This window comes from Melanostigma gelatinosum, assembly GCF_949748355.1.
Source record: "Melanostigma gelatinosum genome assembly, chromosome: 15".
NCBI lineage: Eukaryota > Metazoa > Chordata > Actinopteri > Perciformes > Zoarcidae > Melanostigma > Melanostigma gelatinosum.
Window position 1 is genome coordinate 18,054,402 of NC_136648.1, and position 70,410 is coordinate 18,124,811.

At 43.8% G+C, this 70,410-nt stretch overlaps 4 protein-coding genes across 6 annotated transcripts in view; all 4 read left to right on the forward strand.

The window, feature by feature from the left end:
* The first annotated feature begins 19,635 nt into the window (after positions 1 to 19,635).
* LOC306789057 (kidney mitochondrial carrier protein 1-like) lies at positions 19,636 to 25,820 on the forward strand. The gene is made up of 9 exons (XM_079284824.1): positions 19,636 to 19,846; positions 19,960 to 20,104; positions 20,489 to 20,583; positions 20,789 to 20,874; positions 22,875 to 22,970; positions 23,084 to 23,208; positions 23,529 to 23,652; positions 24,181 to 24,261; positions 24,821 to 25,820. Exons 1-9 carry the CDS (start codon positions 19,783 to 19,785, stop codon positions 24,860 to 24,862), a joined length of 858 nt encoding a protein of 285 aa, XP_079140950.1. The 5' UTR covers positions 19,636 to 19,782; the 3' UTR covers positions 24,863 to 25,820.
* Positions 25,821 to 40,656: 14,836 nt separating this feature from the next.
* On the forward strand, positions 40,657 to 47,201 carry ednrba (endothelin receptor Ba). Its single transcript, XM_079284810.1, has 8 exons — positions 40,657 to 40,894; positions 41,484 to 41,964; positions 42,866 to 42,978; positions 43,710 to 43,914; positions 44,426 to 44,575; positions 45,143 to 45,276; positions 45,410 to 45,518; positions 45,904 to 47,201. Exons 2-8 carry the CDS (start codon positions 41,551 to 41,553, stop codon positions 46,036 to 46,038), a joined length of 1,260 nt encoding a protein of 419 aa, XP_079140936.1. The 5' UTR covers positions 40,657 to 40,894; positions 41,484 to 41,550; the 3' UTR covers positions 46,039 to 47,201.
* A 9,195-nt stretch (positions 47,202 to 56,396) lies between these two features.
* Positions 56,397 to 64,680, forward strand: LOC306789046 (ETS-related transcription factor Elf-1-like). Of its 2 annotated transcripts, XM_079284808.1 has the most exons (8): positions 56,397 to 56,579; positions 59,034 to 59,450; positions 59,558 to 59,681; positions 61,452 to 61,556; positions 61,757 to 61,912; positions 62,026 to 62,100; positions 62,240 to 62,435; positions 62,571 to 64,680. In XM_079284808.1, exons 2-8 carry the CDS (start codon positions 59,391 to 59,393, stop codon positions 63,187 to 63,189), a joined length of 1,335 nt encoding a protein of 444 aa, XP_079140934.1. In that variant the 5' UTR covers positions 56,397 to 56,579; positions 59,034 to 59,390; the 3' UTR covers positions 63,190 to 64,680. The 2 variants fall into 2 exon arrangements, with proteins under 2 accessions (XP_079140934.1, XP_079140935.1); XM_079284809.1 differs by lacking the exons at positions 56,397 to 56,579; positions 59,034 to 59,450; positions 59,558 to 59,681 and adding an exon at positions 59,941 to 60,064.
* Positions 64,681 to 65,415: 735 nt separating this feature from the next.
* Positions 65,416 to 70,410, forward strand: part of sugt1 (SGT1 homolog, MIS12 kinetochore complex assembly cochaperone) — a 19,790-nt gene continuing 14,795 nt past the window's right edge. The window contains exons 1-6 of one of the 2 annotated variants that reach the window (XM_079284818.1): positions 65,416 to 65,528; positions 65,627 to 65,675; positions 66,398 to 66,488; positions 66,736 to 66,805; positions 67,211 to 67,281; positions 69,398 to 69,451. In XM_079284818.1, the coding sequence (XP_079140944.1) occupies positions 65,515 to 65,528; positions 65,627 to 65,675; positions 66,398 to 66,488; positions 66,736 to 66,805; positions 67,211 to 67,281; positions 69,398 to 69,451 (349 nt within the window). In that variant the 5' untranslated portion in view covers positions 65,416 to 65,514. The remainder of the gene's footprint in view (positions 65,529 to 65,626; positions 65,676 to 66,397; positions 66,489 to 66,735; positions 66,806 to 67,210; positions 67,282 to 69,397; positions 69,452 to 70,410) is intronic. The other variant, XM_079284819.1, reaches the window with a different exon arrangement.

Sequence of the window (70,410 nt, forward strand, 5' to 3'; positions counted from 1 at the left end):
AGAAGTCCAAGAGTCATCACCTTTTTTCTTCTCTGTCCTTCAGTTATTTTACATTGTCATGGTGCACAACAGCAGAAGCACATGCTAAGTGACTTATCAGTTTATTGTATTTGCTCTATTAAATCACTCACTCTTTTGTGTCTTCGTAGCATGAGCCAAGGGGTTTTACTGCTAATATTTAACTTATTACCCATGCTTTGCTTTTAATGTGAAATCTATTTAAGAGGATGACTCCAGCCTCTGGGCCCTTTGTTATATATTTGTGTGCGTGTGTCATCATCACAACCATCATCATCTTTGACTTCGTATGGGCACTTACTCTTTCCATTCCTCGGCCGCACAGCTCACTGATGGAGCTGGCCCATCTGTCTCTCTTTCAGCCCATTCATCATTTCCTCACTCATCAACTCTGTATTTCTTCATTTTCCTGTCCTCACTCCATCTCTGTCTCTTCTTCACTAGTCGCCCATTTCAGGGGGTTTTGCGTTCCACCCCTTCCTTCCGCTCGACCCATCTGCCTCCCACTTCTCACAGTATCCATTTCCAGCCTTTTCCCTCGCCTTATTTTCTGTCTCTGTCATTTCTGCTGGCCGTCCATCCACAGCGGAAGATATTCCCACAAAAAAAGCCCACAGTGGCTAATTTCATGAGGGGACCTGCAGACTTTTTAAAAATGTAAAAAAAAGTTTTGTCTTGTGATCGGATGATGAAACTGATCTATTAATCTAATTTACATTGAAGGCTGTGCAAAAAAACTGATTGTAGTAAAAAGCTATTAACCGTTAAAAGACACATATGTATTCACATCATCTTTAAATTTGAGAGAGACCTTTAAAAATGGAAACATTTGGTTTAAGGATGGGGCGGTGAAAGGGTAGAATTGGTACAAGAGGGTGTATGCTTCATAAACCACAACTAATAGAGATTCACAAGGCTGGTTTATACCTCAGAGGACATTTCTGAGATAGAAATGTAAGGAACGTGTTCTCGTCCACTTGTGTCTCTCTCACATCCACCCTTAAAGGCCCTGAAAGCCATTCTTTCCAACTAATAAAGTGAAACGTGAAAGTAGGTCCTTCATGAACACTGGCAAAATAATACTTGTTCTTTCACATCAGAGATGTGTGTGTGTGTGCTCTGTTGCACCTGTAACCACACCCACCAGTGATGTCACAGTGTACCGACGTGCCCTGGAGTACACTTCTACAGCGCTGAAACAAGGGGAGAAGTTAAGTCACTGCAGGTCAGCAAAAGCGAAAGACATTTTCAGAGTGTGTTAAGTGAACAGGGTATAATAATTTTAATCAGAATCATAGACTGTACATAAGACATACTAACCATGACGTCACGTTTTGAAGCCTCGAGTTTGTCATTTTGGCAGGAGCCATCTTGGTTTTTGGCCATCATTATTTTGGCTTTTTAAAAAACAGAAATGACACGAGAGGGTGAAGCTAAGTAGAACCGAAAGGTGAATAACGACGTGGTATTGTTTATGTAAGATTATTGATAAGCGCAGCTTTAAAGAGCAATACTTCAAAACCATCGCGCACCAGTCCCGTTGGCTACAGGTGAGATGTCGCCTGAGAAGGAACACATTCACTATCATCTCTCTCTCCCTCCTCCTCCATGTCTTTCACTCCTACTCTCTCTGTCCATGACGCAGTTGAATGATGAGGTCATTTGAGTGACAGCCAAGGCAGCCATTTGAAACAGTGTGAAGGTGACGAAGAGGCCCGAGCAGCGGCAACAGCTTAGCTGCACCTCATGCGGTGGGGGTGGTGGGGGTTTAGAAAGATTTATTCCTCGGGCGCTCCAGCAGCACTGGCATGATTGTGATACCATAACACAAGGTGCCATAAAGAAAACACTGTCAGCTAAATGAAGAGCAGAGCGACGACAAATGTGCTCGCCATTATGTGATCAATCACACCTGTCAAGCTCGTAGCCCTTGATCAAGAAAGCTGTCACTGTCATCTGTTGCCTGTTTCTCCCTTGTCCCCGACTTTCTCTCATATTTGTTGGTTTTCCGGGCATCTGTATGTGTGCGACTGTGTTTCTGGGTCATTTTGCCTCTTTTCCCATGCGGCCACAAGTCTCCCATCTACAATACCTCATGTGAGCGCTGATAAGAGGTGAAGAAGTACCAAACATGTTAGCCGCACGCTGGCTGAGATCACACACACAGAGCCCCCCTGTAACATTTCACAGGTAGGAAGAAAGGGATGCATACATCATTCTGCCAGAGCCAGAATGGAGAGCGTCATCCCTCTGTTATCTCCACACACCCACACACACACACACACACACTGTCAGAGATTTATAGTACAAGGCTTTAATGGTGCCCTCACACACCTCTTCCTCTCTGTATACCTCTCTCCTCGCTCACGAGGACACACGAACACACATCCATCCATCATTCACTTTCTTCTTCCTCTGTTTTCCTCCGTGTTCATCTGCTGTCCATCTCGCATCTCCCTTTACTTCTCGTTTCTTGCCCCATTTCCCCTTTTCTTCCCCATCCTCCTCCTCCTCCTCCCTTCCAAGGCTGCGCCCAATTTCTCTTTTTTTTTCTGGCACAGTTAATTGAAATACAGTATAAAATAAAGATGTCAACGTCTGGTTCAGTTCAAAGAAAGACACAAGATTCCCATCATCCTTGGGGGTGAAGAGGGTAGACACTCTCATACTGTAATACAGATGTGTATTTTTTTCATAAATTGCTTAATGTTCCCAATAAACACAATGGTGACAGCCATACATGACTCTCTAATGGGGAGTGGTTAAACCCTACAGACCATTTACCCCTGTGATTTATGCAGCAATGCTTGCAGCCACTAGGCAGGGCTCAGCTTCTGTTTATCACCTGCTTGTATCACCCAAACATGCTGTTGAAGGTTTGCAGCTATACCACCAACGTCGGGCATCAATTTAACCTTCGCAAATCCCGCCCACCTGCTGCCACTCTGTCAGAGCAACCATGGTGCCCACACTGTCACTAACTGCAGCCTCAACCTTTCATCAGTCATATTGTGGATGTTGATGTTTATTTGCATTCAATTGTGTTTCTGTAACTGGTCGGAAATGATGGCTCTTAAAGCTGCATTCGTCAATATTTCCATACGACCAGTTGAATGTGTCCGTCGTGACAAATTCCCAGCGATTTATCATCCAATTTTGCAGTTACCTTCAGCTCTGCAAATCATTTTCTTTCCCCTTTCAGAGGCTGAAATCAGAATCAATATTGGTAATACATTCATCTCCGAAACCGCTGGAAGTTCACCTTAAAAACCTTGTAAAGTGACAATGCCTCAGTGTTGCCCCCAGCGGCCAACAGTCAGTTCATTTAAGTTGGAGTACAATTTCAAGGTAACGAGTATGTCAGTATTTTCATTCCTGTTCTTTTAACTTCACGACATGCAACATTTTACACAGAGAAATCAGACTGATGTTGTAAATTGAATGAATGAATTGTCATAGATTAAACTAGCCCACAACAATAAAGAATTTCAATAAGAGACCATTACCTGCTGAAACATTGATAAAATCAAATATATAATTGAATACTAAGGTGCCACTCTGCATACTGAGTTCAGAATGGGTACTAACTTCTGGTTTAAATGCCCCACACACTCACACAGCTGCTTTCAGTTCATTATTGATTAGATCTCATGTTCATAGAGTCATGCAGAGAATTGTGTCACGTGTATTTATTTAAATAGCACCGTTCAAAACAAAGCTACAACGTGCTCTTTGTGGGAAAATCCAGTTTCAAACATTTCAATGCGATTGAATAAAAGCAGGCCAATGAAAGTAGAAATGGATGAATAGTAGAAATGTAACACCACCATAAAATAAGAGAACAACTGGTGAAATACAGAAACAGATAAGACATTTGTGCCAAATAAAGGTGGAAGTTATCTCACCTTAACAGGTGGGACAGGAGAGCGAGGGAGGTCACACACACAGTCCTGAGATGAGGCCTAATTAGGCAATAAGTGATAACACCTGTGAGGGTGGTTCATGGTTGTGTAGCGCCTTTAAATGACATTTTGGATTCAAGTCTTTTACTTGCAATGGAGTGTTTTAAAAAATATATTGTTAAATATCCATGAATGATTCTAACACGGTACAATTTTAAGCTGGTTCAGTTTATTGGACAGAAAACGACAGTATGGTGAATGTCAAACGCAGCTATTCATCTTCACTGCGTCTACGATGGCGTTTTATAATTACGATCGAGTCCATCGCCCAATGCTGCGTGCTGCTTAAATGACTGGAAGGGAACAATCGTTTCCCCCTGACCTGCTTTTACAGGGTTTATGTAAGAGCGAGGTGGAGAATCACTGTGACCCCCAACAGTGACACACGGGGATTGCATCATCCGAACCCCACTGCTCTCTCTCTCTCTCTCTCTCTCTCTCTCTCCTCATACCTGCACACCCTTCATCAGTGATGGAGGCGTTATTGCAAGGTCACTGGAGACAACATCTCCCTCTTTCTCTCTTCTGTCAAAGTCATACCCCATCAGTGCAGAGAGCTGCCCTCTGGGAGGACAGCATCTCAACACACTCTGAGTTTTACAGTCTAATAACTGGTGTTACTGTAATGATCCAGGTGGTGTGTTTCTCTTTGTCTGGTGTGTGTGTGTGTCTGCTGTCTTATCTAACATTGATTGGCTGCCGAAATCGCCATCGATCATCCATTTCTGCTTTTAATTTTCACCTGAACGTCAGCTTTTGTATGCAGGAGAAGTTCGCACTCTCTTACAATTGCACACACACGCAGCGACGCACACTTTACACTCTCACGTACGCACACACCCTCTCGCCCTTCGATGCAACCCTATAATTTGCCAGATGCGGCAAATCCTTGGTTACTATGGCAACTACAGGAGAGGTTTTTTTTTCATTTTCCCAATTTTGGCAATAGGGCTGCACACACACACACACACGGGCGTCATGTGATCATGGCTGAGGCGCTGAATGGAGGAATGAATCAAAAAGCAATCCTGCACCTGCAGCCAATGGGTGTTGGCGACGGCAGTGATTGGTGATGGGAAATCATCCCATAATGAAGTGAAGAGTGTTCATTTTCACGTGCAGGCAGACTGGTGGGATTTTGCTGAATAGAAACACACACACACACACACACACACACACACACACACACATACCACACAGGGCATCACAAATATGGATGAGGAAAGCAGATTCTCAGGAGCAGGCTGGTAAAAACAGAATAAGCTGAACTGACACTCTTTGACAAGCCACTGTATACTACAACATACACACAGTCTGATGCTCTAACACAGTCAGCGGATGCAATTACAAACTGGTGAACCAAGAGTTACGCAACAGTTTATAATGAATTTTTATGACATGCCACTCTTAGATGTTTCACGTTGTAATTACTGGTGGGCCATTTAAGGGACTCAACCTTTGAAATGCTAAATGAAATCCAGCTCTTTCTAAAATAAACCCCAAGTCATCTGCGACTCAAAAAAAAAGCGGTTAGTGCTGAGCCAATGAGGCAGGGGATTATCTTCACACACACACACACACACACACACACACACACACACACACACACACACACACACACACACACACACACACACACACACACACACACACAGTGCTGCATCTGGTTGCGACTGATAAGAGGAGTTTTTCTCCCCTCGGGGAATCAAGCAGAAGGAAAACACGAAGGATGTGGAGTGAAAGGTCGACGCTCGGTGGTGAAGGAGGGGACCGGTGGGTGTGTGACGGTAGGAAAGTTGAAGCGTCCCTGTCATCGCTTACAGTAACGCCATAGGTCAAACATGTTGTTTTGTTTAATAGAGTGGTCTCGCCGACGTCACGATCTCCTTAGTTACGAGGTCTGTCCGCCATGTTGGAGTACATACAGATCCTACATGGCGGCGAGTAAACAAGGAAGTGCGGCGAAAATACCATACTTTGAATCATTGGATAGTGCATCAAAGGTTCGCTACCTGGCCAAATTGAAGGTTATTGGTAATTTGGATCCCTATACGATGAGTGCAGATGGTTTCAGTGCCGATCCTACTTATCTTCCATCGGTAAACTACGCCAACATCTACACGTATCTCGTGAACACCCCCAGTCCTCACACAAAAGACGAGTTGGAGTGCTACAAAGGGCTCGACGCTAATAATCAGTTTGTCAGTGGATGGGTCCGAGACGTCAAAGCAACGGTCGTCGAGAATTCTCATCTCGTCATTGGAAGGGTAAATATATACAGATCTGGTCCGATATTTAGCAATATTCAATGTTTACTCAGTGCAAACAGACACGTGTGTTTGTGTACATTGTACATGCACGTCATTGTGTGCGTGTGTGTAGGAATTCACTTTCAACTAACCCCTAACTTCACCCCCCCCCCCACACACACACACACATATCTATATATATATATATATATATATATATATATATATATATATATATATATATATATATATATATATATGATCTGACGTTAAACTCATATCAAGCAATGCTGAGGCTGCATCTCTGTGTTTCGCCTGTTGTACACGCTCGACACGTCTCTGGCACCGACTGCTGTCACGGGCCGATGAAGCTTCGGTAACCTTCTCATGTCGAAGTTTAATTTATATTTCCTTTATTAAATACTGTTCACAAACGAATTAGTAAATAAAATCAATGACCACTTATAAAGTGATCCGCACATACTCGAGTGTACGCCAAATTCCATTCCTTTATATCTCGAGAGATGCGTGACAGCCATTTCTCGCGACGTCGCTTGGATAGCTCCTTCGTGTCATTTCCTTGATGTGTAATGACCGCTGGCAAACAAAAGAATGATTTCTTGTCTCTATCAGCTCTGCTGCCACAACCAAAGACAGCACAAAAGTTCACCATGATCGATAGGTTATGGGACTCAGCCGTGCATGCCAGTGGCTTTGTGTGTACTCCAACATGGCCGACAGCTAAACTGTGACGTCACGCGAGACCACTCTATACCCACCAGTGTATCAGTGTGTGTGTGTATGTGTGTGTGAGTTATGTGTGATCGCAGCTGCTCTTTACTTTAGAGGCTGGTTTAGGGAAATGGCAGCTAATCAATAAACAGCATGTAGACACACACGCGCACACACACACACTGCTGCATCCCACAGCTGATCAGTTTATCAAGGAGCTATGTTATCTACAGTGACCTGAGTTGAGACAAAACACTTGTTCAGAAATCAAAGAGAAAGGTGCACCTTTAAAAGGCTTTGGGCAAATTGAACTTTTCCGGAATAAAACCCCCCAGGAATCTACGGGGTTGTCCTTGGTTTGCCCTTCAGAGGCCATGACAGGGACTCAAAGCTCGTGCATGCCCCATAGACGTTCTCGTCGGAATCATACGTGGGATGTCTGACGACTGCCAGCTGACAAAAGGCTGCTCCTCTCTATACCCCCCCCCCCCCCCCCCCCCCGCGAAGCTCCAAGTGTGTGTGCTGCGGGGGCGTAAAGCATCGGCCAATCAGAAGCCAAACTCTGTGGCAGGAATTTGCATACATCTGCATGGCTAATGTGCTGTGCAAATTGAAGGAGTGACACTGTGACTTCACCTCTTCTCAGCGCTAATACAACACAACAACTGACCTCAAACGAAAAATGCAATTGCCCACTAAATCCGTTCATTTGCCATGCAGGCGGACCGAGAGGAAAACAAAGTGCATTTGTTTGTGTAATTGCCCATGAGCAGAGAGAGAGAGAGAGAGAGAGAGAGAGAGAGAGAGAGAGAGAGAGAGAGAGAGAGAGAGAGAGAGAGAGAGAGATATGGAGGGAGGAACGGAATGAGAGGGGAACTGCTGAATAAACAGAGGAGATGGATGAGTCCATTAAAGCAGCGGTTAATCCAGGCTATTAGGGAGCAGAGTGAAGGAGTGTTGGAGAAGAGGATACATACGTTGGCTTAATGGCCCTAAATACAGACCTAAACGGAGCAGAGGAGTGTTAGAGATTATTATAAATGTACCCAGAGTGTCGCTAGGAATTATGGGCCTTCTGCACTCGAGATGACTCTGAAGTGAATCATCCTCTTTGGCCTCTTGCATTTCATAGATGGCAAAGTTCTATATCTGACGACCCATACACACCGTCACACATTCATTATGATCAATATCACAAACATTGCATCAATTTAGGCAGTTTTCCTTCCACAGGGGGGAATCATGTCGGTATAGAAAAACAAAGCCAAATGGATTTGACTTTTCAGTGAGAACACACTCACAAAGGCTCTGTGTTTAACTGTAGCTAAGCCATCGATTCTCTCTCCTTCGCCTTGCCGTCGTAACATTTTACTGCCGATGCAACAATGTACACATTTCAATGTATACCATTTTATTGTTAAATCAGCCTGTGTTCTTCTTGTGAGGCTTACTGAGAGTTTCTTATGTGCAGTTTGTTTGCACACCTGAGTCAATCCATAGATATTTAGAAATGTCTTTTGTGCCTCTGGGCTTCGGTGTGCACGGGGCTCCGAGAAAATGAATAGTTTTCTTTGAGGTCGATTAAAATCCGTAGCTGTTTTCAAAGCCATCTTGCTCTAGGACAGAAAAATAATCGATACAAATTTAAAAAGTATTTGTTACAGAGGCCTGTTAAAGTGAAGTTCAACAAATTTCTGCGTGTTTATCTGGGGATCATCACCTAGAGGTTGATGTTTTTTTTAATTATTTGTGGAGGGGAACTAGCTGTCTTTTTTTCAATTAGTTTTTGTGTGGCTGCATCTTAAATCACTCAGCAATTATTTTCCCCAGACATGTTATTTGACATACTCTGCTAGGAATAATCAATTGTGTTTGGATATTATTGTGTTGTAAAAAGCTATGTTCATTCATCTCAAAGGTTGAACTGCCGGACACAAGATGTCTCCTTCTCCTCTGAAAGGTTTTTATTGGACCGTGATTGGCTCCAAACTGAGATGTCACAAAATCATGCTTTTTCTAACACCTCACAAACTCAGATTTAAGGTGAGAACAGACTCAGCAGGTGAATGTGAATAAAACCTTTTGGTGACAACCAGACATCATGGGAGTGGAGGGGGACTTTAAATTCATCAAATGCTGCTTTGTCCAGAACGTTAGGGATGGTCCTTCTCAAGTTACAGCTTGTTCTGCTTGTACCACTGTCATCAGCTGTTCTGCACACTTTCAGTCAACCTCCATCAGTAAAATTCAACTGAATGAAATGGCGAGATACTTTAGGTTCCTTCACAGTGAGTTTTTTAGATGTAATGACTTGTATTTTATTTGTGGGAATTACTGCCACCTGGTGTTAACTTAAAGTGTTACAGTTATTCGCCAGTCTATTATATGTGTGGCACATGTGACAGGAAGTAACGTATTCCTTTTCCTGGTTTGGTCACAACACGTTTTAGTCACATCAGTGTGAAGGAGAAACTCGGCTTCAAGAACATTCCAGGAGCTATTCCCTCACAGCTGAATGTCTCAGCTCTTGCTACAGAGTCAATTTTGGAAAAACTAGGAGAAACTGTCTTTTGCCAGACTGACAAGGACAACCAGTTAGCACCATCAGTTGAAGATGTGATGTTCTTGCAGAAGATGGAGGAAGGCTTCATCAAAGACCACGCAAATAGCTGGGTTGCCCCATTGGCGTTTCGTGTACCCAGGCATCTTCTTCCAAACAACAGAGACTACGCCCACAAACGGCTTCTGACTCTTTGGCGCATGCCGGATAAGAAAGGAGACATGAGAGCTCAATTTCTTGAGTTCATGCAGAAGATGTTGCATAATAACCAGGCAGAGCTGGCACCACCGATCGAAGAAGGAAAATAAAGATGGTACCTTGTTGTTCGGAGTCTACCACCCACAGAAACCTGAACAGATACGTGTGGTATTTGACTCAAGTGCGCAGTTCGAAGGAGTGTCGCTGAACGATGTGTTACTTGCAGGACCGGACCTTAATAACAGCCTCTTAGGGGTCCTCCTCCATTTCAGAAAGGAACCAGTGGCCATCACAGCAGACATACAACAAATGTTTTACTGTTTTGTCGTCAAAGAGGAAGACAGAGACGTGTTGCGATTTCTCTGGTACAAAGACAACGACCTCAGCAAGGATGTGGTGGACTACCGCATGAGACTCCATGTCTTTGGTAACCGACCTTCTCCAGCTGTAACAACCTTCGGACTGAGAAAGGCAGCAAGGAAAACAGAAGGGAAGTATGGTAGTGATGCAGTGCAGTTTGTTGAAAGGGACTTCTATGTCGACGATGCTCTGAAGTCTTTTCCAACTGAAGATGAGATTCCAGTTCAGCGTAGCTTGGGAGTCACCTGGAATGTCAGTTCTGACACCTTCACATTCCAAGTTCCACAGAATCAGAAGCCTTTTACACGTCGTGGAGTGCTTTCAGCAATCAATAGCCTGTTTGACCCGTTAGGTTTCCTGGCCCCTCTGACAATAAAGGGAAGACTTCTTCTCAGGGAACTCAGCAGCAGTGCCATTGAGTGGGACAGCCCCTTGCCTCAGACCATGTACAATGAATGGAGAAGTTGGCAAGATTCTCTGCAAGATCTTAAAGAGCAGTTTGTGCCTCGCACATATGTATCATTCTCCATTTCACAAGCCAAGTACAGCGAGCTCTGTGTGCTCTCAGATGCTTCTGTAAAAGCTATAGCTGCTGTAGCTTACCTGAAGGTCACCCACGAGACTGGTCGTAGTGATGTTGGTTTTGTTTTAGGTAAGGCCAAGCTAGCTCCTGCACTAGAGCCTACTGTTCCCCGACTCGAACTCTGTGCTGCAGTACTTGCTGTGGAGATGTCTGAGATCATTGTGCGAGAACTTGACATGCATATCGACAGAGTTACCTTCTACACTGACAGCAAGGTTGTGCTCGGATACAGTCATAATAAAAACAGACAATTCTATGTATACGTCAACAATCGCGTGCAAAGAATAAAACAGTCTTCTCAGCCAGAGCAGTGGAACCATGTTCCCACCGAGCACAATCCAGCTGACCATGGCTCACGATCAGTGGCTGCATGTAACCTACTTAAAACGAATTGGCTGTCTGGTCCAGCATTCCTGCTGAAAAATGAGAACATTACAGATGAAGAAGGGGCCCAATTCAAGCTCATCAACCCAGAGTCGGACGTTGAAATACGCCCTAAAGTGACCACACTCACTACCACAGTGTCAAAAGGAACTTTAGGAACACAACGCTTTCAGCACTTTTCCGAATGGGATTCTCCAGTGAAAGTGGTCGCTCACCTTCGTCACATTGCTCACGGCTATGCAAAGTCTAAGGATGACAGCAGTTGCACTGGATGGCACTTATGTAAGAAGGCGCTCACAGAGGAGGGTCTAATCAAAGCGGAGGATGTTGTCATCAGTTGTGTGCAACATGAGGAGTATGCAAAGGAATGAATGGCTGATGGGCGTTATTGTGAAGGCTCTACCAAGTGAAGACGGACTTGTCCGAAAGTAGAGATCAAAGTAGTCAGAAACAAAGTAATCAAAACCTTCTTCAGACCTATCACAGGGTGTATACTCCTTCTGTCCCCAGAAGACTAGATGATTGGTTGGCATCACCATTGACGCCAGGCGGGGAGTGTAATGACTTGTATTTTATTTGTGGGAATTACTGCCACCTGGTGTTAACTTAAAGTGTTAGTTATTCGCCAGTGGATTATATGTGTGGCACATGTGACAGGAAGTAACTATTCCTTTTCCTGGTTTGGTCACAACATGGCTCCGTTGTACTAGGGTGATTGTGCAATAGAATCTTTATCCATCCTGCATTTTCTGGCCCTCTGAGTGGCAATGCCAGTGAGTATAATTTACTTTTATAGCTTTAGGTATTTCTGAGGGTTTATTTTGTTAGTTTATCATGAGAAATAGTTTGATGACATGTGCAACATGTAACTGCTGAATATACGTAGCTGGCACAGCAATTTATGTTTCCATTGTTATTATACACATGTGTATTATATTGTATTATATTTCATCAAAACTAATATGTGATTGTATGTTTTTTACCTGTTTTGTAGTTTCACACTTCATATTAAAACCTGTCCATATACAACACGCTGGTCTGTTCCTTGGAGGAAAAGTATGACGAAGAGTTTAGCTGACTGCAAAGCCCAATACAAGACACAGAGTCGACATTGAGTCGGAGCAGAACATTAGAGTTCTAGAACTTTGTAGCGATTGTTCCCCAAAGTGTATAATAAATCTTTGTCCGTATGTTTTCTCCCAGAAAATGTAAACTCAGCATGTTGTTACTCACATTTCCTAACTTTCCAAGGTTTTCCACGTGCCTTTCTCGTGTGCATCTCAGCAGAGCTTTCAGTCTTTTTCACACATTTCATAAACCTGTCCACAGGCTAACACTGCTGACCTCACCATGATGCGCCTCCTCTTTCCTCTTGGGCACATCAAGATGCAGCAAGTCAGCTGTTGCTTAAGGTCAACATCAAGGGCCTTGACCCTCACAAATTCTCCAATTTGACCATTTTTAGAGAGCTCTCCTGTCAGTGAGAAAGAGGCCTTGATAGGGGGATCCTGCTGACGGGGCAGCGACCCTGAGGGGGCAGGATGCTTAGTGGATAACCAGGAAGCACAAACCAAGGTAATCACACCCTCAAACTCAGTTCTGTGTGTGCACACTTACTGCTGATCCTTTACATACTATTCTGCACAAGTGCTCTCGCGGGAGGAGATTACCAGGAGCATCACTGAATCCTGGGGTTTTGTGATGACGTCTGAGAACGCATGACAATTCCTTATATGGTGTCTGAATCAAAATTCAAAGCATGGATTTATGGGAATAAATGTGAGTGTAAAAATATCGGACTGGGAAAAAAAAACTGCAATTCCTGCGTAGCTATGATGTGTGGGTTCTGTAGAACTGACGCGCATCTCTCACACCCAGTCTGGATGCAGATTGGAGGAGCGGGCAGGTCACGGCTCACGTCTGGCCAATCAGAGAACAGCGTGTCGCAATCGTTGTCGTCCACACGGTTAGAGCTGGAGGGTTTGAGGAGCAGAGTGAGGGGGCACGGTAAACAACTAGGACAGACAGACACACACACACACACACATGAAGACACATACACACACACACATACACACTAACCATAGTGGACAAGCCTTCGCTTCCCATTAAGTTCAGTGCTGCCCTGAGGATGGGGTAAAAATACTTCACCACAAAGAGAGGGGCCAAAACAACGAGTGTGTGTGTGTGTGTGTGTGTGTGTGTGAGGCAGTGCTCATCAGTGTACCCTCACCTGATACTGATTATCCTCTCAAAATAATTACCTTAATTGAAGGACACATAATGATGGTTGCAATTCAATGCTATGTTTAAAAAAAAGGCATTTTCATGACACAAAATAGAGTTGAGCCTATTTCCTGCAGGAAAAAAAGGATGGCGGTTTACTCTATCTAGGACATGTGTGGGCGTTTAAACCCTTCAGCATGAAAAGGCAGCTTGCGTTTGAACAACCCCCTTGACTTCCATTAGCGTCACACTGTCAATGCATCCCCTTTCTCCTGAGCTTAAAGGTGCAGTGCGTAGGGTTAGGCGGCGTCTAGCGGTGCGGCTGCAGCCTTCTTCCAATGTGCAAAGTGAGGAGAAAGGCAGTGACTGAGATCATTTCTGCAAACAGATCCCCCTAAATGCACCACGCTGGTTTCCTGGACAAAAAGAGCCAAAGGGATTTTTCCATTGGATTCTTGACTATCGCAGAAACTGTGGCAAATACGAGTTATGATACTTACATGTTTTATTCAGATCATTTTCACAAATGAACAATGATTTTGGAGCGTGAATGCAATCGGCAAGCTAACGTTATAGGCTATAAACAAACTACACCACTGTTGGCTGTAAAGGCGGACTGATGAGGTTTTGTAGTCTCACCTTATTTTATCTTATTTAGACGCTCGTTAGCAGCCGCCTTAAAATCTTCAAAATTCACGAGAGGGGTAGTATTCACTGACATATTAGTGGATAAAAATGTCAAAATCTGTTAAGCTTGTGTTAAACACAGACCTTATTTCAGGCATCGAACCAAAACAACATTTGACATTCGTGACTTAAAGACAATGGAACCGGAAGTGAAAGAAATGGCACTCATTCCTGCAGCACTCTATGGTTGAAATTCTGGGGAATTACTCTTTTTGATTTTGATGTCGAAAAGGAAGATGATACTGTAAGATTGATACCGCTCTTCGAATTCTCAGTAACAAAGGGAATAAGCGTAATTCCAAAAATGTCAAACATTTCCTTTAGGGTATTCGTACAACTCCAATTTTGCACGTCTGTGCTTGCTATAGGGGTGTTTATACAGTTAGCAGGAACCGCACACTTTCTCATCCCCATGCATCCTCTGTCACACATTGTACCGTCTCGTGGCCAACGGCCCCCTTACCGTCATGTCTTACAGTAACACACACATGTTTTTCTGCAGAGAGAATTGCTGGTGTAAAGCGCCAGTCGAGTGATGCTCAGTGGCATTAGTACGATGTTCCCGCAGTCACTCACGTTGTGGGCAAAACGAGCGCTCCACGTTCAGCTGAAACATTAACATCACAATGCACTTTGTGCCAGAGGATTGAAAAAACAACAAATCAGTGCTAGACAAACCAGAACGGGTGGGTGTTTTTGTGAACACCCATAAAAGAGGTGATTTTGGCAGCAGTAACACAAGTTTTCTCATGTATGCCTCACTTTAGGAAGCACCGCAGCTTTTTCAGACAATTACTATTCAAGTATTTCTAAAGAGCACGTGTTCCTTTCGGCCTGTACACCTCTAGAGGGACTATGCATACAGGTCAAACACAATAACGAATAAGGCGACTGTGTGAACTCTCACTTCCCTCTCCGAAAACACACAACTGTATTCTCCTTTCCTTATTTTATGCACCTCCAAACATAGATATACCCCCTCCTCTTCTGTCACAGGTCTGCTCTCTGGGTTCCTTTTGACAAATCACCACATTAAACGTGGCCATTTTCAGGCGCACCCCACTTCCCTCTGCTTATTGGTTTCAGATAAAACTGCAATATTTCCATTCATATATTTCCCTTTGTCGATGTGTGCACGTACCACACACACACACACACACACACACACACACACACACACACACACACACACACACTCCTTTGTCTCCTTGGTCGTTAATAATGTACTGATGGCAATACTGTGGTTACTGACCCATAGCCAACCCATTAATCAAACAATACAACTAGCATATGATCATAATAAATATGCTCCAGATGAATGTCTTGCAGTCAGGAGAGCACACTGAGACCAGAAGGACAAACGTGATAGAAAACAGATAAGACGAAGCTGAGGTAATTACATAAAGCGACACATTCCTCCTGTGAAAATCTGCTTTGATAAGAGCAGCACACTTACACTCAGACAAGCATGTCATCCATATCAAGTCCCACAAGCAAGCCCTGTGTCGTCTGTTCTCCATGCATATTTTCATTCAAACATATCTGTGTTTCCTAATTGGCTGTATAGATGGTGTCCACTCATTAAGAAGGGATTGATTGGCCTATATGTGATGGTGAAGTGACCATCACAAGAGACTCACTGCCAGTTAGAGAGCCGTCTGTAACAGGGGTTCTATAGGAGCGTGCAGGAATATCACAGTGGTGTTGTTCTGGCCTCTAGTGGCGGAGAGGTGAAACTACAGTACAAAGCAGCAGAACTGCATGTCTCCTCTGATTAAAAGCCACTTCACTGTAGCCGTTAATTTTAGGATTTCCAGGCTTTATTTTTGAGTTTTCTCAGTTTAATTTGACATGTGTTGGTATTGCATTTTGATAATCACACACCTTGATTGGTGGTATGTCTCTCCCGTGTACCTTATTTGTCTGTTTCTTTGGGGTTTGCGTTGTGATTGGTAATTCGTATGTGGACCAAAGAGTGTAAGCAGCAGACATATTAGATTGTTGTGGTGTTCCTCGTTTCCATTCTGCGTCGGAGGTCAAAATGGTCCAGGATGGCATGTTGCTCTGGTAACAGTAACAGGACGTGGGAATAATGAGCTGTCGTTAGTGTCGTTATGGCGGTGGCTTGACCAAGCAGGTAATGAAATCTTTGGTCATATGTTAGTGGAGGTGTTGTTCTTGTAAATATGAACATTTGAAGTGTATACTGCTCACTGTCTTCCAAGATGCTGATTGGTTGGTGTTGGTGAATGACCTCAATGTTTCTTTCTGGTATCAACTCTTGTCTCTATACAAGTTAAAGTACATGCGTTATTATTTACTACACATTTTATTCATATTTTCTGTGTTAATATTGTGTATTTGAGGGCATTTATGTTTTGCACTCTTTTAGAGAAACATGCTATTAAAACACAATTTCATTCAATTTGATTTAGAATGAAGGATATGTATAGAGATGGACATAGACAAGAAACTTGAGATTAAGACTGAGTAAATAACATAAGAACATTGTGATGAATTATCTTACAGAATAAAAAGTAGTGGGGCCATGTTTGATCATCCAGCAGTGACATCACAGTTTCCCAGCATACCCTCTCCACATACACACAATATGTGAATCAGTTATTGCCCCCCACAAAGGGATTAAACACAAGGTAAACAGGTTCCATGAGGTGACATATTGGCAAAATGACACACTGACATGTTTGGTACTGAGGCATATTGGTACAATGTCAACATAATTGACTATTGACACATCGCATTGCCATTAAGACACAATGACATATTGATTAAATGATGAAGTAAAGAGGCGTATTAGCAGACTGAGGAAATGAGAGAAAAAGTGTCAACAATTGAGTGTAGTGACTGTTCGGGGGAATATAGTCCTTGAACAGAGTTTTTAAAAAAAAAAGCAGAATCCTCATTATAGTGGTGACGGAAGAAAATATGTAATGCTCATACCCCACTGTGGGGGTATGAGGGGAACGTTGAAGATGCTTGTCAAACTCTGTTAAACAGCTTCCTGCCCTCGAGTGAAGTCCAGGTTCATCTCTAACGAACTCTGCCTCCTCGAGCACACAGCATTGAATGTGGCAAACGTGACGCTGACCATTGCAGGCTTGTAGAACACGCACACCCGCGCCTGCGTGCCTCTTTGTCGCTGTTGGGACATTCCTGCTCGTTGTCCATGTGGACCCCTCAGATCAAATACTGACCCTTCTTGTGTTGAACATTTACAGCATGAGACAAGTTGTGTTAAGGGGTGCATGGCCTCCACAGCCACCCTTACACTCCTCCTCTTAAACTTTATTTGGATTTGCATCCCTTTCCATCCCATTTTGTTTTCATAGTTTATTCATCAACTAAATTCATTCTCCACTGATGATCATTTGCTGTAGTTGCCCTTTTGCCAATAACAGATAGGAGCAGCTCTCAAATAACTACAATACAAAGTTTTCTTTTGGACCTCCGCACTCCTGAAAGAGTCTTAATCACATCTGGGCTCCAGATGTTCTGTGACCTCTGATCTCTGGTTTCACACACAGTCCTTGAAAAGGCTATAAGTTAATTTGCAATGATGTACTGTATGACCTATATGATAGACTCTTTATAGACTCATCTTTATGTGTTCCTCCAAACTTCTAGTTGGATTCTAGAGAGCTATGAATCACAACTGTTTAATGAAAAACACGAGAGTGCAAAAACGGTTTTTTTAAACATGAGCTCACACTCTGGCCATACTTCAGCAAACTAAAATGGATTAAACACAGCTGGTTGGGTCTTGGTTTGCTGTGTGTGTCATGTGAGTGTTGGGACACCATCTGTGATAAAGTACAACTAACATGTTGACGGTGTGTGCAGCTGGGCAGCAGTATAAGGGGATGAACAACAGCGTTTACAAGTGTTTAAATCTGTTCTGCTCATATGTTCAAAGGTTTAGATAGCCGTATTACATTAATACATTTCCAGGTCATATCATACCTACTATAAATACAATGTCACATTAACCCTCTATGGCATATTGATGATTACATGCAGGATATGTAGGATTTTGTGTTGACATCATCAGTGGAAGCAGTTGATATATGTCTAGTTATATACAGTCCTTAAGTTTGAAAAGCCGATTAATTTTTTTATTTGTTGGAGGAACAGCGTCCCTACTTGCGGGACATGCAAGAAGAAAAGGGTCCTCATGAACAGATCGTCCAGGTGGGTTAGTTAAACATCTCACTAATGATCTGTGTTGACAATGTTGAGCTGAGATATAAAATCTACGCTAATACTATATTTTGTTACTTTTTTTCTAATTTATCAGACTCTTTATTTACAAATTACAATGGAGTTACATAACATACAATACAATTACTGTTTCAAGTTACAGGTGATAATGTGTAATTATTCTATCCTCCTTGAAAGATGCTGGAATTAAAGGTCAAATATATCATATATAAATATAAGACACCAAAGAACAGCGCTCTAAAGTTCTAGTAAAGATGCAAATACAACATTATCGATCATTAAGCATCTCCATCAATTCAATTAGATGTGGTTTTAAGAGCTAATATTATAAATCTATATTGCACCTCTGACACAGTGATAGCAATTCGATATAAACAGGAAATAGATTTTGTGTTACAAGTCATTTATTTATTTGGTCTTCACTGGCTTAATTTCCATTTTAATTTTTTGTGTGTGGAATCAGTCTAACGTTAACAAAATAAACAGTTTTTTGTTTTTAAATCGAAGGAAGCACTACTGTCTCCTATTTTGTGACATCTCGGCTCCTTTCTGCTGTCTGGTGCGGTTACTGAGCAACAAGCGGTGGGCGGGGACAGTGAATACTGTCGGGTGGACGAGCTGTTGGGGGCGGAGCTTAATTTAACACCGGTGTTACGTCCCTACTGGTTTCTGGAACAACTGGGTTCCCTTCCGTGCGTGTGTTGTGTTCGCTTCACAGCTGCAGCGGTTTTCTGCCTCTGTCGCCTGATTCGTCACACCTTCACAAACATATTGCTGGAGATCTAAAAGACACATCGCATATCAATTGCCGGGATTACGATTGTATAAGTGAGCACTACATCACAGCCACGTATGAATAAATACATAGAAGAAAATACATTTATGCAAAGCTCGCAACAACCTGGATTCGAACTCTGTCCAGCAAAACAGTGAAACTCCCTAAGGCGGAATAATCGCTGTATAATCGTCCAAAAATACATTTGTTTCCGTCAAAATGCGTTGGTGGTGTATGGTCGACGCCTCGCGAAAAAGCATTGATAAATAAATGTCTGGAAGTGTTCGGAGAGATGCCCAGGGAAACCAGTTGTTTAGGTTCACCAAAACCAAAATGTTCCAGAGCAAGTGGCGGACTGCGTAACGCGAGCGCCTTTGACTTTATTATTATTTTGCTCGCCAGAGTTAGAATCCAGGTTGTTGCGATCTTTGCATAAATGTATTTTCGTCAATGTATTTCTTCATACGTGGCTGTGATGTAGTGCTCAAGTATACAATCATAATCCCTGCAATTGATATGCGATGTGTCTTTTAGATCTCCAGCAATATGTTTGTGAAAGTGTGACGAATCAGGCGACAGAGGCAGAAGACCGCTGCAGCTGTGAAGCGAACACAACACACGCAGGGAAACCAGTAGGGACGTAACACCGGCAACAGGAGGGGCCGCGCGGGGCTGGAGTTATCAGACGCCCGGTAGAGATTGAAACGCAGCTGCACCCCAGAGTATTAGTTGCAGACTTTAAAATCAGCCCCCAGCGCACCGGTTCACCGGGTTGTTTTTCACTGCGAGTCGGTACACGGTTGGCGAAAATGTCTAACGGCAACTGGAAGCCCTTTGTTTTCGGCGGACTCGCTTCCATCACGGCAGAATGCGGTGAGTGATGACTAGGGTGGGGGGGGTCGAGCTACGTGGAATAACGTCAATTATTTACATTTCTGTTGTGAGCTACAGTCTAATACGACAGTATATCGTGCTTTTTGTTGTAGGGACCTTCCCAATCGACCTAGCCAAGACACGTCTTCAAATTCAAGGCCAGGTAGGCAGCAAATACCGAGAGATCCGGTACAGAGGCATGCTCCACGCTATGTCGAGGATAGGAAGAGAGGAGGGGCTCCGCGCGCTGTATTCAGGGTCAGTATGGTGGCTCAATGCGTTGTGTCGATATCTTTGTCATCAAAACCTTGTTTCAACTACACAGGTGCTGAACCTGTTTTTTGTTTAGTCTCACTGTGCGTAGTGCGTTTACAGTTTCTCATTTTTGTGCACTTCCTGTTTTTTGTAAAAAAAAAAAAAAGAAGCCATTTCCTCACCAACCTGTTTGCACCCCCATCTATTCATCTCAGAGTTTCGTTTTTCTTTGTGTGTTGAGACTTTTGGGGGATTTTTCCTTTGCCTTTTTTTAAAAAAAGGCTTTCGCTGGGTCAGGTACCACAGTTGTGGGTCTTTTTAAAGCCTAATAAGATGTTGTTGTACTGGGAATAAAACAAATAACTTGACTTGAATTGGTTTTTACAGAATAGCTCCTGCTATACTGCGACAGGCCTCCTATGGGACCATCAAAATTGGCACGTACCAGAGCTTGAAGCGGCTGCTGGTTGACAGACCAGAGGGTGAGTCCCAGTTTCTCTCTCTCTCACACACACATTTCCGACAGGCAGTTAACTGCCCCCATCGACACATGCACACATTCCTCTTGAATTGTCAGACGTGTGTGGCCTAGTTAAATATGTCTCCTCAGACTGACCGCCTGATGCATTGTATCAAATGCTGCTTGTTTACAGTTCCAGCCTGCCTCCCCCTCTTCTCCTTTTTCAGATGAGACATTGCTGACTAATGTGATGTGTGGTGTTCTCTCTGGAGTCATCTCGTCCTCCATCGCCAACCCCACTGATGTGCTGAAGGTAGCTATTCCCACACCCAAATCTCGTTTTGTATTATTCTTGTTGTGTCAAGTGGTTCTCTAAGCCAGCGGTTCCCAAACTTTTTAGGCCGCGCACCCCCTTCTACATCCCGACTGGGTTCGCGCACCCCCCCCCCCCCCCTTAATAAAAAAAAAAAAAAAAAGAAGCAACAGAGCCATTTAAGCCTTCATAGCCGCATAAGAATCGGACCAATGAGAGAACAGTTTGCTCGCGCGTGGCGTTTGTTTACAAGATTTAGTCCGCTGTTAAATGTTGCAGTGTGAACACAAACCGAACAAAGGAGCAACTGCAACAAAGCAAACGAACTGAAGGTGTGAAAACGCTCTGAAACACTGCAACAAAGTTTCAATAACTTTCAGGGACACAAGGCGTCACTTTTAAAGAGCAATACGGATGCGAGCACACACGCACAGGCTCAGAGGCAGATTATCACATTTAATTTACAATTAATGAGCGACTAATGTAGCCAGGATGTCTTCGGACAAAGCATCGATGCGGCGCGACACAGTGTTGTTGGACACCGGGATCATGTCCAACTTTTTTGCTTCTTTCTCCCCAATCATACATTCCACCATCTCTCTGGCAGCTGGCGAGCTCACGTCTTCGGCGATTGTGTGCGGTAGCCCCTTTCTCGCTATTCTGTAACCAGATATGAAGCCCGTAGTGCGTCATTTATAGACCCAACACATGAATGAGACTGCAGTTGTTTTTGGCTGTTTTGTAACTCCTCCAATTTCGATATAAACAATGTAAGGGGCTTTTGACTTGCACTGGCATGCTTGGTGTTCAGGTGGTGACGTAAATAAGAGCTTCAGACTGTTAGCCAGAACCTCACTGCACACCACGCACTGTGGCTTTGGGGAATCTGCGTTGCCAATCCAAGTGAAGCCCAGACACACATACTTTTCATCATATTTCCTCTTTTTTTCCCAGTCTGCGCCGTCTCATCTTCCTCTGACTCTGGCTCGATTTCTTCTCCCGGTCTCTCCCAATACACCTCTCCGTTCCCCTCGCCTCCGATTCCTCTCTCTCTCTCTCTCTGTCCCTCTCCTCTTTTACGACTGATAGCTTCAGATGTCCCACCTGACAGTTTTTAAATTAAAATTACATTTTTTTAAAAATATTTAATATTATTACACCATCAGACCGCCATTACACTTTTCCTCTCGCGCACCCCCTAGAGGCAGCTTGCGCACCCCCAGGGGTGCGCGCACCCCACTTTGGGAATCCCTGCTCTAAGCCACAGAACAAGTTTGGCAGTTCCTTGGATCTGTTGTTTATACATACAACAGTAATGACTAGTGCAGCCTCGAGTAGGACCGTAGTTCAGTAATGGTTTTTGAAAAACAGAGATCCCCTTTCTAGGTGAGCTCGTAACCCCGGCAGGCTGTAGGTTGGGTCATTTGGCAGCACACCGAGTGGAGCGAGGGGCATCTTAGTGCTATCAACACCCCACTAGTGGATTATTTATAGAAGGAAGCCTCTACGGCTTAACATAGTGTTCTGTAAACGATATGGGTGCATGACTATGATGTGTGTGTGCACGCGCATGCTCATCTGTACTCATGATGTTTTTGCTTCTCCTCGGCATGTAATTACCTCCCGTCCACGTTGCTTATTTGTTTGTTTGTTGGGGCGTAACAGACTAATGGAAGCGGTTACAGGGTTGGGAACATTATGTTTTCATCGCAGTGTGTTCCCCCCCCCCCCCCCCCCCCCCCGAGTCATCATGGAGCCGGACAAACACACTAAACTATAATGAACTAAGCAGCAGAATGAATGACTCCTGGAATTGAGGAGAGAGAGAACACTTAAGGACAGCGTGCTTGCCAAAACTGCCTCTAACGTCTTTGGCTTTGCATACCAATGGCAGCCAGATAAATACACCCCGACACTTGTCTTGGCAAACCTCCAGCATTTCGCACCGATTGTGAATACTTTCATTCTCTCAAGTTCTGCCTGTGTGTCTGTTGTTCCAGATCCGCATGCAGGCTCAGGGAAATGTGATCCAGGGCAGTATGATGGGCAACTTCATCAGCATCTACCAGCAGGAGGGAACAAGAGGACTGTGGAAGGTACAGCACGCCTGGGAAAAAAAACAAGAGTTCCCATGGGTTACAGGAAGCACAGACACTGCTCTTAAATGCTCAAATCCTCAGTCCTGTAACACTTCTTCCTTCTGCTTCAGGGCGTCTCGCTGACGGCTCAGCGGGCGGCCATCGTGGTCGGGGTGGAGCTACCGGTCTATGACATCACCAAGAAGCACCTGATCCTGTCTGGTCACATGGGGGACAACGTGTACACCCACTTTGTGTAAGTTTGCAGAGTCACCTGGAGATCCTCCTCCGGTCTCTCATGAGATGTTTTCACTGGGAGGAATCAGGGAAAGACACATTCCAACATCCCTGTTCAATCTGTATGTGTTGACCATCGGCGCTGTGAATTAAAGCTTTTCAAAACACGGTGTATCAGGTTACAGTCTCAGCCTTGCAGGATATAACGGTTGTTACGTTAGTGTCAACAGCACACACACGCATCACAGCAATGACTGATTAGCACTAAATATTTAATGAAGGTACAAAATGAAAGCACTCACAGATAATCCTTCAAACCTGCGTCTTGTCGTCCCACAGGTCCAGCTTTGCGTGTGGTCTGGCGGGGGCTTTGGCCTCTAACCCAGTGGACGTGGTCCGGACACGCATGATGAACCAGAGAGGAGTCTCTCTGTACCAGGGAACACTGGACTGCATACTGCAGGTCAGTCACGTTGCACTTGTTCCTGATCGGATTGTGTTCGCAGAGGAATAAATTTCTGCCGATTCCTCAAATACGAATATGTCGACTTGTTATGTGCAGCACGGTTCAGCCTGTTGTATAATGTCTTCTGTGGCTCTGCAGGGAGCTTCTGAAGTCTGAGGAAAAAGATTTGCGATTGGCAGGCAGGGATTTAAAAAAAAGGAGATACTATTTGCTGCATTCTGGGAAATGTAGGATCCAGTGTTTTGAAGCTTGGCCCACACTAGGGATGAAACGTCTGGATATCTCTCCCTGTGCTGCTGAGTTTGTTTTATTGGTCTCGTGTCACTCCTACACCTTAAAGCCTTCATGTGTGAATGACAAACGTTTGACATTTAAAGTTATTAGATTGTTAGACTTCTAGCCTCCCGAAGGAATATTAAATGTAATGTTGAATATCTAGATCAGACCTTAATATTTCCTAATCCCAAAGAGGACGTAAGAACGATTATCAGAAGTGTGTTTTTAACATGTTTGTTTTCTCTTCAGACGTGGCGCTCCGAGGGCTTCATGGCCCTCTACAAGGGTTTCTTTCCCAACTGGCTCCGCCTGGGGCCGTGGAACATCATTGTATCCTTTAACCGTCTCATTAGTGCGCCGCTCTGTTTACATATATCCTGCGTGACGCAATATCTTTTGAGCTGGAGAAATCAGCGGGGGGGGGGGGGGGAGTTGTGACGCGTGGCATCACAAGCCATGCTTTCCAGTGGATTAAAGCTTAGCCTTAATGCTAGCTAAACTCTTTTATATAAGTTTGTGTAACTACTGCCTCAGTGCTCCGCTGCCTCTGGTTAGAGAGGACCTAGGGTGCCCCTCAATAAGAGGAATAAGGGTAAGAGGAAGACAGAAGGGAGGGGGGGGGGTCAGAGTGGAGGGTGAGCTCTACTTAAGTCTGTCTGGAAAGGCCTAAGAGTTACAGGGGAAAGTCCTGTCAGGTCGTCATTGTGCTCCAACCAGGCCTGGAAAATGTAATGCGAGTATTGACTTGTTACAGCCCAGTAGTCTGAGGTAACAAGGGAGGCTTTGAGCTGAAGTACAGAGAGCCAAATTTCCTCAGTGAGCCTCCTACGCTCAGCAACAATGTTCACTTTTTTTTCCTCTCGCCTATGGCCCTTCACTCTCAATCCAGTTCTTCCTCACATACGAACAGCTGAAGAAGATCAACGTGTGACTGACGGAACGAGACGGCGGAAAAAAGAGAAGAGTACTTGGTCACGCTCGGGGACGAGCTGAGAGGACCAAAGCCTGGACTGGCTGGAGGGTGATGGATCCTGGCTGGAGGGTGATGGATCCTAGATGGAACCACCGAACAAGGGGGAAGGGGGTTGATGCAGACCCGTGTATGAGGGGCGGCATGCACTTATAAGTGCCTTTAAGTTTGTGATACCGGTCGCCTGAGTTTGCGTAAGGACTGAGAGTGTCTGATAGCGGCTGACAATCATTCCCTTTTGAAAAGCAAAATGTTTGTGTGCACTAGTCAACACACTTGGATCAGGACGTGGCATTTCTTTTTAATTATTTCTATATTTAGTCTGATGCATGGCAATTTTTTATTTATTTTTTTATTGGAAGAGTCTCCCTGGAGTACTTGCAGAGTTCAGAGCCAAGAATACATCACAGTGTACTGTAATACATAAGTCATATAAACAGCCTGAAGACTCGTGTGGGTCCTCAGACTGGACACGCACACATCCCGTGACCATATGTGGCGAGACTAGTTGTCCGTCACGCCAGCGAGTGCAGACAGTAAATATAACGGGGAGGACTCCCTGGGTTCTTGTTGTTGTATGTGTTGCAGTAACATGAAACACAGCCATTATGTAAGTCTTCATACGATATCCCACGCCGCTTTACGACCACTGAGACGCGTTAATGTATCCAACGGGCATCATTTGACGTTTGTTGCCAAAAAGCACCTAAACCACTGCACGTGATCCACATTTAACTCCAGGTATATGTTCATATTGTGCTTTTACACGCTGTGTGCTTATCTGTGAGCTTTTGTCGTAAAGGATGAACGCATTGCTAGCTGTCGTGCGTGAGCTGCCATTGCTGCTGATGTGTAGTTTTACTTTAGGCGTCAAGCCTGCTGTTGCCCTGTATATTTGAAATAAAAGAGAAAATCAGTATGTCAGTAGTTTGCTTTGTTTTCACCACAGTGTGGCGCTGTGGAGCTTTGCACTGGCCCACCACAACTCAACTTCCTTGAAACCAAAAGCTGTTTATCAGACTTCTTAAATCCCAACCCCTGAACTTTGAGGCACACGCATCTAGAACAGTCGAGTTGTTTCTTAAGGGAATGCCCAGTGTCTGCCTAACACGCGCATTCATGTAGCATCCCGCAAACAGCGACTTGTGAATTATTCAGGGTAATCAACGATGTAATTGTTTTATTCCCATCAGAGCTGTTTTTGAGGCGATGACGGGAGCTCGGGAGTGCAGTCTGAAATGTTGCAGTGAACCTCCAGTCGCTCTCTCTCTGTGTGTGTGTGTGTGTGTGTGCGGACGCCATCTTTTTTTATTTAGGGCGCATCCCCATGGGACTTATTACTTGTGTGAGAGCTGTTATTGGTGTATCTGCCTCATCTAAGCCCACATGAGCTGCACTGCCACGTTAGTGTTGGTGTGACAAGCATGGCTGCGTTGAGTAACTGTTCTAAACAAGTCCACTGAGCGTGATGGAGGAGACAAGGGTCTGTGTGCTGGTTTAAACACTTGTGTACAGTATATTCACTCAGGACCTGAAGGGCACGGACCAGCTATGCCAATTCCACGGACAAAAAAATGCCTCTTGCTGTCCATAAGGCGAGCTGAATGAGAGAATAAGAATAATGGGTGGCGTGTGCCAGGATATGGGATCTATAAGTTGGTATTACAGGCTGCTGCCTGGCATCAGGTCTCTGGCACAGTCCTCTACAAGCTGGGCAAGAATGGCCACGGGGGATTCCGGCAGTAACAGACATGCTGCATTATGGGCATTATTCGCTGCCTGGTGCAGGGGGGGCTGGCTCCATTGTGTTCCAGGGATCAGAGTGAGCTTTTGTGTGAGGAATAAGGCTCTGCTCCGCTCTAAACACACTGCCCTTTTTTCCCTCCTTGTTTCGCTCTCCTCAGATGAGAACGCTGCTCGCCGTAACACACGGGTGAATGGACGAGCGCGTGGAAGTGCAGACGACACAAATCTACCGTAGTCTGTTGATCCATTTTGGAACAAGGAGCGTGTTGCTTCTGGGCTGACAAAGAAACAAAAGAAATCACAGGCCTATTGCCGTTTCTTTTTGCTCAATATTGCAGACTGAGATACGGGCTGGGCTACAACAGAACCGTTTAATTCTTTCTCAGCCTTTGAGAGATGTGCAGCCCGGGTGCTTAGTTTGAATGATTTTCCCTTGGGAAAATACATTGTTTACAGGCCACAGATTCTGCATAACATCAAGATACCTTGCGTTAGGAAGCTGTCGGAAACATCGTTCTCCCGGAGAGAAAAAAAGTGCAGCCTTCTGCAATTTGAAATTGTGCCTGTAGAGAACATTGTGATAAATTGTACAGCTACAATCTGGTCTGTGAACAACACGCTGACAAAGTGAGGATTTCAAACAAGGGGAGGCAAGAGATCCTGCAAAAATATCAAATGATGCTTTCGGAACTCTTTTCCCTGGAAAAACAGATGTAATTCTTTAGTAGATCTTAGAAAGAGACAAATATGACAAAGTCCCTGCAGGAATATTAAGGAATAGTGTACGGATGGCTAGAAGATAATAAACAAACATGAAGTATGGGGAGACCAATATTAAAGAAACACGATATATCATCTTAATTTGTGAGCTTTAAAAGGTTCTGGTAGGTTGTTTTTTCCCTTCTAATTATTAGAGTCCCAAGCTGTGTCCCCATGTTTCCAGTCTTAATGCTAAGCTAACCATCCGCCAGCCGTAGCTTAGCATGCAGACATGAGAGTGGTATCAATCTCATCTAGCTCAAACTCCAAACATCTCGGTCAAATATTCCTGTCCCTGTTGAGAAACCACAGAGACACAAATGTTAAGTGTCGAAATGTAGCACACATTTGAACTGAATTTCACCAGCAAAATAAAATGCACATTCTAATTTCCTTCTAATTTCCGGTGTTTACCAACTGCAAATGTGCATGAAGACAGTTGGATGAGAACACACTTCATGAGCCCCCATTACAATTTGAGAAAGGCGCCTGCAGTTCTTGTCTGTTAGAACAAAACAGAACTCCTCATCCAAACAAACCACAGGCCTGCCAAATCACAGCGCGGTCGACCTACATTTACACACCACTGGAAGGGGACCGGGACCCCAGGGAGACAGGATCACAAGGATGAGCCGCTGGTAATGCGGCTACATTGTTCCATTAAGACGGGAACAGGCAAACAGAGTGAATGTTAACGGAGATAAAGGGAGGGGTGGTTTGTTCCACGCGTTGGCTTCTTTGACTCTGTGACTCCAAAAGTCAAGGAAAGTTAAGTTGTGTCAAAGCTGAAGGAACTATAATGTCCCTGTGATATCTGTATAGTTTAAGTGACCTTTTGGTGCTTTTTGGTGCTTATGCTTATTTCCTTAGTCAAATAAAATACGTTAATATCTTGACTGGAGTTAGATGAGTAGATTGACACCACTCATGTCTGTCCGTTGAGCTGCAGCAAGGCAACGGTTAGCTTAGCTTAGCTTAAAGACTGGAAACAGCTAACCAGGCTCTGTTCAAGGCTTATAAAAAAACCCACAACACAGCACCTTTAAAACTCCTTAACTTACACATTACACCTCGTTTAATCTGTACAAAAACTAAAAACGACAAGTTGTGGTTTTACTAAACTAAGCTGAGTTTAGCTAACCGTAGCCTGGCTGTGGCTTCATGTTCAACTGATATCAGACACGAGAGTGGTGTCATTCCTCTGATCTATGCATAAGCATATAAGCATGTCCTTTCACACTTATGGGGATGCATAGTGTGTCTCTGGTGGTTAGCAGTAACGTCAGCGTATTTTGTGGTGTTTTTTTATTTCTGTAACACAGCAGCAATATTTCCATGTCTTTCTAAAAAAAAAAAAAAAAAAATTGTACAGCAGGTTTTTCTTTCTTGTATTTGGGTTATCCTCCTTATTTCTGGAGACTGTATCTGAAAAGTTAGAAAGTTAGAAAAAAACAAAACACTAGACTGCAGATGAGCAGGGAATACTGCCGTCATAACATAACATCACCAATTCCTTGTTCGACGTGTTCAATCTTATGTAATTCCAGAGGATAAACACTAGGCAGAGCTCATGTGCTTTCTGCTAAGACATCAAAACAAGTAAGCCCACCGTCTGTCAGCCTGTCACCAACGGCCTCTCTCTCTCTCTCAGCTACCCTCATTAATATCCCAGCTTCTGATAAGGAATACATATTCAAATATTCAGCGGTATCATTTTCCTTGGATGCCTGATTTTAAATTCCCTGCCCTCAGGCACAGCATGCACTATCCACACAAACACATGTGCACACGGGGGCCTCTGATGTGTGGTGGCGGCGTTATGCTCACCGACACCGGAGCTGCTGTTCTCCACTTCTATTTATTTATTTATTTATTTATTATCATTTACAGCGGGAGAGGGGTGAGAGACTGAGGTGGGCAGTGAGGATAAAAATGAACAGATGGAGTCAACAGGGAGACGTGGAGAAAACTTTAGTGGAACTGGAAGCTGGGGTTGAGTGCCTGAAGAAAGAAAATAGATGATGACGAGAAGAGAAGGGATCAGTGGGAGAGAGGAGAGGATGCAACACATGTCCCGACTCTCTGCTGCGCTCCAATTAGCATCCATATGAGGCCTCTAAGACAGTGGTTGTCAACCGCTGTGCTAAGGGCTCGAGACAAAGGGTTGTTGGCCCAGACAATTTTTTTGACTTAAGCAGTCTAAGAACGAGGTAACGATGGAAAGAGCAATATTTACCCTCAGTGACTCAAACTAAAACCGCATTCTGACTCTCAAGTAGATCCTAACAGAGAAATGCAAATATGTTTCTATATTAAGATGGTGCGTTTGGCTTATATGTTGGCGCATTAAGCTCTAAACTAATGATACGGTATTAAGCAAGATGGCATGAGAAGGAAAGAGGAAGTCCACCAAGTTTACTTGTTGCGGTAAGTGTACCTGAGGAGGACAACTCAGGCTATGAGAACGTTATAACTTAACTTTAACACTGCTAAAGGAGCTTTGTCAAGTCTGAGAAAGAAAGCCCAATAATGTAGCAGTGATGTCATCAGGGTGAGACAAATCTATCACTGTGGCCCAATCCCAATCCGAGCCCTACACCCTCCCACTCCCTGACAGAGTGAACTTCATTCGTAGTCCCACTCACAGCAGAATGAAGCACGAAGGTTTAGTGCATAAATACAATATACAACAGTGCAAATAATAATGCTGAGGTATCTGATTAAGTGTGTAAAAATGCAAAAATAGAATAGTATAAATAAGTATGAAGATAAAATTGTACAGATAAATTGTATAGAAGTTTAAATACAGTTTAAATAAATGCAGCATTGATGCCAGTATGAATCAGGGTATTGCACGGCTGAAGGTTATTGTACTGTGAAGTCAGTATTGCAAGGCTACAAGGTTATTTAACAGGGTGGTGCAGCTATATTCAGTTTGCAGGCCCATTTTTCTACATTTGAAAAACACACAAAAAATAGATGATATGGTGCAGAGTGGAAGATAAATGTCGGGCTCTCACAACCTGAGGAAAGAAGCTGCTCTGAAGTCTGGTGGTGCAACGGGGCTGATATATATATAATATAATAAATCGCACAGAACTATTCGTACGAAGCATGAGGCATGAATGTTTTATGACCAAATGTTTTACTCCCCGTGGAAATTGTTTGACAAACAACACAAGGGCCACATATAAGCTTTTTCCAGAGCTTTCAACTGTATCTCATGGTCCTCTGTAAAAGCTGCTCAGATGTCATGGAGATGGGATTGTATTGTTGAACGGGAAGATGATTGCAGAAACATACCATAAGCAGCTACTTCCATTCGGGGGGGGGGGGGGGGGGGGGGCGCATTCGCATGCTTTTGCCTTCTCGGCCCAGTTGAACACCAATAGGAGACTTTGGACCAATGCGATTTCCACAGACTTGGAGAATCTCGTTGGCCGAACACGTCACAACACTTTGGTTTAGTTTTCCTTTTCATTCGTCGCCCGTAAGTTCACACCACATTAAGGGTATTTTTAACTGACTCCGATTCCGTTGATTACTGTAAAGGAAACTTAACTGTTGGATCCAAGCGTCTCATGGTCCAACTCTGCTGCTGTTTGCAAAGCGCCAAAGCTGCCACTTCATCTGCGCGCTACTGCTTGCGCAGCTTTAATATCTGCAGTGAGAGTCAAATTCGTCACCGAACTTGACGTATTTAAGAATTTCTGACCGAACCTGTCTGAGCTCCATGTCATCTGAGAGTTTAAAGAGAAATAAAACTCACAAACACTGAGCGGACTCACCACCTGTGTGGATGAGTAGCCGCCTGCCTGCCAGCCAGTCGAGTTGCCTCTCGAACACTCTTAGATAATGTCGGAGTTCAAAGCACATTCTCAAGAAACATTTCAGTCTGACTGATGAAATCAGGAACATCCTGTTTTTGTGCCACTTTCTTGCAGTCAAGAAAACATTTTCACATTTAGTGGCGTCATAGGTTTGAACACGAGTTCAACCCCACCGTGGCAAATTAGCCAAGTACGTCAGGCACTGTAGGGGTTCATAGATCAATAATACACACACACACACACACACACATTGAAGGAGAGAGCTTGACACAGTATAACTTCTCCTCTCCTATCTTAACCAAATAAGAGTCACATGTCTTGTGAAGGCACGAGGCTTCACATCACGCAGTAATCTGCTGAGGGAACAATCGTACCACTGTTGCTGCAGACTGTCAGAGGTGAGAAGCCCGTCACACCTCTCCTCTTCTTCTTATCTCTCTCTGTAAAAGTCATACACTCCGCTCCAATGAACTTATTTGACGTCTGCTCTTACAGAGGGCCAAGTGAATTGTATAAGACGTTGCTCTCTCACACACAGACACACACACACACACACACACACACACACACAAAGATCTATCTGTCATGCGTGCTGTGTGTGATAGGTTGACATTTTAATTGGCTTCTAGAGACAAATTAAAGGCCTATTTCTTTAATTAGGTTAACAGAGAACCCCTTACGTGTGTGTTTATGATGTCGTGCGTGTGTGTGTGTGTGTGTGTGTTTGACAGGTTTCCGAAAAGAACACTCAATTTACCCTCTAAATTTTAATTGCTTGATTTGGTCTGTTTTGGGGGAGTTATTTGGTGAATGTGTGAGCAAACTTCCGTCCATTTAGCATCAGGCAGACCTGAGGCAAGATTAGCATTCATTTGGAGTTGTGTTCCCGTCCACCGGATGAATGTAAGTCTCCTATTCACCCTCCATTTTGCTCTGTTTTTGGTCTCCACCAATTCCTGGGGCAAATACCGGGCTCCTTAGCTGCTAAATGCTCCACTGTGTCCACCAGCTAAGTGCTAACTGTGCCTGTCAGCAAATTTAGTGCTGAGTAGCTCGCAGACAAACTTTTATTTTCCTGAAAACAGCTGCTTGCTGCTGCTGCTGAAAACAACACGGATGACAGCGGCAGGACTAAATCAACAACTGTTGAGTTGCGGACCAAAAACAAAAGTACAATGAGATGAAAGACGGTAAAAAGCTCTGGAGAGCCGAGGGGAACTGCCGAGACACTTGTGGGTTCGCCATCATTTCATCCATTATTTCCATAAAAATATTGATTACAGCAGCTTTTAATTACTATTATTCTTTGAGAGGTTACAATTTTAAATGAAATATATGAAATTAAGAACACATACATTTAACTAAAGAAACAACTACATTTAGCAGTTTTTTTTGCTGAACTTGGAAATGATCTAATTTATACTTTCACATAGGTGTATGAACCCTGAGTTATATGTAATGTGTGAGCATGTCCACAACTGTTGGTTATAAACCTCACTTGACAACATTGAACAAAAGTGCAATGTCCAGGAAAGACAACGAGAGGTTACGAAACTTCATTGAGTGAAGAGAAAATGCCCTTTAGGCCTCGGTAAACGATTGATGAATACTCACTGCTGCGTCTCCCATTCTCTCAGTAGTCCTGCAGATGTGCAGTACACATGTATATAGTACACACGGTTTTACCATTCTCTTCCAGGTACTAGTTTACACACACACACACACACAAAAGCACAAACAGGTTTACTGGAGCTGTAATGGGAGACATGCATCATCAACCCCATTCCAGTGTTAACTTACTCACAGTGTGTTTGTCTTTCTCTCTCCTGGTCCTCCCAGCCCGTTACAGTCAGAATGACACTGAACTTTCTCTCATAAGACGAGCACAGATAGTTGGGAATTAGAAGAAAAAGAACTGGTCAGCTACGCGTGAGCAGCCGTAAGTGCGTGCAATAATTCGATAAAAGCAAATGCTTTAGATGTGCTCGCCAGGCTAGCAGCAGCTACAGCGGAGCTTGAAGCTGAATGCTAACATGCCAACATGCTAACATGCTCACCACGACCAGTGTTAACGTGCTGAAGTTTGACAGGTATAATGTTGACCGTGTTCACCATCGTGCCGGTTAGTATGCTAACCTTTTCTCATTAGCAGTAAACACAGTCGGGCTGAGTTGGCAATGTCATTCGTTTTACAGATATTTGGAGTGTTGAACAAAGGGACATTTTGAGCTGATGATGACACTGGGTCAAAAGTTAACGGATCGCATTTCACCCTGAGAATGAACCAGAACAGTGCAATCAATACACACATATGTATTTGCAGACGTGTTGTTTTGTTTTTACCATCTTCAAAACATCATATTTGAAAGAGAAAGATGTGCCGTTTGTGTGGAAAAACTAGCACGTTGTGTTCTTTTGTTTCTGCAGAGGTAGGTGATGGCTGTGTGAGAAACTGAAAGAGGGAGTGACCGAGGGAGGGAGAGAGAGAGAGAGAGAGAGCCTCCTTTGTGTTGTGTTATATGAACTAAGCCGCTCTCTCACTGCTCACACCATGTGAAGACTATCATGCGTAAAGTTTCACTGCCGTGGGGATGAATAGTGTCGGCCTAAATAATTACTTTTCAACCGGTTTAATCGCTGTGAGGGTTTTTGGAGATGGAGGGAGAAATTGAATTAGGAAAAGTCACATTCCCCCGTCGTGAACCCTTTGAATCTCATATTCATATTATCATAAAACGTTGACACTGAAGCAAAATGACTGTTCTTCCCCCACTGGACGAGACTACATTGTTATCTTTCACTCGAGGAGCACGGCTTTGCTGCCGATCCTCACCCACGTCCAAGCTGAAAGTGTGTCTTTAATCGATTCAAGCGCTTGTGGTGCTATTGTGTGTGTGTGTGTGTGTGTGTGTGTGTGTGTGTGTGTGTGTGTGTGTGTGTGTGTGTGTGTGAGAGGCCACATGTCGAATAAATACTGCGACTTTCCGGGGAATGGGAGGAGAGCAACATAGACAGTAGACATGAATCTTTTTCCTTTGAGTAAAGCAGAAATAACACACGCAGAAGGCGTGATATCGTTGTGGTGAAGGCGCCCCGAGGATGGAGTGCAGGAGTTCATGTGCGGAGGAGACATCTAAAAGGGAAGAAGGAGAACCATAGTGGGAGGAGAAAAACCGTGAACGCGGTTAAAGTCACTGCAGCCAGGTTATGTTTACAAGGTTACATGGACATTTGATATATATTACTCAAAGCACATACAGTAGCATATACGCATGCAAAACACACATTATGTGAAAGATGATAGCATCATATCATCGTCCACATTTTTGTCTTTGGTCCGACTCGTGTGTGTGTGTGTGTTTTCCGGCCTCTGAGCAACCTTTACATGCGCTCGTACTCACCGACCAGTATGTGCAATATGTGGAATATTTCAAGCATGGCGCCCTAAAAAGACTCCACATGTGTCCGAGCAACAGCCCGGACACGAGTCATACTATTTAAGAGAAACTTCTCTCTGACTTTTCTTCTCGGCCTCTGAAAAATCAGCATGCTTTCTGCCCATTAGCTGTGTGTGTTCTGTTACTCATGCACATTTGCTCTTTTGAAAAATTGGGCAAGCCCTTTAGATAGGCACACGCATAAAAGAGTGCACTGTGTCGATGTCAAGAGGGGCTCATTGTAAACGGACCATTAACACCGGAGGACAACCAGAAAGAGAGAAAAGAAGATGACCTAAGGGGGGGGGGGTATAAACATGCACAATGCCGTTGACTCCTGGGTGCAGCGGTGGCCCGAGGGCTGCAGTTTAGTCATTTCATCGGTGCCTAACGTTGATGTGAGGGGCACAATGTCTCTGTTCTGTCTCTCAACAGAGGGGGAAAGGGAAACCCTGGAGAGGGTTACAAGGCTACAGGACACAGACGGGACACATCTTTACAACAGGCTCCTACCTGTGTAAAAGAGGCTGTTCTGTAATGACTACTGCAACAGCGCCTATCATTGTGGCAGAGCCTTGTAATTACAATATGTCTGCTAGCCTTTAAAGTGAAATTCTTAGTCATTTGAGGCGAGGGGATGGGCTCCGACTGTGGTGAAAATTGTCCCAAAATTCCTATGGACGGCCAGTACTAAAGGTATGCTCCACACAGTAGAACAGCGTCTGAAATCACCTCCGCCGAACCCTCTCCGATGGCAGAACTGGGCGGGTGGGGTTGGGTCAAAAACGTTTTTTCCCAAAGCCACCAACCCAGCCACTGTGTGAGAAACTAGCCAGGATTTGAACCATCTCTAAACACCTCTACTGCGTACAACTCAGTGCAACGACACCGAGAATGCCTCTCGGTAAGACTGTCCTAAAAGTGTAGAAGTAAGCTCTCGTCACCGTTAATTCATCATCACAGAAAGCTGCTGGTCCATTGCTCCCTGAGGGTTCAAGATGTCTCAGGCAGTGGAAGCATTGCGCTCTGCCCTTTGGTGCAGATGGTAAACACCTTGAAGACATTGACTGATGAAATTGTTTTTTTCATTGTTTTAGGAAACGCCAGTCTCTTAAAACTTCCATGTATTTTTTCTTTTCTTTTACCAGTGACTTTACAGCCGATTGGATTTGAACAGCGGAGGTCAACAGCAGATGAACTGATGTTGATATAAAGTTGAGAATTCTCGCTTTTCCAGAAAGTCCTCGATCAGATCCGGGGTTCATTTCTTTGGAAAACAACTGAGTATGTATTTGTTAGAAACAGAAGCTTCTTAACGACAATATGTACATTTCATTTGTCAGTAGGATCCAGTGGAAGTGAAAGGACAAAGGAACTTGAGGACCAAGCAGAAAGAACAAAGCTTTGTTTGAGTTAAGAATGAACCAGGCGATTCATTTGGCTTGAAATTGTCATAATGTTCCTAAATTGACAGTTTTTGCAATGTTGAAATCAAATAATGATTAAAAACCATCAAAGTTAGCGTTATCTAATTATTTATTTAAAACATTCTAAATACTTACAAATACAATTAAAAAATTGAGTTTCACATTTGAATTACATGAATATAAAATACAAGTTCTGTCAACAATGTAACTAACAGAAAATCCCCTCGCGAATAAAAATTACTTTATCGTGAAAATGTGTGACCAGCATATTTTTAGTAGATTCTGATGAGTGCCCTCTCATTTATTTTAAATATTTCATCTGTAATAATAACGCATTGTCAAAGATATCTGACCATCAACTATGTTGAGTAAGGTGTTACGGTTTGCAATTCTTTTATGATTCTAATTCAAAAACATGTTTATATTTAAGGATAACCTGATAAAGAAAATGAAATGTCATTAGCCATGATAGGCTGAATTGTCGACCATGTTAAGTTACTCAAGAGTACTAAAATAAAATATACTTTCCTTTAAAACATCAATGAAAATGTTAACATTAAGCTTTGCAATAGTGGATATATTACACTGACGGAATATTCTTACTTAAAGCACATTACTTTTTTGTTCATGTGAAATGTAGCCCCAATTATAGAGTGCCTGTTTTATAGATCTAATGAAATGGCAAATAATTACTCTCTACTAACCCACCACCCGGATAACAAGTCCGCAGGGCAAAAGTCAGTCCAGTTTGACTCTTGGGGGCGAAATCACACACGATCTGTTCATAAAGACACACCGGCGTCCATAATTCAGTTGTAAAGTGAGGATGTCCTGCCTCTAACTGAGTGGGATCAGAGGGTGTATTGTGTGTTAGGTAAGATGCCCTTTTGTTGACACTTACTCCAATGAATCCCTGCTTGTTCAAAACAAGTCAGCCCTTTGTCCTCGTTGGATCTGGTCAATTTGAAGATGATATCCCACTTTTAAAGAAGCCAGCTTATAGAGATCGGTGGGGGGAGGTGAATTGCTCTCGTAAAAAAAAAGCGAACAAAAAAGAAATAGACAACGAGAAGACAGAGTGAGACCCTCTTTGCTCTGAATTGCAAATCTGTCAGTCTTAGACAAGAGCTGTAAAAGTCTGTTGGGATATGGGAGATAGTCAAACAAAGTTCTCGCGACAGCTAACCTATTGATGTCAGAGTTTCTTTCAAAGTAGAAAACTAGAAGAGTCACATGACTAAGCTCTTAAAATATTCCTGAGCAGTTACAAGTTACTTGCAAAATATAATAAATAAAATGACACATTACTCGTGTTACTTCTGGTTGCAAAAGGCCAAGATGGCGACGGACAAAATGCCGTACTTACGGCATTCCACAAACTAATGTCGGTGACTACAACTATGACTTATATGAAGCCACTAGACTGAAAAAACTAAATACCGGTCGATAGATTTTAATTTCAGTTCAGTTTCCCGTCGAAAAATATTAGAAATAAACGTAAACTCAAAGTGATGTTGATAATTCTAACTAGTTCATATACTGTTGTGTGATTTAATCTATTACTATACTTTATAAATGCGTCATAGTTTAGAAGAGGATTATGTTGTGTATGCAAAATCTTCATTTGTAAAGGAGTAAATGCAGCTGTCAAATAAATGTAGTGGAGTAAAACGCAGAATATAATTCATTCATCATTATAATGGAGCACAAGTATAAAGTACCATAAATGGCACCATTACCTCAGTAAATGTGTTCAGTAACATTTGGCCACTGATCCACATCACATGCAAGCGGCTGCGTGATACAATCAGGCTGATGCTGTACAGTTCAACAAAGATAAGAATGCTTTTCCTTTGAACTCTCTGCCTTAACACGAAGCAGTCAAACAGTAAAACACATAATCCGGCTAATACAAGTCCTTAAGGCTCCGCTGAGATCGTAATCTATCAACAGACGAACACATGGTGTTGATGGCGGTCTGGCCTGTGAGCAACGCTCTGCTCAGAAAATCTGAGCCTCACATTGATGATCAACTGAGGTGTACAATACAGGTGTGATAGCACACCAGACATTACCTCCTGGTCATTAATGTACGGTCATTAACATGATTACATTCATTTTACTATAGCAGTCTTCACATCATGAAGCAGACAAGAGACAGAAAGGCTGTTGGCGCATTTCACACATTTCACACGCGTGCCTCATTGGATCTTTGTGTGACCGGAGAAATTGCTTTACGATGCAGAGAGTGGATGAAGGGAAAGTGTGACAGAAACATCACTTCCAACATGTTCATCCTTGTTAGTAAAGTCACAAAGAGAGAACTAAGCACGTGGTGTGACACCAGGGAGAGGAGATTCATAATAACAATAAGAGTTACTATATGCTCATTTTGAACCACCATACTGCATATATACATATATACATATATATATATATACATATATAGAGAGATAAAGGCCTACACGTATAGTGCACAATGCTCTGAGGAAAGTTATTTTAAAGTAAACAGCAACTCATTCTGGGTTACAGTCATTGTTAAAGTGATTTAAAAGTAAGTCGTGATATCTTATTGTTCCCTCACGCAAAATTGGGGTGTGGTCCCATCACATTTTTAATTGTTCGATGTTAATATTATATCGGCAGTGGGGCAGGTTGTAACAATGGGACTCCTTGTGTTTAGAGTTATTGGAGTTATTTATTTTGCACAATTCAAACAACAAAATTTAAAATAATCAAACATAACAGAAATAAATGAATCACAGTGCAGGAAGAGACAGAAAGCCAACTTGGCTTATTTGAAGCCTCCACCTGTACAATAATAAAATATTACAAAGAAAAAATAAAATATGCATAAGACATTACATTACAACAAAACAAAGAAAGAAAGAAAAGGAAAAATATAAAATAATGTAATTGTGTCGAGTGTGAGTGAGCGTGTGTGTGTGTAATATAACAGCTAAAACAAGAAAGACAAAAACTAATCCATAAACAAACTGTTACAAAACAGCAATTAGATGTTCTTTCACAGAGGGACATTCTTTTGTTAGGTGGGAAAAGTCATTCCATACCCCACTTTGACATCGATTTATTAATTCTGTGGTTTAGTTGGAGGTGTTGGAAACATTGCTGTTGGCAGTAGACACGTGAGGGTCACAGAATTTGTGAGCGGAAACTTCAGGGAGAAATAGTGTAGGTGCTGAGACAAAGTGTTAGAACCTTTCCCGGTCTCGCCCTACTGCTCTGAAATAGAAGACAGGTGTCCATCCTTGACCATTGTCCCATTTGGAAAATAAACCAAAGTGCCAAAGTTATTTAATTCTTGATGTCTAAAAATGTGACGTCAAGCAGCTCTAACATGAAGTTTTCTCGCCTCAGAAAAACTCAGGATATATTTTAATACTGGCTCATATAAGTAGATATCTTTGTATGGTTTCAGCCACGCTAGTAGCTCTGGAGATAGCAATGTCAGTCCATCCACCACTTGGGTCCAGACTGAAATATATCGAGCAATATTGGTTGATTGCAATGAATGTTTGCACAGACAACAGAGGATGAATGCTACAGACTTTGCCGATCCCCTGACTTTGACTGTAGCGACAGGACGGAGTTGAAATTTTTGCCGTTTCAGTGAAAGTTTCAGCTACTGGATGTATTGTCATGACATTCTGTATAAATATTATAAATGATATAACGCCATCGTCATGTCAATATGTCACCTTGGGCAATATTTTGGAGTTCGACCAACATTCTACCTTATGTGATAAAGTAGTGGACAAATACATGTTTTGCTTTTAAAATGTCGACAAAAATGTATATCTTGCTCAGCCTCTTTAATTGTTAAATGTTTTTTTTTGCTGGTCATATATTCAAAACTGATTTCCAAATACTTTGACAACTAAACTGTTAAGTTGTGTTGTTAGGCTCCCATTGCAAACAGGTTAAATAAATGCTGATAACATTGACCGTAACCTGAGAAATACCTGAGATTTGACTGATAACAAGTTCTATTGTTGTAGCACGAATGTGTCTTTCATTACAATGAGGAGCAGCTCGGCGAACACGGTGCAGTGAACTACAATGTGACTGCACATTGACAGCCTGATAAGGCCCAAGTGATAATTGATTGATGTGGATTGAATGAAATGGCTCGATATCAAATGCTGGTCGTGTTTCACTGTTTGTCTTATAAAAGAGAACAATGGGAGCTACACTGAAACACTTTATTATGACAAATGAAATAGCGATGATCCCTAGAATATTAATGGTTGCCAAAATAAAAATGAAGTACGGCACTCTATAAACTCACCATTCAGTACCAACAACACAATATAATATATATATATTTATAAATATCTTCATGAACTGATTTATGATTTTACCCAATTGCCTCCATTAGAGCGAGGGCGCTGTAATGAACACTGATTAACTTGTAAACATCCTGTCTGTCGTCCTCGGTCTCCCTCCAACCCCTCCTCTCCATGAGAAGAGGAGGGGTTGGAGGGCAGGGGAGAAACTCTGCAGACTCTTGACACTGTGTTCACTGAGACTCAGCGGCCAGTACTGGAGAGGAGTGAGCATACCAGAGGAGCTTCTGGAGCTTCTGGAGCACAGAGCTGGAGCTTTTTCACTTTGACACCAGTGACAGAGGAGGATGACTGGAGCGTCACTTCAGGAACAGCATCCCTCCGATCTGGGAACTTTTCTCTGTCCTGAGAGCTTGAAAGTTACCGGAAAAGAAAGTTTGATCTGAAGAGGCACATATATTGGATTTCTGCTTCGGCTGCGAGTTAGGTAAGTAAGAGCTTAAACTGCTGTGACTGGAGAACATTAATTGATTGATTTAGGGACTGTAGGAAAATGATTGGGGTCTTCACTTTTAATCAAAAACCAAGGCCTTCTCCAGGGTTATTGATGTTTACTTTGGACTCCTATTGACTTTAAACTGTAATACCCTCCCCTCATTATGTCAAAAACGTTCAAATGTGATAACTTCTTTAATCATGTACCGGACAGAACTGTTGTCTCCTGCTTATGGAAAAGTGCCTGCTCTCACAAAAAAAGTCAGACTACCCTATCTTTAGAAAAATAATATCTTCCCCCTTTTCTGACCCCGCCCCCCCTCTTCCCCTAATAATTGTTGTAAAGTCCGTAAACTAAAAATGACCAACATGTTTCTGCAGGGTGTGTCTGCGTATTAATTGTGAGTTGTAGTAAGTTTATCCAGCTGGGGATGGCAGCTCAGTGAGCTTAAGTCACTTAATAAACCCTGGAGCCCTAATGTGCCTCCTAGACCGTAAGGATGTTTTTTTTTCATAAAGCGTAATATTCCTGTAGTCAGAACAGGCCTGAATGCAATACTTTCTTGCAAATTGTGTTCCAGGCACACCCAAAAAGGATCAGTTGCGGCCTTGTTGGATAAAAAACACATTTACAAACTAAACTGCAGGATGAAGACTCATCTCCTCTGCTGGGAGTTGCTCCTCTTGGCGGGTCACGTCCTTCTGGCCAGTGGGCAGCTGGAGTCAAAGCAGCAAGCGCCCCAGGACATTCTGGCTGTTACACAGAGACTTGGGCTCATAGAGAGAGATGTGCAGGGCCTGGTGAGGCCCAACATCACCATTCCCCGCCGCCGGCTACCTCCCATGTGCACAGGGCCCACGGAAATCCGAGACACCTTCAAGTACATCAACACGGTGGTGTCCTGCCTGGTGTTTGTTGTGGGCATCATAGGGAATTCCACTCTGCTGAGAATCATCTATAAGAATAAGTGCATGCGTAATGGGCCGAACATCCTGATTGGCAGCCTGGCACTCGGAGACCTGCTGCACATCATCATCGGCATTCCCATCAATGTTTACAAGGTGAGCAATACCATGGTAGAGCGATCGTTTTGGCCTGAACAGTGTTTTTATTTGTCAATTCAAATCTCCCTCCGATTTTCAATTCATTTTTGATGCAATCTTATTTGAGGTCGTATGCAAATATTTTGCTGCATATTGGATTTTAATTATTTTACACACACACACACACACATTCTTTCATGACACACTTGTCTGCAGACTCACACACTCACTGTTGAAAGGAGGCTTTCTCCATGTTATTACTTTTCTGGATCCTGAGCCCCTCTGTATCCCCTTATGGCTCTGCCATGTTATCTGTTGAGCTCATTGTGTGTGTGTGTGTGTGTGTGTGTGTGTGTGAGTGAGAGAGAGAGAGAGAGAGAGAGAGAGAGCGAGCACGAGCGCGAGAGAGAGCACCAAAGCTTCTGTATATTTGGGTAAGGGGGGTAGGCATGTTAAAACAACTGGCTGCTGTTGCATACCAGAGCCCGGTGAGACAGTGGAGGCATGGGGAGATACAGGGCTACATGTGATTCCAATTGATCCACACTCACATTCCAGTCACTCATACAAAGCAGACGTGGAAAGTTTTAATAGTGTACTGGTTTAGCAGAGTTCTGTTCTCCAGGAGCTATATTACCTGCCTGAGTTACCTTGCATTGAGGCCAAACAGGGGCCTCGTGTTTTCAAGAAAAGACCAAAGAAATGTAACCTGACAAAAGAAAAAAGAGGTCTGGATAATCACAGAAACCGATAACTTCAGGTTCACGGATATCTGGTCAACACTGGATCCCCAAGGCTGGAGAGAACAGCTTGGTGCCAGACGATTTGCTTCACTCCCTCTCATGGTTTAACTCTGTCATCAACTCTTTCTGCCTCTCTCTCTCTCTCTCCCCCTCTCTCGCTCTCTCTCCCGCATCAGCTCCTGGCAGAGGACTGGCCTTTCGGCGTAACTCTGTGCAAGATGGTGCCGTTCATCCAAAAAGCCTCCGTGGGGATCACAGTGCTGAGTCTGTGCGCTTTGAGTATTGACAGGTAATCAGGGTCCCAACCAATGGACCGCCTGCTTTCATCTTCTAACGTGACGTAACAGTCATGGGGTTACAGAAACATTGTCAGAGCGGTGACTTCTGACCTCCTTGCTATACCGGCTGCTTTTAACTTTGCTGATCGATACATTTACACTTGTTCTGTTGCACTTGTCAAGCTCGTCTGGTTCAGACCGTCAACTACATTGTGAGCTTGGAATAACGACTTTACTGATATTTGTTATTAAAATCTAGTTATTTTTATATTCCTATTCTTTAGATTACTGTTAGCTGCATGGTGTTGAAGTTTTATTTTTTTAAAGCTAGAATATGCTGTTCAGTTTTGTCAGTTGGGATACGCGAGGGATTTTTGATACTATAATTATTTGAAGAATTGTGTAAGATTTAGAAAATACGTTTATCTTTAATTCATGCGGAGACCACTCTGTCTGTACGGTAAATGTGAAGCTGCAGCCAGTACAAGGTTAGCTTAGCTTAGCATAAATATTGGAAACAGCTAACCTGGTGTATAAAATAGCAGGTTGTGGTTTTATTGAGCTTTAGAGGTCCATGCTAGCTCATTTAAGTTAACTGGCTGTTGGCATTATTTGCCCTACAGACATGAGAATGGATCTTCTTGGAAACAAAATGAATAGGTGTATTTCCCAAAATGTCAAACTATTCCTTTAACTCATGGTAATTTGTTGGTTGACTGCCTGCACACGTTGGATCTTCCAGGTATCGCGCCGTGGCCTCCTGGAGCCGTATCAAAGGGATCGGCGTTCCAAAGTGGATGGCTATCGGAATAGCGCTCATCTGGATAATATCCATCGTCCTGGCTGTGCCGGAGGCAATAGCTTTCGACATGATCACCATGGACTACAAGGGAGAACACTTGAGGATCTGTTTGCTGCACCCCATGCAGACAACCGACTTCATGAGGGTGAGCTGTGACACACATACTCATATAATTCAGTGTGCATAATACACAATGACATGTACAAACACACAAGGAGATGCAGATGTATGTGCGTGTTGGCTCGCACGCTGACCTGCGTATGAATATATGTGCATGCTTACCATATTGTGAAAGTCTTCTTGGCTATATTGGGGTCACACAGAGTTTACAGACGGCGAAGCATCGTTAAATAGAAAGAAATATCACAGGAGATATCGCTCTCTTGGCAGGAGCCTACGTGTGTGTAACGTGTGCGTTCACGTGTCTCTTTAAAACAACTGTGAACCGTTTTTGATTCCACTGAGGTACTTTGATAAATTGATTTTTAAATGAAAGTCAAAAAGTGAATTTGAGACACACCCTTGAGTCTCCCCCGGTCCAGGTCAGACTGGGGATACGTCCCTTAAATTCACTTCTGAAATGTTTCACCTTTAACTGTCTCGTACAGATGCTGGCGCATAACTCACATCGCTGTTCTCCTGTTTCCTCTGTGCAGTTTTATAAATCAGCGAAGGACTGGTGGCTGTTCAGTGCATATTTCTGCCTGCCGTTGATCTGCACTGCTATTTTCTACACCCTGATGACCTGCGAGATGCTAAGGAAGAAGAACGGAGTCCAGATCGCTCTCAGTGACCACCTCAAGCAGGTTCGCTGATGGCTGACGTGTCATTTACCCCATTCTGTTAGTGGCTAGTGACTGTCCTCACATTGAGCGTTAAAAGAGTTAAAATTAGATTTTACTTATCAGTGGCAGGGCAAGCACAAAACTGACCCAAGGGAATCTGTTATGTTCAAAACTTAACATAAGACCAGTCACAAGCGTGTCCAATAGAAGCGATAAAAGCTACAATTTGGCCTTATTACCCCACCTTGGCAATTTAATGTACTTCATTTGTTTTGATTTATTAAAACAAAAACCTTGAGGCAAAAACTTTCCAAGGATATAAAACTTCTTTGTGTACAAATTTCACCATGTACACTATCTGTCAGTACAATCAGTTACTACATAGTCGTAAAATGTTTACATCTGTTATACTTTTTTGTTGTCCTTGTTTTTTTTTACATTTTTTCCAGTTCATTTGTAAATTCTGTGTATGTACGTGGAGAGCAGCGACAAACCGGAGTCAAATTCCTTGTATGCATACATGGCCTATAAAGCGGATTCTGATTCTGATAACTAGCCAGTGATTGATGTGTGTTTGTGTGTGTTCAGCGAAGGGAGGTGGCTAAGACAGTGTTCTGCCTGGTGCTGGTCTTCGCTGTGTGCTGGCTGCCTCTCCACCTCAGCCGTATCCTGAAGCGCACCATCTATGACGAGAAAGATCCAAACCGCTGCGAACTGCTCAGGTATGGAAGACAGGCCATGTTCCACAGTGCACAACAGAGAGGACAGAGCAGACATGACAATTTAGAAGAAGAACGAATCACCCTCCAGGCAGGGAGAGGTAGAAGACTAATGCGTCTCTGCAACTGTTTTTAGTTTCTTTTTGGTGTTGGACTACATTGGCATCAACATGGCATCCATCAACTCCTGCATCAACCCAATCGCCCTCTACGTGGTCAGCAAGCGTTTCAAGAACTGCTTCAGGGTAAGGTGCAACTTAGTTGGCAACAATTGTGGTTATGCAACTTTGTTGGTCGGGCACTGTAACTTCTTGTGCTAAGCTAAGCTAACCGGTTACTGACAAACATCTAACTAAGAAAGAAAAAAATGCACTAAAATTCACGTGCGGCCAGCAACAAAGAAGGGAGGTCAGATAAAAACATACACAGAGGGAGCCATTACTCCACTATATCTTTGTGTAACAAATAGTTGTTTGCTGCTATAATAACGTTCAGAATCTCCAATACAGCTCCTTTAAGGCAATAACAACAAAAAAGAAAAAGAAGGAACTACTTGTTCCTTTCTTTTGCCATATGTTTCTCTCAGCCTACACTTCATAATCCCTCTCACCACCTTCCTCCCTCCTCTAGTCCTGCCTGTGCTGCTGGTGCCTACCGGCTGAGATGTTGATGGATGAGAAGCAGTCGTGCATGAAGATGAAAGTCACAGAACGAGCCTCCGACCAGAGCAACTCCCGCTTGACCAACAAGTCCACTACCGCCTGAGTAAGAAAGGAGTAGATATGACAACAACAACAAAAATAAATATTGAAGTGTGGATGACTGAATGAGGATGCGCGCTTATTCTTGTTCCATCTACAGCATCATGTGAAGTCTCAATCAACTTTTAACCAAAGTGCATTTGGAGATCAGATCTTACCTAAAACTCTTTTTTTATATTGGACCACTGCACACTCTCCCTGTCCAAAACGAAATAAGCAGCAGTGAACTCCAAAACACTGTATTCTTGGACCACAAGAGTGAGACGTGTGTGAGGCAGTAAAACTGCCGTTCAAAATACCAAATATCGAGAACTAAGGCGGGGCAAAGTTCAGCACAAGTGTTTTATAAAATTGGGGGTCAAGGGTCGATTAACAAAGACAGCTCATCAGGCTCTCGGTCTGGCAGTTACTTTGACGCTATGAACCTCGCAATAAGTTACGCATTACATTCGAGTGCGACGCTGCGTTCCGTGTTGCTACCTGCAGCGGCTTGGAAGAGATTAAATCCAATGAGCTTGTTTGAGATTTGTTTGCGTCATTTTGTTACGTATTTCTTTGCATATATGTATGTATTGAGAATTTTTTGCATGCTTTATTGTTTGTTACTTTAGTGCTGTAAGAGCCATATTAGACTCGAGATGTGATTCAGTAACGAAAAATGTTGAAATGCCCCTTTAGTTCGGCTACTGACTACGTCATGGCCACCAGCCCTCAGTTGAGGTTAATGGGTCTGCGGCTCAAGACCGTTGTGCCAAGTTGAGCACATGTTACTTTATTGTTGAGTGAACTTTTAAAATGCAGTTACTGCCTCTGTGGACTCATTTGGAGTCAAGCTTATTGCTAATACACAGACTGTAACAGTAGCGGTAATGGGGATTACCGGACAGAGAAGATTGCCGCTACAAGTGCCTTTAAATGTATCGTCTCTGTGCCATTTCCCCACTGGTTATTGAACTACTGATGTTTTCAAGCTGTGCAATGTCAGCTGTGTGACCGTTCTGTTATTGTATTATACTGTTCAATATTGGGCCTGTTCTTGAGGCTTCCAAGTGTATTTGCGCTGCATTATCTTAATCTGACTCCTTACTTTAGCTGGTATGACAAGAGGTAGGGGTTTCTTTTTGAAAATAATAAAAGGAATATAATAAATAAGAAGCTAAGCACTTGTATACTTTTCAAAAGAAAAAAAAAGGGAAGCATAGATTTTCAGGCAACTATCTGTTCAGAGATACAGTCACAATCAATTATGACTGTGAATGTTCTAGCTTTGCCTGTTATCCTGGCCTGATTGTGTGTGTGTGTGTGTGTGTGTGTGTTTGATTTAAGTGTGACGGCAAGCGGCATCATATGATGGTGAATACTAAAAAAGACTTACTGTGAACGTTTTCACTTCACACACACACGGAATGTTCCTTCGGGCTAAACCACTGTCACGCATGTCATGTTAGCTGTCAAAGGCGCTCTCTGTCCTGTGATCTCTCCCCACCCCTTCCCGACTTGTGTCTTCATCTCCTCTCCTTGCCTTCACTCCCTCTTCTGCCTGTTTCTTTGTTCTTTTTGAGGGACTCTTCCCTCTGCTCTCCCCTCATTTCTCTTCCCTTTCCCTCTGAATTCCTGTCTCCCAATAACCCCTCTGCCTTTATTCTTCCATTATGGTTTCAAACAATTCAGTGTGGCTGGAAATTAAATCAAACCTACTGCTGTAAGTGGCCTTAAGTGAAATAAATCACATTTAGCACATTCCTCTTTAAATCATTCCCTCTTCTACTCCCAACTGTGTTAAACTGATGTATCTGCTTGTGGATACAGACGTTGGCCCTCTACTGATGTGATTGATTGTCCTCTAAGATCCCTGCTACAAAAAGAAACAGCCGTAAAAAGTTGCAAAGAATGTAAATGTGGTGCAGTGAGCTAGTTACCGAACATACTTTAAATCAAAGTGCAATCAGCTCAGGGGCAATTTAGAGCCTCCTTTTGCTCCACAAATGTGTTTGAAAAGAATATATATATTGGCCCAGGCAACGTTGATTTAAGGTGATTTAAGAGGCTGTAAGAACAGTTGTGATCTATCACAGAGTTTAAGATAACACTTATAGGATTCACTGAGTCAACCTGCATTAAAGGAATGGTTCGACACTTTGGGAAATGCGATTATTTGCTTTCCAGCTGAGAACTACTTGAGACTATTGATACCACTCAATGTATGTAACCTGCAATAAATGCGCCACCGCGAGCAGCCGGTTAGCCTCTAATCTGGTTTAACCCTGTTGAATATGTACAAAATCCAGCAGGTTGTGGTTTTTACACGTTGTTATGTGACCATTTCTTGGACGGACACAGTAGCTCGCTATGCTAAACTTAGCTAACCGGCTGCTGACACTGCTTCTTTTACCAATCACGGTACGCGCTCTGGAAACGGACTGAAAACAGCTAGCCACGCTCTATCCAAGGGTTAAAAAAAATAACTGCCCACCTGCACTGGTAATTGCCACTGTGTCTTGATGTGTTACTTTGCTCTTCAAGGGATCAAATAAACTAGATATAACATGTTCATTTGAAAGCTTTAGAAGTGCTGGGAGGCAGATTTTGTTAGCTTTGTATAGAGCAAGGCTAGCCTGTTTCCAGCTGCTCCCAGTGTTTATGCTAAGCTAAGCATATCTTGAGTGTAGCTTCATCAGCATAAAAACATGAAAGTGGTATCAATCTTCTCATCTAATACTTGAAAGAAAGAAAGGAATGAAATGCATTTCCCAAAATGCCAAACTATTGCTTCAGAGGAACAGTGCGGCACTTTTTAACTTTCCATCTAGACTTCCACATTGAATGCCAGTAAACTCTGCCCAGTTCAGCCAGAACTACGGTAATATAATGCTACAGCAGTCTATTCTAGAGTTAATTTCACTGTTATTGCTATGAGACAGAAAATAGAGGACAACCTGCAGCAGATTGAATGCCGAAAGGTTAATGAGAGACCGCGCATCATTCAGCAATAAAAACTACTGTAAACTTTTGATAGACTTCTCTGCGCTCAACACGCAATGTGGACTTCTCTTTTTTTAACTGCGTTGAACATCGGGACTGTATGTCCTTCTCAGCAGACAGACATGCGTGTGCAGTACATTTGGACACCACACATGCACGAACAGACCACATACCAGTACACACAGTTTGTTTTCTCCTCCCTATAGTTTCCGAGGCCAACCCACCGAGCTGGGACATGGCAGGATTGGAGGGTCGATGTTTTCAGTCTGAGGGGTTGGGGCTGTGAAAAGACCTGGTTTGACCCCTGTCAGCTCTTTATCCAAACATTCTTTATTTGTTTTTCTACCCCAGCAATCCACCATTTAGCATATTTACACAGCATGTTCGGCAGACAAGTGCCAGCGAACTACATTCAGAAACAATTATCAGCAGTTGGTTGAACATGATATTGGACTTAGCGTTCAAATATTTGACCGGCAGTACTTGCTCCTTTTCTTTTAACCTTTTGGTGCTCATAGAACAATCCTGCATGGCAGACCTATGCAAATAGACGCATGTAGCTTCATCTGTTATCCAGATAAAGCTCTCACTCCTGTCTCTTTCACCTCAGCTGAATGCACTGCATCTGACAGAAATACCTTGAAATACCTGGCACAGTTCTTGATGTGCAAGACTTGCTGGCTTCCTCCTTAGTTTTAGAATATTTATGCAAGATTGATAGCACAGGGAGGAGAGCTTTCAGTTGGGCTTAGCCCTTCCACGGATATTTGGGAAGAAAACATGCTACATTATGTGCGTTTGTAGTTCAGCCATGGAGATACTTCTAGGGAAAAATGTTGAACCAAACTCAAACCAAAAACCTCACGCTGCCGACGAGAACACACACAAAAAAAAGGGTTTGTGAGTTGGAGTCTCTGTATTATGAGTGAGTAAAAAATGCACACCACGGTCCATGAGAGTGTGCACGCGTGTGAAAAAAATGCTCTCCGCAGATTTGTCCGATTTGAAGTGCTGTTTGTTTTTGGTCACACGTCATTGATTTCACACTTCAAAGAAGGGTTGATAAATTACACAAAAAACGCAACTCGTCACTCACTTTCACAGATGTAGAAATGTCACACACTTACACACACACACACACACACACACACACACACACACACACACACACACACACACACACACACACACACACACACACACACAGTGCAGCAGCAGCAGAAGGTGAGCAGACTCGGCGAGCAGAAGGAATTCGTCAGACTGACATCCCGTGGACTCTGGAGCGCTTCTGTCATCCATCTCTCCCTCAGTTCTACATGCAGACTTGGTGCCACAGTCCTACTCTGTTACTGTACCTCCCCTGCAGTGCTTATTGGCCAGAGTGCGCAGGTCGGTCAGAGACAGCGGTACAAACGTGGCGGTTGTCATCATGTAGCTTACAAGCAGGTAAATATGCAGATGTTTGCAGCTTGTCAGTGAGGTCAAATTAAAGCCATATATAACAGACACATAAGGGCTACAACTAACACACTTTCAGTGTCAATCAAGCTGATAAATATTATCACCTGTTTGTAAAATGTCAGAAAAAAAGTTTGGGTGGTGAGTGGAAATGAACCCTTGGTAAAAATCCGCCATCTTGCACCGCCATATTTCTACAGCAGCCCAGAAAGAACAAAGCAAACAGTGGCTCTCGGGCCATTTGTGTTTTCACGTCGGCCACCGCAGTTCTCCTACACGCTTGGCACACGGGAGAAGTTTCAGTTGGTTGCAATCTGCAACCTCACCGCTAGATGTCGCCAACTCCTACACACTATTCCTCAAATAAAACCCAAAACAGAGACAGAACTGTTGTCCTCTGCATGTGTCAAAGTGCACCATGTTGCCCAAGTGAAAAGTCTTTTTGAGGTAATTAATTATGTCATGATTAACTATATCGCAATGGGAAGGCTGAAACTAAATATAATTTCAGTACGAGAAAAAAGTCACATAACCTCACCTACAGCTAAACGAAAACTTTCAGTACCCGTCCTCTTTTCTGACCCCGTCTCCTCCTATAGTTATTTCCATACAGTCCCTCGTCGTTTCAGCTCAACACATGTTTATTTTGGGGGTTCATTTGATTACTTCCAGGTAATTTCTCAATAATCCTACCACCCTCCTTCCCTGTCACTCACAAACACATATGGACATGTTGTAATAATAAAACCCTACCCTCTGTTATAAAAATGTTATGAGAGTTCACCTGGTTTTGAGCCAAACCAGCACATTCTTGAAGCTGCCTGCTGTTGCAGAAGATGGGAAAAATGTAGAAAAAGATATGAAGGTTATACTTTATTCATTCAGCTCTTTATCCAAACATTCTTTATTTGTTTTTCTACCCCAGCAATCCACCATTTAGCATATTTACACAGCATGTTCGGCAGACAAGTGCCAGCGAACTACATTCAGAAACAATTATCAGCAGTTGGTTGAACATCATGTTGGACTTAGCGTTCAAATATTTGACCGGCAGTAAGATAAAATAAAATAAGATAATCCTTTATTAGTCCCTCAGTGGGGAAATTACAGGATTACAGCAGCATTGCTCACAAGTAAATAAAATAAAAGATAAAAATCAAGTAATATAAATAAACTAAACAGTAAACAGTAAAACAGTAGTAAAATAAGACAGTAAAGAAGAGTATTAAATATACCAGTATATACAGAATATACAGACGGAATAAAAATAAGCTAAATACTTAAACGTATTGGATATTGCACGGGATTGCACGGATTAGATATTGCACCAGGTGAATGAATTAAAGTGTTCAGAAGTGTTCAAGTGTTCAAAGTGTTAGTGGTCTAAACGAGAGAGCAGTTTGTTGTGCAGCCTGACAGCAGCGGGGAGAAAGGACTTGCGGTACCTCTCCCTCAGACACCGGGGGTGAATCAGCCGGTGACTGAAGGAGCTGTGCAGAGCTTTCAGAGTGTCCTGCATGGGGTGGGAGGCGTGGCTCATCAGGGATGAGAGCTTCGCCATCATCCTCCTGTCTCCCACCACCTCCACAGTATCCAGTGGACACCCCAGCACGCTGCTGGCCTTCCTCACCAGTTTGTCCAGTCTCCTCCTGTCAGCTGCCGCGATGCTGCTGCTCCAGAAGACCACTCCATAGAAGATGGCTGATGCCACCACAGAGTCGAAGAAGGTCTTCAGGAGTGCTCCCTGCACCCCAAAAGACCTCAGTCTCCTCAGCAGAAAGAGTCTGCTCTGTCCTTTTTTATAAAGAGCGTGAGCGTGGTCAGTCCAGTCCAGTTTATTGTTCAAGTGAACACCCAGGTACTTATACGACTTCACGACCTCAATGTCCAGTCCCTGGATGCTCACCGGTGTCGGAGGAGGGCGTTTACCCCGGCGGAAGTCCACCACCAGCTCCTTGGTCTTGCTGGAGTTGATGTGGAGGCGGTTCCGCTGGCACCATCCTAAAAAGTCCTGGTTTAGTTCCCTGTATTCTCTGTCATCATCGGCGGAGATGAGGCCGACGATTGCAGAGTCGTCAGAGAACTTTTGCAGGTGGCAGTTGGCAGAGTTATGTTTGAAGTCCGAGGTGTAAATGGAGAAGAGGAATGGAGCCAGAACGGTTCCCTGTGGGGCCCCTGTGCTGCAGGACACCCGATCTGACTCACACTCCCGTATCCGCACATACTGTGGACGGTTGGTGAGGTAGTCCAGGATCCATGCAGTGAGGTGGTGGTCCACCCCGGTCTGCTCCAGCTTGTCCCTCAGAAGCAAAGGCTGGATGGTGTTGAAGGCACTGGAGAAGTCGTAGAACATGACTCTCACAGTGCTTCCAGCCTTTTCCAGGTGAGCGAGGCATCTCTGCAGCAGGAAGATGACGGCGTCATCCACCCCGATGCCGGACTGGTAGGCGAACTGAAGTGGGTCCAGGGATGAACTCACCAGAGGGCGGAGATGGGCAAGGACCAGCCTCTCCAGGGTCTTCATCAGGTGGGATGTCACCACCACCGGCCTGTAGCTGTTGAGGTCCTTGGGCTGCAGGTTCTTTGGTACCGGTACCACGCAGGATGTCTTCCATAGCTGTGATACTTTCCCCAGCCTCAAGCTCAAGTTGAATACGTGCTCCGCTATCCCGCACAGCTGGTCTGCGCAGGATTTGAGGAGCCTTGAGCTGATGCCGTCTGGACCAGTGGCCTTCCTCGCCTTGATCCTCCTCAGTTCCTTCCTCACTTGGTTAAGGGACACGCTGGGGGGTGGGGTGCTGTGTGTTGGAGTGGGGGTGGGTTGCTGGTCGTAGAGTGCCGAGTATGAGAGGTGTGGAGGGGAGCAGAGTGCTGTGGGAAGGGGGGGGGGTGGAGGAGGGGTAATAATCCACAGGGGATGCAGATGATGGGGGTTGCAGCAGCATGGAGGTCTGGGTGGGGGGGAGGGGTGGATGGCTGGTCAAATCTGTTAAAAAATAAGTTCAGCTCATTCACCCAATTTTGGTCCCCCTCAGGCTGTTGGTTGGGCCCCTTGAATCCAGAAATCGCCTTGAGGCCCTTCCAGACCCCGACGGTGTTATTCTGCTGCAGCTGGTCCTCCATCTTCATCCTGTCGACATCTTTCCCCTCCCTGATCTTCATCCTCAGCTCCCTCTGCACAGTACTCAGCTCCTCTTTGTTGCCAGATATAAAAACCCTCTTCTTCTCCTTGAGGAGGGCCTTTATCTCCGGAGAGATCCAGGGTTTGCCATTTGAGAAACACCGTACAGTCCTGGTGGGTACGGTGTTCTCAACACAGAAGTTAATATAGTCCGTGATGCAGTCGGTGAGACCGTCGATGTCTTCCCCATGGGCATCACTGAATACCTCCCACACAGTTGTCTCAAAACAGTCCTTCAGAGCCTCCTCGGCGCCATCGGTCCATCGTCTAACCGTGCGGGTCACAGCTGGCTGCTTCTGTGCAAGAGTTGTGTACACAGGCAGGAGGTGCACCAGGTTGTGGTCAGATCTGCCCAGGGGAGGGAGAGGTGATGATATGTATGCCTCCTTGGTGTTGGCATAAAGAAGGTCCAGTGTTTTATTGTCTCTGGTGTGGCATTTGACATACTGGGTGAATGTGGGCAGAGTGGAGGATGGAGGGGCATGATTAAAGTCCCCAGAGAGAAGGAGGAGGGCATTGGGGTGTTGTGTCAACAGCCTGCTTGTCGCTTCAGCGTCAGCAGAGGGGGGGATATACGCAGCCACCACAATAACGTGCGAAAATTCCCTAGGCAGATAGTGTGGCCTCATGCTAACCGCTAACAGTTCAATGTCCGCTGTGCAGGTCTGCTCCTTAACAGTGATGTGCCCAGAGTTACACCATCTATCATTAACAAACACTGCCAGGCCTCCTCCCTTCCTCTTACCGCTCTCCGTTGTCCTGTCCGCCCGTATGATGCGGAACCCGTCCAAAGTAGCGTGCGTGTCCGGAGTTAGCTCGGTTAGCCACGTCGCCGTAAACACCATGAGGCTAGACTCCCGGTATTCCCTCTGATGGCGAGCTAGCGCCGCTAGCTCGCCCATCTTGTTGGGCAGAGACCTCACGTTTCCCATGATGATGGAGGGGAGGACGGGTGTGTAGCGTCTTCTCCTGGCGCGACGTTCCGCCCCCGCACGGCATCCCCGTTTCTTCCTCCTCAGCTCGCGGGGAACAGCGGGTCTCTCGTCGGGTAGCACCGCCGCGTCCCGGAATGCTAACAGCTGGTCCCTAGCGTAGACAACTGGACCATGGCTGCACGCTGGATCCCCAGACACGGAGGTGCAAATTGCAATAAACAGCAGATAGACCACGACAAGCTCGACGTGTCTAGCTGCCATAATGCACTGATTAAGAACGGTAGCTAGTATGAGAAAAAAAAGAAGAAGCGAAAAGTAGTAACAAAAATAACATAATATAAGAAAAAAGCTAAGTAGTGAGCGGGAGCTACTGTAAAAGGCAGCCACTCGTGCAGCGCCGGAAGTACTTTCTCCTTTTCTTTTAACCTTTTGGTGCTCATAGAACAATCCTGCATGGCGTCTATGCAAATATAGACGCATGTAGCTTCATCTGTTATCCAGATAAAGCTCTCACTCCTGTCTCTTTCACCTCAGCTGAATGCACTGCATCTGACAGAAATACCTTGAAATACCTGGCACAGTTCTCGATGTGCAAGACTTGCTGGCTTCCTCCTTAGTTTTAGAATATTTATGCAAGATTGATCTTGCCTTGTTGGTCCATATCCAGCCACAGATATTGGATGCATAAAATATAGATCAGATTAAAGGTAGAACAATCTTTTCAAAAACTCTGTTCGTTGCACAAATTTGAAATTTTCAAAAGTTTAAATCCTCACAACCTAATTTTCTATAGCATGTATTCCAACAACACGTCGGTTTCTACTCATAGATCATACGCCAGTCAGTGTGGCTGAACAGACATATTCAATGTAGTGAGTTTTGCCAAAGAACTTGTCACACATATGTGTGACAATGTATGACGGTTTTGCACTGGGAGCTAGTTTCTCCTACATGACGTTCACAGTCAGGGTACTTACGCAACAGTCGCAGCAGTGACAGTGTACAGACACAGCATGTCGGGCTGCAGAGGGCCCCGCACTCATGAGAGAGCTGATGACTTCCAAGAAGCAGCGGTGACGTTGATCACACAGCCTGTACCAGACCCCTGAGCACCACTGGACCACACTCTGTGACGGCTTCTCATATTAGCTTTACCATTTATCGTTTTGTTTTTTTTAAAGAGTGAGAGAGGAAGGACAACACTTGTTATTAAAGGGACAGTTCACCCCAAAATCAAAAATACCTTACGTGTAGTGCCTGTAGTGAACTGTCCCTTTAAGGGTGTTGGTGCAGAGCTTTGCCACTAGGGAGCATCAGGGACTGGATAAAAACGTCTTTTTTACTTCATGCACCTATCTTCCTGTGTGCAAGTCTTCTTTATTTCTTTGTGTCCCTACTTTTCAGCCTATAAGTACATTTGCCAAACATTAACTGAACCAGGCATGAAACAGAACTTCATAATTACATAAATCCTTTTTGTTCATTTGAAGCTGACCTACAGGTTTAATATGATACGAGGTGAGATCATCGCACACATCGACTGTATGTATATAAACCAACCGGGCTGTTTGCAGATAGCTTGTTTGTCTCGTCTGATTTACATTGGAAATACACCGTGTTTACATTTGCTCCCGCACTGACAATGGTCACTATGGGTTACCTTGACTCACAACACAGGTAACCAATCAGAACCCACAGTGGGGGCAGTTCTCTTGGGAAAAAAAAAAAAAAAAAAAAAGAGGAAGCAATAACTGGCAAGGTCTGAAGGGAAGAAGAAGAAAAAAAAATCAACACAATCCCCGCTGATCAAAAGCCTGTGTGGCACTTTCCTTGGTGACTGGGAATTCACGAGAGGAAACTGATCCCAGGTCTGTAAGCAGATGAAGGTTCTCCGTTTGCCAAAAGAGATGAGAACCATTTCCGTTCCTCTTCTGGATACTCCAGGCAGCTACAGTTCTGCCACAAACAGACACAAGCTCTAAATACAAGGTAAGCCTTCGTATTGCATGTAAACAGGCCCACTGCTCTGTAGAATGACCAGTACTCAGTGGCGCTGAAGTAAAAAGTGCCAGTAGCTCTTCGGCTGACTTTTGGTTGCATGACATGTGCCGGAGGGAAAGTGAAAGTATTTTTCAGAGGGTGCGTGGGAGATTCTGAGCGTGGCGGTTTGACGCACTTTTAAAAACACCCTGCCAGAAAGGTTTAATAAAGAATAGTGTTTTAATGATTCACTACAAATGACAGCTAGCTAAACCTTGAGCACATGTGCACACCAGGAAGAGAGAAAAAAAAAAAGTGTGTGTTGTGACCACTTCCACCATTCCCCAATCTCCTCTTCCACACACACCATGTTGCAACGTGTTCATTTAACAAGGCCCGGTTACCTCAAGCAACAAGAGGGGCTTATCAGTTGCTCCCTCTCTTGCCATATGCTGTTATCAGCCTGGCCTAGTGGGCACGCACGCACGCACGCACACACGCACGCACACACGCACACGGAATGAATGTTATGGGGGCTTATCAGTGTCCTTAGGGACCTGGCAACCACTTCACAGACTCAGATCCCAGAGACGAGGCCACAGAGACAAACCTATGTGACCAGAGTACTAATGAACAAATGCTCTGTGCAGTTAGTGACTCTTCTATAGAAGCTGCAGGGCACGCCAACAATGAACATATATATATATATATATACACATATGTCACAATGGCAGGCAGTGATGGATAGCCACTCGAAAAAAGAAAGATTGCACGAAAGACCAAAGGCAAGCAGCATTCGTTATGTTAACACTACATTTACTGATAGTGACAAAAAGCCTGGTGGCCTGCAGCACGACACCCGGAGCCTGATTTTCAGGTTAGTAAGTGGAGAGTAGCTGGTAGTTAATTAATAATGCTCAACCTGCACTACAACTCAACACTAATTGACAGTCAGAATGAGCACATGAAAAAAGAAAAAAAATCAGGCCGTGCTAGTTCATTTTAAAACATATGTGATTTAAATTAAATATATCTCTCCTTGGGCTGCGACTACTTTGTACTCTCAATGAAAATTGTGAAGAATTACCATCACATTTCCCAGAGTTCCAGGCATCTAGACCAGCAGTATAAAACCTAAAGATATACTTACAATCATAGCAGACTTTGAACACCAGCAAATATTCACATTTTAAGAAGCTGGAAAAAGAGAATTTAAACAATGAATAAACTATGAAAACTCCTACAGATGCTGATCAATGTCTGGCTTCTGGTGTAATCCCTCCTTTAATCAAGCTTTGCATAATACAAAGAACATTATAAGAACATTATTTTAATGCCCGCCATTTTCCCTCGTGTCCGAAGTAAATCATTGAGCACCAAACACATCAGAGGAAGTCCAACTTGACAAGGCCATTGCAGGCCGATGATGTTGGCAGCGGTTTGGCACAGGAATTCAGGAAGCGGTGCCTCCTAACTGAGCTGTGCTTCCTGTGTGATAACTGACCCAAACATGTTGTGCCTCTATCACACACACACACACACACACACACACACATAAAGACAAAGCACGCTCAGACACTGAGCGTACCAAGACTGTTTCAACTACACTGCGGATTAATGGGATTAAGATGTAGGTGCTCAATGACGTTTATTTCCTTGGATGCGATTTGTTCACATTTGTACACAAAACCTAAATGCCGGCGTGATCTTCAACAGAGGAGGGCTGCGGGTGAGTGCAGGTGTGCAAACGGTGTTTACAGCTCGAGTTTGACATTCGTGAGGAGGAGGCTGCTGCTGCTGTACAGCAGCAACAGAAAAGACTAAATTCACTACCGGTGGTTAACTTCAACCTCAAAAAAAATGACCTAAAAATAAAAAGGGCAGCGATGGTCAGGGGACTGGAGCCGAGCGATTAAAAAGGAATAAACTTGGCCAGAGGACAAGGGAGGAAGTGAAGAAAAACAAGAGACGAGGAGAGAATAACGGGGAGCAGAGGAGAGGAGTTGGTTTACTTTTGTTCTGAATGCCCCCTTCACAGTCATGTTGTGAGGAATGTGTACGCAACGCCCCTGAAACCTTGAGCAATGTGCAAAGACATGACGTTTCAAGTTCAACACCAGCTGCCTCCCCCCCCTACTCGTACCACACACACACACATGCACACACACAGAGCCTGTCACACATTGCAGTGCAAACACTTCCTTCCTGTTGCTGGTTGAGCCTCTTTTGGTAGCGAGATAAGAGCAAAAGCACGAGATATATATGAAAGAGGGAAGCAAACGGTGCTGGTTTCTCTGCTCCTCAGATCACAGTGACCACATTTCTTTATTTGGACATTTTATTTTAAAAGTCAAAACTGGTTACCACCTGACATTTACCGCAGGTGTGGCGCGCTCACTTTGTGTTTTACCTCCAACGGCTTACACATTTGCTCTCGTTTCTCTCTCGGTTCTTATCTGGCAGGTTCAGTCAGACCACAGGACAGTTAGCAGCCCCCCCACTTCCTCATCGAAAGTCGAAGCAGAGCGAGCGAACGCAAGTTTCCTGTGACGCCTCCGTGTCTCTGGTCAATTGGTTTACTCACGTCCCTCTTCCACTGCGCTGCATGGAAAGAGACCGGCCTCGTCGCATCCTGGGAGGGGGGGGAGCTCTCTGGTAGATCTACGCCGACAGTCAACTGTTCATCTGAAGATTCTCTCCAAAACCTGGATCTGTCAGGACACAAAAACACACCAGACCTCAATTAATAGTCTTCAGAGGAAAGCTGCAATGCAGTCTTCACACAGTTAAGGTTGTGTGCGGGTTTGGGATTTTTCCACCATGATGCAGCAGTCAGACCTCATCTTTGACTTCGCCAGTGACCATGTCAATATGTCGCAGGTGAGTAAATGTTAAGCAGAGATGCATTGCTTTGTGTGTCGCGGCAGAGCCCACGTTTCAACCTGACAAATCTGCTTTCCCTTAATCTCATTTTCTTTGTGTTGCAGTTGGGGGGTTACTTGGATTACCCTGCAGTGATTGTGGAGCAGGTGCCCCATCCACACCTGCTCTCATACACAGGTCTAGCGTGTGAACAGTCACAGACAGAGCATCACCAGCAGCTGTTCAAAGGTCAGTGCAGACAACACACGCAGGCTCCAGACTTTCTTTACCTGTCACGTTTAATGACTGAAGCTCACCTGTCGTGCAACAGTCCAAACAAATGGTTATTAAACTCTCTAAGCTTTGTTCTGTTCAAGTTCTACGAAATACAAATTCTCATCAGTCAAATAAAAGAAAGCCTGGGACTGCACATGCGCAGTCGCAACCGTGATCGCAACCGTCATCGCACATGGCCCACCCTCTGCAAAGATTCAGGAAGTGAAACAAAACATCACTGGGCTGCTTGTCCCTATCAAAGACCGTTAATGAATCATATTAGGATGTAGACGTGGTCGATTCGGGCTACAGCTCACATGCTATGGCTTGTTCCTCACCAATGCTGGGAATTAAAAGTAAGTTATATCACTGTATCGGGTTGGTCCCCCTCCCCAACTTTATTGTGGTTGAAGCAAGCAGTTGGAAGTTGGGCATGGCGAGGCTCGGTTAACTTAGCTAACGGTGACTGACACCGCACGCGGACTGTCATGTTAAATTAACCTCAACATTACAACAGTGTCTGGGCAACAACTTACCCTCCGTGTTTCTTTAAGCAGGGCTATTTGTTTTGAGTGGTCGTTAGCTGCTTTTTCTGGGCGGTAGAACGTGTTTGGACACACAGCTGTTAGCTAGCAGATGCTTTCGAGCTGCCTGCCTCACATCCTGCGCACGTCACATAAATAAATGCGCACAAAACAAATAGTCCTTTTTGAAAATACTTTGGTTCCGAGGCATACATGTGGTTATGTTCACAGAAGCCCACAGCTGCACATATGGTTATTAAAGTAAAAGCACTACAAGCGGTGAAATAAACAGACTCCGATATTAGTAGGCTGATATTTGTCAAACTGGAGTTCAATGCGTGAAGTGAAACAGTAACGTTAGGTTAAGCTTTGCAGTGTGGAGCCACGACAAATAATTAATAAACGTCCTGCTCAATCATCCGTTTGGGTCATTAAAGGATAAGTTCACCCAAACTCCAAAAATAACATTTTCTCTGTGTCTTAGCTCTCGTGCAGTGATTACTGACCCGGTGAAAGCTGTCTAATATATTAATTGCCACAACAACCAGCACACCTCACTTTCTTACCAACATGAATCAGATAGAGCACCTCGGCCCCCAAATTTTGCAATTGAAAGTGTGTGAAAACTAGTTAGCAATCAGCAAAGAGTTAGCCAAAAGTAATGGATAAATGTGAATGCACACTTGACCGACTCTAATGGAAAAACAAGGCTGCGATCAAACATTGACAGATACTGGATCACTTTGTCTTTTATGAATTCATATGTGCAGCCACAGATCCATCTCAACCACAATTTTCTCTGTGGTGAAATACAATTGAACAAATCCAGGAAAGCCCATCCCCTCTTTTGAGGGGGTACAATGAAGGGGGACTTGAACCCATCTGATAGGGCTGTAGAGGCAAGTCTAATCCTGTAATCACAACAACTGTTATATTATATCCTGTGATTATTATACATCAAATTGTCTGGAAAATATGAATGGAAACCAGAAAGGAATCCCTGCTTTTGGGTAGGCTTACTCATCAAATTAAATACCTAACATATCGAGGAGATTCATGGCTAGATATCTCCAGCGGTGAGAGGATGTTTAGTGTAATTTGCCGTCAAGCTTTGTCCTCAGTGCTTCTCGCGTTTGATTATCGTCTTCCTAAATTCCATCCTCCTCCGCCTGCTAAAATAAATGTTTTTGTGTGTTCCTCCCTTCTCTGTCGTCTGCAGTGGAGCAATGTGAGAGCGGAGAGGAGGAGACCATGGAGACACTTGTCGCTGCCGACTCGCTCCTCAACATGGACTGCCCTGACACCCTCTCCCTGGAACACTACTGTAAGCACACACACACACACACTGCAGAGTTAGCGCCGCTCACATGCACACTAATGGGGTGGAGAAGATGCCCTGATAAAACATCACCGCCGCTTCCTCATGTAGGACATCTCTGACTGCGAGGTGTTATTTTTAGACACGGTGGTCACAGTGCTGTTGTCTCTCATTAAATCTGTTTATGCCCCCCCCCCCCCCCACAGCCCAGACCTTCTTACCATCACTGGGTGATGTCATCACTACTCCTGTTACCCAGGTGACTGTGTCAGCGGAGGGGATTGTGGGAGCTTTTGACCCGCCACAGTGGCACTCGTTGCACACAAACAAGCCTGCGGCACAGCTGCAGGCCAAAAAGAGAGGTCCGTTACTTTCTGGGTTGTCATCTTATCTGAATTATGGTTTTTATGGGAATAATTGTGTGATTTTATTGGATTACTTGCAAATTACCTGCTTTTATTCTCCGACTGCTCAGGGAGGAAAGCTCGAGATAGAAGGGCAGAGTCTCCCACACCAGACATTATAGTGAAGAAGGACAAATACAACAAAGGTATTGTGACACACAACAAAATTAGCATGCGTGAATGTGATGGCAATTCTACATGTTGGTCTCTCGTGCCTGAATTCATTTTCCGTGTTGTTTCTCCGTCTTTCCTTTTCCATCATGTGTCCCCGTGTTTGTTCTTCAGGAGGAAACACGCTGTACCTGTGGCAGTTCCTGATGGAGTTGCTGCAGGACCGACAGGTCTGCCCCCGCTACATTAAATGGACCAATCCCCACGCAGGAATCTTCAAGTTGGTCAACTCCAAAGCAGTGGCCCGACTCTGGGGCAAACACAAGAACAAGCCGGATATGAATTATGAGACGATGGGCAGAGCACTCAGGTAAACGACCAAGAGAGGGCTAAGGCGACTCAAAAATGTCATCGCTGTATGTTCTTGTCTTTACTTTGATGAAAATATACGTGTGTGTAGATGCGTGGTTTGTTTTGTTAATGCTCAACCTTTGTGTTCGTGTAGGTACTACTACCAGAGAGGCATACTGAATAAGGTTGAAGGCCAGCGTCTCGTCTACCAGTTCACCTCGCTGCCCAAAGATATGATTTATATCACAGATGGAGATGGCATGAAAGAGGAAGACGACGACGATCACGACGACATCAGTGGCAACGATGAGGCCGTGAGTGAAGACTCGGATGCCAGCACTATACCTTCTAGTGACCAGTCGGTTGAGGAGGAAGACTCCCACCCGCCACAGAAGAAAACGTCCTCCTGCTCCTTCCGAGGCCCGCCCACCCAGTGGACCAGGCTGGCCCCCAGGCCCTCAGGCCAGCGCGAAACCGTCCTGAGGCCCGCCAGCACCAGCCTGATCCAGGAGCAGCATTTGCCTATTGTGTCCGCGGAGATGCTGCGAAGCCTGCAGAACCTGCAGAAGGTCCAGTCCCTGCAGCCCGCGGGCCACGCCTCGGTCTTCAAAACGGCTCAGCTGCTGGGGAGTCTGTGCGAGCGACAGGCCGCCGCTGAGACGGCTGTGGACGGTGAGGGTGCGCGGGAGACGCCCGATGGAAGGTCGCACCCGGGACCCAAAACCCAACTGGAGGCTCCACAGCTGGTGCCCCTCACTAGCTCTCACCAATAAAAAAAAAAAAAAGCTATCGCCCCCCAGGAACACACACACGCACACACACTCCACTGACTCAGGACCAGTTACAGCACTTTGCTGCGGCGACGTCTGCACACCAGGGCCTGTGTTTGTTAAGAGTGGGAGTATTGATCTAGGATCATTTTTTTTATATTATGAATTTGTAACAAAAGTAATTCTAGATCACTACTTTCCTCCCTGAGTTGGCAGCAAACCCACAACATTTCGCAGTTCACTGTCCCAAGAGACTTCAAAAGCTCACGTGCTTTGTCTCAGCCTTCTGCCGCGCTCTCTAGCCGTTAACCCCACAAGACACCAAAGACAGACATGCACTGGAACCTACAGCCTCTCTGCACCTTCTGCAGATACACCCTCTGCTTGCACTTCACCTCCAGCGTCACGGAGCGAATAGTCCGATCAGTACACTGTGCCCTCCTTCTCTGCCTTTTGCTCTCGCTCTTTCCCACTCTTTGTTTTTTTTTTTCTATCACATGCTGAATCATTCCTCTGCCTTGAAAATGGCTTTGCACTAATGTTTATCCCTGCTGTATGTTTTCTTCTCTTAAGTGCCTGACGATCTCAGTCCATCCTGTCCCCGCTTCCTGTGTTCCTGATAATCAAGAAGTTATTGAGGGAAAACATTCCATGTTATTGTTGTTATTATTTGTTTAAGATGACTGAATTATGTTTGTGTTGTGAAATGTTGAAAACAAGGGATCACTGTTATTTCTAGAATAGTAATTTAGCACTGCTGCCGTTTGTAGTTGATGTATCTACTCGGTAGACTTTCCTTTTGTCGACAATCGCCAGTGAAATGGCCTTTTATTTAGCTGCTCCTGTAGAGTTGTACAGCTACTATTTAGCCTTTTCTCCTCTTCGTACGGTCTCTTTAGTTATTACATGTGTATACACAAATGCATATATGGACCTCTGAAGCCTTGATGTATTGTCTGTCATATACTGTGTCTGTGAACTTGCTTGACTTTGTGCCTTGTTGCCATTTTCTCCCTCAGGTTCGTACAAAGGTTTTGTTTTTCTGCAGCGACTATATGCTCTATGCAAGGAGTAAAACGGCTGGCCCTTTTTATAATGAAGTAATGCTGGATGTCGTGTTTTCCCTTCAGTTGATCGGAGTTCAGCCTCACACACCTCACTCCAAATGAAAACTGAGCTCTCAAGATTCAAGCGGACTTCTGTGAGGCTGAACCTGGTTTAGGAGACGCTTGTAACTGCCTTTGTCCCCAGAGGACCTTATGCAAAACTGTTTTCACTTTATTACCGATTAAGCCATTTATTTGGAATCCCCTCGCTTTGCCTTATCTGGAGCTCTTTTGATACTGTAAGTTTCACTGATATTATATAAGCTTGTAGCGGAGGGAGAGGTGGAGCTTTTGTTGCCTTACTCTGGTGTGTTTGCTTTCATGCAGTCCAGAGGTGTTGAAAAGATAATGGTCTATTATATAAAATAAACTTAATTTTGTCATTGTCTGTCTGAAATTCATCGTCAACTCATTTACTCACCCGCGTACTGTAGAACTGCGTTTAAACACAACAGCTGTGCTGTGGTATTGGTACATATACTTAAGTAAATTATCTGAATGCTTCTTCCAATACTGCTATTCTATTCCCCACACCATTTCAAGGGGAATTTTTTTTACTCCACTACATTTTGACAGCTATGGTAACTCGATACTTTGATATAGATCAAAATATTTCTTACAAAACAATCCTTTTATATAATCTGATGTATCATTATAGATGAAACTACAGTATGTAGTAGGATACAAAGTGTGTCAAATTAGCTCCCTCTTCACCAGTCTACATTAAAATATAGTTAGTTTATTAATCCTGTTTATGTTTACAATTATGGTACAGGTGAATAAAAATAACAGAGAAAAAAATATTAAACATCAAATGCAAATAACAAATGCACAATATATACAATAAAATAGAATAATTTTAAATGACCTAACTAAACAGTGCAAAAAAAATGCTCAAATATTTGAATAGTCTATTATACACAATGATTATTAATGATAGTGAATATATGTTTAAGGAATGCAGTATTATGGCAGCCCTTTTTGCACGAGTGTATTTTTATGTCAGAGGTTTGCTGCCACATGAGAACGTTGACATGTAATGACTCCTCCAGGCCGTTAGGTGGAGGTGTGGCGGTGTGAGCGGTGTGCAGTCGGATGTTGACAGTGCCCGCTGCTGGGCTCGAGCAGGGGCACCTTGCGCTATCACGTTTCCAGAAGTCTCCACATTTTGCTAGAATCTTCCTGCCACTTCAGAAAGACTGTCCACATCCGCAGCAAATCCATGGCAACCGAAAGGCAAGACCAGCTCATCAAATGAATTCCCTTTTATTACATTTTCATTAGTTTGTTTCTCTGCGGCTGGTTTTAACGGTTGGTCTCACCTTTGGTTTTAGCAGGTTCCCCGATAGCTTCATTGACGAAGATCCACAGAAAGCTCTGGAGGTAACGTTAAACATTAGCGCTAGCTAGCCATACACAAATACTGCAAATTAGGGGGCTCTGTCTTATCACATTTACCTTAAAGTCTTCTGACTCGCTGTTTTACAGAGGGAATTGAGTGCGGTGTTAATTAATGTTAAAGTTTCTGATGTTAGCACCGATTTTTACACTAACTAACGCTAGCTAAATAGCTAAGTTAGCTAACGTTTCCTGCTAGCATCACTTCGCAAGAAGAGACGGTATTTATTACAACTTCACGTAATAATACCATTTCTATGTTAGCAGGACATGTATTGTGTTAGACTTAGCAACCATTACAAATGCAACACTTCGTCTTCACGTGTTATTACTAGTTAGATAACGTTGGTGATAAACATTCAGTTGTCTTAGATATGTCGGGCTGTCCGCATGGTATTCTGAAACCGGAAGTCATTAACGAATTCTACCGTTATTTACTAGTTTGAATGACTTGTTAACACTCGTTTACATGTCCTTCTAGTTATGTGGTCATTGATAAATGTATGATAGAGCCTGCGTTATGATATCTAATGTATGCTACTTTCAAAAGAAGTTGGTGGTGTTAGTGTAGCGAACAGGAGACGGAACATGTCAGCCGGTGTCAGGTTTCTTTTTAGTGTTTCTACCTTTCCGTCATCCTCACAACGCTAGCTGAATCGAAACAGTACTGTAAGCTGTCCACTTAATATCCACCTTTCTCATTGTAGGCACTTGATGAGGCCTTGCAAGGAGACTCCGACAACGCTGAGTGGTTTTGCCAGCGTGCCTACGCCCACATACTTCTCAAAAACTACAGCTGTAAGTCTGTGGACTACATGCATTGATGGACATGTTAGTCAGAACACAATAGCAAATGCATGATTTTAAATTGTGTGTTGTTGCCTTTTTGGTAAGTGCCCACAATAAATGAGTATAACGTTGTTTCTTGTGATATCCTTGATTTAATAATCTGGTTCCAGTCATATAAAATGTCTAAGTGATACAGGCTGGATGAACATATGTGTATGATAAACAACGTGTTGTTTCCTCTTTTTTTTTTTTGCAGGTGCTGTTGATGATGCCAAAAAAGCCCAGCAGCTAACACCCAGCATTCCCCTTAATTTCATGCGAACAGGGTGTGTACTATAATATGACCACGGAAATGAGAGGAAATCTCACTTCTTATTTTTTTATTTTGGTGTATGATCTCAACTGAAGCTCCTGTTTGTTTAGCAAAATCTGTAATTTAAAGTTGTTTGATAAACACAAGTGGTTACATTTGACTTTTTCACAATCACATCTGCTGTGAAAATGAAACACGATATTCCTGTTGCTGGAGTTAAAGTCATGTTAAGGCCGATGTCCATGAGAAGATCTTTTCTCTCCTACCAGCCCTAATGTTCATGTACAATAATTGTTGTAGTTATTCAAGTTCTTTTAACAAGGTACGGGGTCCAAATTGTGTATGTCGTAGGAGGTCGCTTTTATTTTCGTATTACTTTATTAAGTATATGTGGCATGTTTTTGTCTCCCACCTGCAGAATAGCAGAATACCACCTGAACCACTATAAGTCAGCACATGCAGCTTTCACTCAGGGACACCAACTGGATGGTGAGTACAAACCTCCCATCATCCCACTCTATCAACCACTGTCTGCAGCGCTGTGCTGTCTGGTTCACTCTCCTCGTTGAATACAAAGGGATGAGCCTGTGTCCTTTGAGCTTTAGGGATAAAATGCAATACAGTATGAATTCTAAATGGTCAGATTTTATTAATTGCTCACACTGAGTTTATTTTATTTCTTTATTTTATTTTACCTTCATTTAACCAGATGAGTCAGAACCAGTTCTCATTTACAGCAACAGGAGGCAATAAAACATAGAAACGTCTCAATCAATCTCATACGAAGATTGAAAGTTGATGCGTCTTCTTCTTCACTGCCTTTGTTGGCTTATTTCTGCACATCTGTGTGTCACCACCACCTGCAGATGAGTGGAATAGTGCACGTGTGTGCATGTGTTTTCTTTTGTGCGTGCACAAGATACACAAAATGAGAAAAAAACAGCTCCACAGCTGTCAGTGCAGCTCCACAGCACTGAGTTAAAAAAAATAATAAAAAAAGAGTCAGTGTTTATTTAGAGCCTAAAGCATTACGCCTACATTTTAATTTATGATCACATGTCTTTATGTAATCAGTTAAGCAGGTAAAGCAAGTTTTTTTTGTGTTTCTTTCTGTGCATTTTACCTCCATCTGACAACATGATGCCGGGCCTGATGAACCTGAATGTTGGCTATACTACTGTAGCTAGTTTGCAAAGAGGAAGATAAGAAAGTGGAAGCTTGTTTTGAGGAGAGGTTGTGCAAGGAGACCCGCCGTTGCCACTTTAGTATAAATGCGTCTATGAAGGAGTACAAAGACAGTCAAATGGGGTTGAACTCCTGGCAAACAACGTTATGCTACATTTATTCTACGAACTGGAATGGATTGTGGATCGGGAAAACCTCGTGATGGAACGCCAGATGTCTTATGACTGGAACCGCGTGCACGACCGCCTCAAGTCCACAGCTGTCTGCCACATGACGATGTTACAAAAGAGCTGTTGTGCACTTTGGGCTGAAAGACAATAAATAGCCCGGACTGGGTTTGGCTCGAGGGATCACACCCAGACGTCAGACAATGATTAAACAATTTTAAATCTGCAACTACAAGTGTTACTAAACATCCAGATTACGAAATGTGTCTTTCCACATTGCTCACATCTGTAGCCATTGTCAACCTAGACACTAATACCTCTGTTTCAATATCAGTTGTGACCAACATCTCATTAATGTCTCTTACGACAACTACAGTGTCTCTGTTCATCAAGCTGATGCTCCCCCAAAACCCCCAAAACATGAACAACAACACATGCATTCTCATTTCATTATATTTGTATATACTTTGTGTATTCAAATACATTTTGTATTTATCAGTGACCGAGTAACTCATTATTTTTAAGAACTTTAATTAAGCAGTTTTCAAACAGCTGGAGCTGGCCAGCAGAGGGTGATCAAGGATGTGCTAAAGCAATGGCTGTAGCAGCGTTGCTGTCATCAAGGCGCATAGCACCGATCGATCCGAGAACAAGTATTTTAAAAGTTATTTGCTTGTCGTCTTGCGGAGAGAATTCAAACTTTATACAAATCTGCATCATTCCGTAGTTATTTCAACGTCCCTTTTTGTCCGTTTATTGTCGTTAAATCACAGGAAAATCAGTTTATTTTGTGTTCATACAGCTGTAGTAAACCAGCCGACGTGTGGCTTGCTAGACACAGTGAATACAGCTCGATGAAATCCACGGAGCTCCTCCGGATGAGGTTATGAACCCAGACAAGACGGCGTTTAGACTTCCACTGCAAGTACTAAGCAGAAATAGAGGTTATTTCTCTTCCATAGTTGATGGCGGAAATATATGGCGTAAGTTAATAACGGCTTCCAGGGCGATAAGCCACGCCCCCTCAAAGGTGCATGTGGCGCGCTTCACGCGAATGACCACAAATGGTCCCCGGCGTGTAACGCGGCGCGAATGACGTTTGGTTTGAACGCCGCATTAGTCAAACCACTTCAGACTTCATTGACGCCTCACTGACGCCGTCAAATGTTTACACTAGATCCTTTTATTGCAGTAACGTTTATTATTTGACAAAATAAGGGAGAACATGTCTTCTTTTTTTGTGATTTCCACAGCTTCTGACACATCTTTTGAGATCTGGATCAAGCGATGTGAGGAGGTGATGGGAGGTAAGTAGATGAACTGAAACTTCTATGACGTCCATGTTTTAATGTTAATGTTGGAGCAGTATTTAGAGCTGACGTTGGTCTTTAATTGTAGATTCATGAGGATATTAAACAGTCTTCATTAAATCGTTTTAATGTATTAAAAATGTCCAAAGGCATTAAATATTGGTACACAATATGGCCTGTGGCGGTTTTAGTTAAAAAATAAATAGATGGTTTCAGACGTCCAGATCCATCAGCAGTTGCAGTCTAACTTCTCTGTGCTATTTACTCGGTGCTATTAAACACTGAACTAAATGGCACAGTCAGCGAGCTGATGGGCCCATCTGATCAAACAAATGAGCTCGCACACATCCAATGAATCTATGGCGCGCGTGTTTAGGCAGCGCTGCTCAGTCCAATAAAAGATGCATGCCGTGTCGGGCTGGTGTGTTTCTGTTTGCTGGTGATGCCCGGGCCCTCTGGATCATCTCGAGTAAACAAGAACACCAGTTTTGACAACACGCTTCACACCCGTATGCACGCGTTCTCCCGGGAGCGGCATGATTCATCAGAGTTAACGTTACTGATGTTTGAGAGGCCCCGATGAGACCTAACTCCTTCATAGGCCTGCTCACAGACGGCATGCGCGCACACACACGCACTCACTCACTCACTCACACACTCGCACACATACTCACACACACAGACAAATGCACACCAGGGTGTATATCACCCCTCCCCTAAAACTTGAACGTGCCCTACTTGCGTCTGCTCACGCTCACACCAGCAGCACAACTTTTTTTTCTTTCGGTGACGGTGTGTTTACCACCAACCAACACACACACACACACACACACATCACCTGGTTATTCCATGACATGTGGCACCCTGCTGGTTTAAAAACACACAAACTGTGACACACAGTCTTTTTCTCCAAACACACCCACCCCTCCTCACCGTTTCAAACGCGACCTCATTAA

Bases quoted from the DNA above. Each gene is read 5' to 3' on its own strand.
- LOC306789057 (XM_079284824.1), top strand. From the start codon at position 19,783: ATGTCTAACGGCAACTGGAAGCCCTTTGTTTTCGGCGGACTCGCTTCC. The intron at 20,105-20,488 runs GTCAGTATGGTG...TGGTTTTTACAG, and splicing joins CTCCGCGCGCTGTATTCAGG to AATAGCTCCTGCTATACTGC. The intron at 24,262-24,820 runs GTATCCTTTAAC...CTCTCAATCCAG, and splicing joins TGGGGCCGTGGAACATCATT to TTCTTCCTCACATACGAACA.
- ednrba (XM_079284810.1), top strand. From the start codon at position 41,551: ATGAAGACTCATCTCCTCTGCTGGGAGTTGCTCCTCTTGGCGGGTCAC. The intron at 41,965-42,865 runs GTGAGCAATACC...CTCCCGCATCAG, and splicing joins TTCCCATCAATGTTTACAAG to CTCCTGGCAGAGGACTGGCC. The intron at 42,979-43,709 runs GTAATCAGGGTC...TGGATCTTCCAG, and splicing joins TGCGCTTTGAGTATTGACAG to GTATCGCGCCGTGGCCTCCT.
- LOC306789046 (XM_079284808.1), top strand. From the start codon at position 59,391: ATGATGCAGCAGTCAGACCTCATCTTTGACTTCGCCAGTGACCATGTC. The intron at 59,682-61,451 runs GTCAGTGCAGAC...TGTCGTCTGCAG, and splicing joins TCACCAGCAGCTGTTCAAAG to TGGAGCAATGTGAGAGCGGA. The intron at 62,101-62,239 runs GTATTGTGACAC...TTTGTTCTTCAG, and splicing joins GAAGGACAAATACAACAAAG to GAGGAAACACGCTGTACCTG.